At 39.0% G+C, this 60,948-nt stretch overlaps 10 protein-coding genes and 2 non-coding genes across 15 annotated transcripts; 5 read left to right on the forward strand and 7 right to left on the reverse strand.

The window, feature by feature from the left end:
• The first annotated feature begins 4,552 nt into the window (after positions 1–4,552).
• LOC116196990 (transcription factor SCREAM2-like) lies at positions 4,553–7,019 on the forward strand. The gene is made up of 4 exons (XM_031526970.1): positions 4,553–4,657; positions 5,399–5,662; positions 5,953–6,093; positions 6,822–7,019. The coding sequence occupies exons 1-4, from the start codon at positions 4,553–4,555 to the stop codon at positions 7,017–7,019; spliced, it is 708 nt and encodes a 235-aa protein (XP_031382830.1).
• A 7,541-nt stretch (positions 7,020–14,560) lies between these two features.
• On the forward strand, positions 14,561–19,201 carry LOC116196935 (aspartokinase 2, chloroplastic). 3 transcript variants are annotated; one of them, XM_031526896.1, is made up of 14 exons: positions 14,561–14,841; positions 15,216–15,744; positions 15,839–15,921; positions 16,000–16,040; positions 16,154–16,308; positions 16,563–16,712; positions 16,837–16,932; positions 17,097–17,213; positions 17,507–17,626; positions 17,711–17,803; positions 17,898–18,020; positions 18,277–18,393; positions 18,478–18,540; positions 18,674–19,201. In XM_031526896.1, the coding sequence occupies exons 2-14, from the start codon at positions 15,343–15,345 to the stop codon at positions 18,815–18,817; spliced, it is 1,704 nt and encodes a 567-aa protein (XP_031382756.1). In that variant the 5' UTR covers positions 14,561–14,841; positions 15,216–15,342; the 3' UTR covers positions 18,818–19,201. The 3 variants fall into 3 exon arrangements, with proteins under 3 accessions (XP_031382756.1, XP_031382755.1, XP_031382757.1); XM_031526895.1 differs by having other exon boundaries at positions 15,228–15,744; XM_031526897.1 differs by having other exon boundaries at positions 14,562–14,841; positions 15,228–15,744; positions 17,898–18,014.
• Positions 19,202–20,030: 829 nt separating this feature from the next.
• Positions 20,031–20,806, forward strand: LOC116195159 (UBX domain-containing protein 1). The gene has a single exon (XM_031524141.1). The coding sequence runs from the start codon at positions 20,078–20,080 to the stop codon at positions 20,660–20,662; it is 585 nt and encodes a 194-aa protein (XP_031380001.1). The 5' UTR covers positions 20,031–20,077; the 3' UTR covers positions 20,663–20,806.
• Positions 20,807–21,066: 260 nt separating this feature from the next.
• On the reverse strand, positions 21,067–23,769 carry LOC116195157 (putative pentatricopeptide repeat-containing protein At2g01510). The gene has a single exon (XM_031524139.1). The coding sequence runs from the start codon at positions 23,674–23,676 to the stop codon at positions 21,232–21,234; it is 2,445 nt and encodes an 814-aa protein (XP_031379999.1). The 5' UTR covers positions 23,677–23,769; the 3' UTR covers positions 21,067–21,231.
• A 794-nt stretch (positions 23,770–24,563) lies between these two features.
• On the reverse strand, positions 24,564–28,434 carry LOC116195158 (sialyltransferase-like protein 1). Its single transcript, XM_031524140.1, has 11 exons — positions 28,190–28,434; positions 28,033–28,109; positions 27,482–27,568; positions 27,311–27,388; positions 27,142–27,233; positions 26,833–27,034; positions 26,577–26,667; positions 26,314–26,372; positions 25,913–26,061; positions 25,451–25,532; positions 24,564–25,353 (listed from the first exon to the last, which is right to left on the reverse strand). Exons 1-11 carry the CDS (start codon positions 28,311–28,313, stop codon positions 24,964–24,966), a joined length of 1,431 nt encoding a protein of 476 aa, XP_031380000.1. The 5' UTR covers positions 28,314–28,434; the 3' UTR covers positions 24,564–24,963.
• Positions 28,435–30,820: 2,386 nt separating this feature from the next.
• On the reverse strand, positions 30,821–35,803 carry LOC116196434 (RING finger protein 10). The gene is made up of 9 exons (XM_031526151.1): positions 35,569–35,803; positions 34,831–34,877; positions 33,377–34,603; positions 32,706–32,794; positions 32,242–32,344; positions 32,036–32,140; positions 31,840–31,957; positions 31,538–31,714; positions 30,821–31,262 (listed from the first exon to the last, which is right to left on the reverse strand). The coding sequence occupies exons 1-9, from the start codon at positions 35,723–35,725 to the stop codon at positions 31,105–31,107; spliced, it is 2,181 nt and encodes a 726-aa protein (XP_031382011.1). The 5' UTR covers positions 35,726–35,803; the 3' UTR covers positions 30,821–31,104.
• Positions 35,804–36,653: 850 nt separating this feature from the next.
• On the reverse strand, positions 36,654–46,594 carry LOC116196005 (probable alpha-mannosidase At5g13980). 2 transcript variants are annotated; one of them, XM_031525497.1, is made up of 29 exons: positions 46,146–46,594; positions 45,749–45,832; positions 45,244–45,332; positions 44,928–45,102; positions 44,609–44,728; positions 44,314–44,397; positions 44,151–44,222; positions 42,878–42,991; positions 42,537–42,637; positions 42,328–42,421; positions 42,071–42,238; positions 41,879–41,968; positions 41,044–41,109; positions 40,885–40,941; positions 40,349–40,568; positions 39,936–40,084; positions 39,793–39,855; positions 39,614–39,673; positions 39,326–39,397; positions 38,985–39,032; positions 38,721–38,840; positions 38,491–38,556; positions 38,169–38,281; positions 37,985–38,069; positions 37,797–37,907; positions 37,627–37,722; positions 37,493–37,540; positions 37,324–37,392; positions 36,654–37,113 (listed from the first exon to the last, which is right to left on the reverse strand). In XM_031525497.1, exons 1-29 carry the CDS (start codon positions 46,341–46,343, stop codon positions 36,889–36,891), a joined length of 3,057 nt encoding a protein of 1,018 aa, XP_031381357.1. In that variant the 5' UTR covers positions 46,344–46,594; the 3' UTR covers positions 36,654–36,888. The 2 variants fall into 2 exon arrangements, with proteins under 2 accessions (XP_031381357.1, XP_031381358.1); XM_031525498.1 differs by having other exon boundaries at positions 39,936–40,072; positions 46,146–46,593.
• Positions 46,595–49,384: 2,790 nt separating this feature from the next.
• On the forward strand, positions 49,385–51,831 carry LOC116197174. The gene is made up of 2 exons (XM_031527232.1): positions 49,385–49,892; positions 50,706–51,831. The coding sequence occupies exons 1-2, from the start codon at positions 49,506–49,508 to the stop codon at positions 51,606–51,608; spliced, it is 1,290 nt and encodes a 429-aa protein (XP_031383092.1). The 5' UTR covers positions 49,385–49,505; the 3' UTR covers positions 51,609–51,831.
• Positions 51,832–53,531: 1,700 nt separating this feature from the next.
• Positions 53,532–53,727, reverse strand: LOC116198272. Its single transcript, XR_004155215.1, has one exon. It is a non-coding gene; the product is annotated as a U2 spliceosomal RNA (small nuclear RNA).
• Positions 53,728–54,530: 803 nt separating this feature from the next.
• TRNAK-UUU lies at positions 54,531–54,603 on the reverse strand. The gene has a single exon. It is a non-coding gene; the product is annotated as a tRNA-Lys (tRNA).
• Positions 54,604–54,756: 153 nt separating this feature from the next.
• LOC116196695 (cytochrome b-c1 complex subunit Rieske-4, mitochondrial-like) lies at positions 54,757–56,964 on the forward strand. The gene is made up of 2 exons (XM_031526551.1): positions 54,757–55,077; positions 56,081–56,964. The coding sequence occupies exons 1-2, from the start codon at positions 54,882–54,884 to the stop codon at positions 56,722–56,724; spliced, it is 840 nt and encodes a 279-aa protein (XP_031382411.1). The 5' UTR covers positions 54,757–54,881; the 3' UTR covers positions 56,725–56,964.
• A 190-nt stretch (positions 56,965–57,154) lies between these two features.
• On the reverse strand, positions 57,155–58,559 carry LOC116196696 (protein COFACTOR ASSEMBLY OF COMPLEX C SUBUNIT B CCB1, chloroplastic). Its single transcript, XM_031526552.1, has 4 exons — positions 58,192–58,559; positions 57,860–57,984; positions 57,547–57,699; positions 57,155–57,432 (listed from the first exon to the last, which is right to left on the reverse strand). Exons 1-4 carry the CDS (start codon positions 58,504–58,506, stop codon positions 57,243–57,245), a joined length of 783 nt encoding a protein of 260 aa, XP_031382412.1. The 5' UTR covers positions 58,507–58,559; the 3' UTR covers positions 57,155–57,242.
• Between the last annotated feature and the right edge of the window lie 2,389 nt (positions 58,560–60,948).

Raw genomic sequence — 60,948 nt, forward strand, 5'->3', positions numbered from 1 at the left:
ATGCTCCTCGTGTCTGAAGTCCACCGTCCGACCAGCATTGTCAGTCATCCTACCGTCGGATTTTCATTTTTAATCTGAACCATTTATATTTAATAAACGTAAAAATATTAAATGTCAATCCTTTATCAATTATTTATTTATGATGGCTGTTCCAATTCTTTGTAATATTTTTGATTTTCCGGGCCAAACCCATAGCCTAGGTTGCCGGAGCTCTGAGATATCCGACAATCTCGGACAGATGTGGCGGTCGATATGGGATACCATCCACCAACCCCGGCAACCATGACTTATAATCTTATAAGGAAAAACAAGAAAAACATATAATTTATTGAAAAGTAAAGACTCGAAAGGATTGATTTTTTTTCCGTATAGTCTAATGTTAATTAATGGCTGAAATTTAATTCCACCAGTCTAATAGCTTATACTTATTTGGCAAAAAAAAAAGTTTATATTTCACGTACTACCATAGTACAATATTCATGTAATTAATTACAACTCACCAACTTTCCTTTTAAATTTTATCATGTTATTAATTTATTTTTTCAATTACTACTCACCAACTTTCCTTTTAAATTTTATTTGATGAGTTAAAGGGATATTATGAATATTATTTGTAAACCATTCGTGTCATTTTACCGTTCTTGAAAGCAAATAGAAGGGTGATAGATTTATCCATCTTGAAAGCGGCCAAGAATGATTAATACAGAAAAGATTACCTACCTTGAAAGTGGTCAGAATTAATAACCTGTCATATGTGAGAGCGGAGAGGTTATAAGATTTAATTTTATCACACTAACTTTTCTGGAATCAAAAAAATAAAAAAAAAATATCAGACTTATATTTTCTAAAATTTATGTAAAACTAAATCCAACGATAATATCTATAAAAATATAATTATCTGAAAAATCTTATTAGCAAACGTGTGAGAGAGGATTTGTACTACGATGGTACATTGACAAATTCTACTATGATAATACTCAAAATATGAATCGTCGGGTTTTCATTTTAATCTCAACCACTCATTTTTATTAATCATAGGAATATTTAAACCTGATGTGAAAGGTGCAGGAGGTGGACGGGCAAATTTTTTGCATTGTTGGGAGAGTGTGTCTTCGAGGCCATCTTTGTTTTACAACAGAAAAGAGTTAATATTAATAAAACCCTTCAGGAGTAGAGGGACAAGAATAAAAAAACATAGACTTGAAAGGATTAAAAAAAATATTTTTCATATATAACAATAATTAATGGTTGAGATTTAACTCTGCCAGTCTAATGGCTTGTATTTTACAATTTTTACGTATTACCACAGTACAATATTCAATCTAGAATTGTAGAATTTTCATTTTAATTAATTAATTAATTAATTATATTAATTACCCACTAACTTTCCTTTTAAATTTTATTTGATAAGTCAAAGGGATCTTATGGATGGAAACTATTTGTAAATTATTCACATTTTACAATAAACTGACCTGTTTGTACTATATATTGAAGTAACGCAAGGTAATACATGGGAAATGCTTACAGTAGGAGGGGGGGAAGAAATCCCAATTAAGTGCATCCCAAATTCTTGCCCATGAGCTAGAAGGGTGATTTTTATCAAAAATTACCTTTCGTGAAAGCAAATAGGAGGATGATAAAATTACCTATTTTGAAAGCGGCCAAGGATTATTCATACAAAAAAAATACCTATTTTGAAAGTGGCCAAGGATGATCCATACAGAAAAATTACCTATCTTGAAAGCGGCTAGAATTAATAAACCTATGATATATGAGAGTGATTATAAGATTTAATTTTATCATACTAACTTTTCTAGAACCAACAAAATTTATACAAAAAAAGAAGAAGAATATCATACTTATATTTTCTAAAAATTATGTAATACTAATTTACCAAAAATATCAATAAAAATATAATTAACAAAAAAAACTCTTATAAACAAACGTGTGAAAGAGGACTTCTTTAATTGATGAGTTCAAGAATTATTAATGTTATGTGTGGTTAGAAAACACCGAACAAATGATTGAGTTGTACGTCATTATTGAATTTACCAAATAAGCCATGACATCTGGTCTAGGTACTAAAATTCGAAAAAAATTTGTGGCTTAGCTCAATTAACTATAGAACAATTAATTTCATAAATTTGACACCTTGAAACTTTTATATAAGGTACAACATATCAGTAAAAGGCCATTTGTAGAAAGTGGTGATATAAAATTACCAAAATAATATGATGAAATCAAGAGATTCATTTTCAAGTTATATATGTGTGTGTGTGTGTGTGTGTGTGTGTATATATAAGGTCTAAAGGAGCTAGAGACCTGCCCATGTATATGATTTTTTCACTCATTTTCTTTACATAGATTTTAGATTTGTTTCAACCATTTGTTCCTAGATACAAGTTTTTTTTTAACTCCTCTTGTGTTCTTGTAAAGCCATTCTCTTCCTCTCTTTGCTTGATATCTCTACGATGATGGGATCTATGGGAATAAATAATTTATTCTCCGAGCTTGACGAATTTATCTGTATGTTAGACATGGGGATAATAGACTTTCAAGAAAGTTTAATTTCATGGACTACAAATGAGAACGTAAAATTGCCAAGAGAAGAAAATAACTTTGAGGGTGGGGATGGGTTCATAAATTTTCCGGATCAGCAAAACTCCCAAAGCTTAGAAAATGGAGAAATTGAGGATTTGAGTTCATGTCCAAAACCGACTGACCATACTACACCCTTGATGCAACAAACGGGATTAGCCTATGATTACGATTCGAATGTGAACCTCGGCGACATTGCTGAAGATGAGAAACTACGACTGGAGAAGAAGAGGAATCATCAAGATGACCCTATAATTTCTGTACATGAGAATCAGAAGAAGAAGAAGAAGAAGAAGTTGAATGATGACCTTTACTTCCTTCAATCTGATGTGCCAAAAATCAACAAGGTAAATTTATAACTTAGTATATGTTTATTTTTCTTTTTTGTCCTTCTCACAATTGTCTTCCTATGAACTAGTAATTAGATTAATTGGTTTATCATCAGTTAGACATACAATGCAACTTAATTATGAAACACATATTATTACTTCATGGAGTCTAATATGGTTGGTATATACATTTACGTACGATTTAAATTGAGCTGTTGTATTTGCTAAATATTTGAAGACATATTACATATACGTATGTGTCCGTGCGTTTATATATGTCTCTAAAATATAGTTTTGGCAGGTGGATGAGGAAGCTTCTCTGACCGGTTTTGCGGCTGATTACATAAGAGAGCTCGAAGGTATCATCGATTTTCTGGAGAAGGAGGAGGAGGAGGAACAGGAGGTGTTGTCTCCTGATTTATTGAATATGGTGATGGCCGACCTTGCTACTGCTCTTGAAGGATAATGTCCTGATCAATTTAGTTACGGGATGCATGCATGAATTTATTATATTTTGCATTCCAATAAAATCTCCTAGGCTTAAGAGGGTACATCTCACGCCCTCACCTGATAATCAAGAGGTTCGATATGCGATACTCTAGATAGAATATCCGTATCTCTTTATTAATTATTAAGATTTCTACTTTGTTATACTAGATCTATAATAGCATTGTAACCGAAAGAACAGCTCAATTTTTAATCGAACATATTAGCATTTAACTAAAATAATAGTTTATTAACTATTCGTGCTAATTAGCTTTTATCCTCCATAGATATATGCAGCATAGTTGAATTTTAATTTTAAATTTTGAGTTATTTTCAGCTATTGTTGGTCATGCATTTGTAAATAATCTAATGTATATATAAATTTACTAATCCTACTTTTTTTTTTGAACCAACAAAATGTACACCATACAAAGAATAATTTCAACCCCATATGAAAGCCTATCAAATTGATATTTTTTAAAATATTCTATATAAATATAATTACGTACAAAAAGAAATAAAATTTCTCACCCGGAAAGGTGTGGAAGAGGACTTTGTTATCGTAGGTTCAGCAATTTTTAATGTGATTCATCGTTAGAAAGCACCCCACAAATGATTAAGAATTGTTGAATTTATGTCGGTTAATGGAGTTAATGTGCCATGACGTCATTACAGAATTTTCGGTCTATATAATGACAATTGAAAATGTAATTCTAGCTTAGCACATCTCAAATTATACATGGGTACAAACAATTTTAACTTTCTAACTTAAAAAAATTTCAAAATTTTGAAACTTCCGATTAAGGTATTATTTCAATAGTCTAAACCTACTGATAAATATTTCAATATTAATAAAATAGTCAAGCAATCCATTTTCATAATCATATTTTGTTGTCCAAATACAACATCAAAAGTACTAAAGTAGCTGGGATTTTCATATACAAGATATTTCCTCACATTTTCTTTACATCACAATTTTATCTCGACCACTTGTTCTCTCATATAAATTTTTTTTTTTGACTCCTCTCGTATTCCTATATAGGCATTTTCTCCATCTCTTTTACCACTCCACGAGTAATGGGATCTTTGGGTGAAAAAGATATGTTGTTCGAGTCTTACAACATAATTGGGTGTTAGACATGGGGATGGGCTATCAAGAAGGTCCAAATTCAAGGACTACAAAAAAGAATAACGTGGAATTGCCAAGGGAAGAAAATGACATATCGGCGGGTGATTACGGGCCTGTTTGGTTTCCCAATATTATTTTAGAATCACAATTCTAACTTAACTCTACCCACTACAAAACAAAATAATTCATACAAAATCAAAGAGTGGACCCCATTTATACCACTTTTTTCCACAACAAAACAACATAGCTCATACAAAGTCAAAGGGTGGGTCCCATTTATACCACTCAAAATCAAAATCAAAATCTGATTTTAAAATTTTACTATGAAATCAAACGCAACCTACAAGTTTCGTTCTGACCCTAACTTTGTGGGTGGGGATTGGTTCATAAATTTGAAAATAGAGAAATTGAGCATTTGTGTTTATGTCCAAATTTGACAAACCATTCGTCTCACCAGTTTGCACCTCATTTGCTATCAAAAGACGATTTCGACGATGATTTTACTTGCAATACCTTCGACTTTTGGACCCTAAATCTTGTTCCTTTGGAATCAAGATGCCTTCGATTCATACACCTCTTTTTATAGACAGTATTATTACGTTCTTATGTAAGTCGATAGATCAAGAGTATGACCCAAGCGATTTTGAGGGCCTTGAAGACTTGCAGAGTGGAGTGCTTTATGGTCGAACTAAGATTAGTTTGGGGCCACTCGAGGATTATTTTTCTCAAAATGGTGCATTAGATTTATGCGCCGAGATTGATGAACCGGGCAAACTGGAACTCTTAGATCTGATAGCCAACAATGAGAACTCCTATGGAAACCACCAAATAAGTTCTCATATTATAACTCTTCAAGGTGGTACCACCGATAATATCTGCTGGAATTTTTAAGGAGGGTAATGGAAATGGGAAGCCATTGACGAGCGAAGAAGGTGCTCGATGCCAAAGTTCAAATGCAAAGCTTGATGGTATTGCTGAAGATGAGAAACCGGGGATGGAGAAGAAGAAGAATCAAGATGACCCTATGAAACATGTGACATGTGAGAAACAGGAGAGGAATAAGAAGTTAAACGATAGCCTTTGCATCCTCGAATACGATGTGCCAAAACCACCGAGGTGGGTATGCTAATCAGTATATAGTAATTTTCCTTTATCTTCTTCTCATGATTTTCTTCTATTAGACTAATAATTAAATCATAATATCTTTTTAATAAGTAAATCAATCATATATAGTTTATTAAATAGCATATGCGTCAACACATATAGGGCAACTTAATTATGAAGCATAATATGGAGTCTACTATGGTTCCTACGTATATGTACCACAGAAATTGGGTCGTACCTGCCAAATATTCAAACACACGTACTTATCTATGGGTTTATGTGTCTGGTAAATAATATTTCTTGCAGAACATTGATGTTTTAGAGGATATGGAGGAAGTGCAGTCTCCTTCTGATTTATGGATGAAGATGATGGTGGTTGCTGGTGCTGATGATCCTCTTGAAGATATGAACAACCTAGGAAGCTCCATGGAGCAGCAAACCACAAAAGTAAATCTCAATGCGACCTTGTTCATTACTTTCCTTTTGCAACTTTTTTTTTTTTTAATATCTTGGCATGGTTAGGGTTTAATCTTTTTTTTTTTGAGGACATGATCTCCTTTATTCCCTAATTGATACGTCTTCGAATCAAAACTTCGTTTAAAATGTAAAATTCCCACTGAACCTATAAGTTATGAACGCAGAAGTATAATCTGCTCTAATACCACGTGAAACTCCCATTATGTATAAACTATCAGGCTCATCTTCAACCCAAAAACTCGAGCTAGTAGGTTGTGGTATCCAATATTTTATAAACCCGTTGACTTCTCTTTAATTTTTTTCATGTGAGATAATCACTCTCAACATAAAATTCAAACTTTTCAATTCTTAGAGGGATATCTAGTAAAATTTAGCAGGTAAATATTAGTGACAATATTCTTATTCACCACACATAATTTTCCTAATTATAAGTTTTCCTCGATCATTAATGATAACATTGAGCGGTTGCAAAACAATTCATCGATGGAATGATCAAATATTAACTCATGTGGTTAAAAATCATAATCATCAATATATCGCGACCAGTATCGAATCCAAGCGGTTTCCTATATATATATATATATATGCAAATACTTGCTGGTGGAAGAAATTAAATTTACTTTATAACCTATACTATGCCGGTCACATACAATTAATATTCAAGGTCTCACATTTTTATTCCTTTCTTTTTTTCCCAGGTCGAAGTTAGGGCATTAGGAGGAAGATCAGTGAGCATTCACCTATCATGTCCTGGCAAACGAGGCCTTATACTCTCTGTAACGAAGGCTCTCGACAATCTCGGACTCGATATGCAAGAAGGTAGTATCTACAACTCAATTAGGTTCACTTTTGATGTTTCCCGAGCTGAGGTAAGAGCTGAATATCTTTCTCATTGACATTGATTACATGTCTATATCTATAATATTTTACATCAAAAATTTCTAAGAAACACATTAATTACTGGGTACACTATGGCATTAATTATTTTTGGCTCGTTATTTGTTGATAATTTTGTAAGGCATCGCTGTCTTATTTAAATGGATACTGTATATGTACCTCTAGCTAGGAATCGATTGAGTAATACCCATTATTCTTATATAGTTATTAATTGATATTTAATATTAGATAACAATATAATTTTTTTTTCAAGTTTCAATACATAATGGATATTCTTTAGGTTTTTGCCCAATTTCATAAACATTATCCCGGTTTTCTTAATTTCTTTAAACTTTTCATTCATTTCGTTAATTACATGCAGTTCCCAGGAGAACAAATCACCTCTCCCGAGCATGTCAAATCAGTTCTTCTGAACTTACTGGGCATCAATGGCACTACCATGCGATCGCTCGAGTCGAGACGTAACCAGGCCTTAACTAACGATCAACGAAGTTAGAGACATGCACGGTCCGTTTGTTTTCAGGGTTAAAATCACAAAATTTTTAACTTTAACTTTAACTCAACCCACTACACAACAAAAATACACATTTCCCAAGTCAAAAATTTTAACTTTAACTTTAACTCAACACACTACACAACATTTTGTCATTTTCCACAATCAAAATCAAAATTATTTTAACTCTGAAACCAAACATACCGGCAATGACTTATATTATTTTTACATATGATTAAATCTTGTAGGTCTGGGATTTTATTTTCAGGTCAATGATTTTTTTTTCTTTTTAATAAGGACATTATGCATCGTTAATAAACTTTCACTGTTCCCATGTGATAGGGCTGGAAATACAGGCTCGCACATGGATTCGGCCCATTAACGAATACAAAGCCCAAATAAGAGCCCATCCAGGAAAAGATAACGCAGAGTAAATGAAAGTGGGGAGACGCGGTGTTGACCCCATCAACCGTTGTCGACGGTTACTAAACAGGCAAAGAACAAAGGGAAAAAAGGGAACAACAAGAAGGGCATTCAGAATATTCCTTTCTCACGAGACGTATCACCATAGTTGCTCTTTTGTTAACTATATAAATAACATTCTTCGGATTACTCTTGTTTTTTTTTTTTGTCATCGAACTTACTCTACTATTACGAGGAACAGAGTTGGGCTGTTATATGTTGAAAATCGAACTACATTGTATAGATCGTATACTTTTGGGAAACAAAGTGCGACCTACTAGTTTTTTTCGGCATGTACCATGGTATTTAAAGTCCAATGGGGTCTGACTAATTTAGTCAGGAGATCGAATATTAAAGGTTATTCTCCCTCCCAACAAGTGCACTTCTCGGGGTTCGAACTTGTGTTCTCCTCCTTACGGGAGTGAGCTGCTTACCACTCGACCACTGCGACCTACTAATTTATTGGTAACTAAACATCAATTGTGTCGATGTTATTAAACATCAATTGAGCACATCCCTGCTAGTTTAATTGGGGTTAATTAATTTGGGAACTAGAAAAAGGAAAACAAAGTGTGACACGCCCTATCAAAAAGATGATATAACGTAATGGTACATGCGTTCGCCTGTTGATTTAGAGGTCACAGATTTGATACCTAATAGGATTATTTGTGTAATTTTATTAGTTATTTAGAATAACACGTAAAAGTACTTACTTCAATTCAAGTGTCTATTCCTTTTTTTTTTGTGAATTAGTGTCTAGTACTTTTAGTACTCGTGATAGTATAAATATTTATTACTTTTATTAAATATTCAAATATTTAATATCTTAATTCAAGTGTTCAGTGTTTGGTATAATTCATCACAAATCGTAAAAATATTAAATACTTGAAATGATATTTGTCATCATAACTTGATGTCACGCTGACTCTATTTGTCATAAAACTTTGTGTGTTAGGACCTAGTACCTTCCCCACATGAAGTTGCCCGACGACCAAAAAAGTCTCCGTGTGTACGAGAAAAAAATGAGATCAGGATTGCAAGTTAATTTGGCCTAACTTAAGAAATTTCTCTGACGATTCTATGCCACGAGAAGTTGATCCTATAAAGATCTTAATTTGATGAGGAATATTAGCCAGGAACCGACCCAAAATTTTGGTCGAGAGGGGCGAATCCTGACAAAAAAAAATAATTATACTTAGAAGCGAAAACAAATAATTCTACTAAAAATGAAAAAAATATATAATTTTTTATAAAAGCGATTTTTATCTAAAATGACACACGGTTTATCCGTTTTATCAAATTTATCATATATTTTTTTATCAACTATATCTCATGGTTTACATTTAGCTTCAAATTTATCTCGTCGTTATCTTTTCCGTCGACATCCAACGATCGTACTGACGTGGAACCCACGTAGCAAGTGAGGGCCCACTATCACTCCATATGCCACGTCAGTACGGCTGTTAGATGTCGACAAAAAAGATAACGTCGGGATAGATTTGATACAAAAAGTAAAACAAGAGATATATCAGATAAAAAAAATATATGATAGATTTGACAAAACGAATAAATCATGAGACATTTACGATAAAAATTCCTTTATAAAATATCAAAGTATCAGGAGGGGCAATTTTCACTCCTAGCCCTGGATCAATCCCTGATCTTAGCCTATGGCATCCGTTGATGATCTTCATATATATATATGATATATATTTGTGATTCGCCCGACAAACCAACGCTGACAAGTATGAAAACAAATATTGATTCTATTGATTATATGACTTCTCCCACATAAATATAGCCGTGATCTTCAACTTTTTACATAATTTTGACCAAAATCCCATATCATTAGACTTCGACTGCTCTTTCATTGGATGGAGGCAAAGTTTGACCTGACAACATGGATGACCTATGCTCACAATTTATTAAATCCAACTGATATTGAAATAATCTTTTTACCATAACTTGCTTATTAATTAGTCCAGTAAACAAAAAAAGCATTTTTCTTGACCATGCATGCTTCCTTTTTTTTCGGGTTAATACCCATGCATAAATTGGGGGGCATTGGGTCATGATGAATCATAATCTTATGATATTTTATTTTCTTTTTTGTCGGCTGAATGGGTCAGGTGATGGAAATCTAGGATCGTTTGTCCATTTGCAAAAAAAAAAAAAAAGAAGAGGAAATTTTTGTGATCTTACATTTCATGCAACACTCAACTTGGAGATGTATCGTGCTTCTTGTTTTTTTCTTGGCTGTCGGGTGATATTGGACCAGCTTATAGTTAAGTCGATTGATAAACTTCCTTGGTAATTCGAATATGTAAAGAGAAAAAGAAAAATGGACAGACACGACATATATAAATGGTACACTCAGATCTGTCATTTCCTTGTCCTCCCGTAAATAATGTTAAATAATAGAAGTGTTAAATAATAGGAATCAGATCTGTCATTTCCTTGTCCTCCCGTAAATAATGTTAAATAATAGAAGTGTTAAATAATAGGACTAAAATTAAACAATAGAGAAAACAAAAACGAGGTCCACAGACAATCATCAATATTTGCAATTATTAAAATTATCCCTGAATTTCACGTCAATTGTTTTGGTAAGTGTGGAGATAAGACTTATTTTCCCTTACCATATTATATATTTACAATCCATTTAAAATTTTTAAATGACTCTAATTCAAATTATGTATCGAAAAACAACTGATAAAATTACTTATCATACGAATATACGATGCACCATCAATTTGCTGCAATTCTATTAGACTTCCCCAAGTCTCTTATGATTTCTCACATATATAGAGAGATCCCCCATAGATTTGCCCATAAGGCCCCACGGGACATACCACATCACAACCACCATAATGAATTATGTAAATTAGACATTATTTTATTGTTGATTGGTAGAGTTATGGCTAAGGGCACTGTACACGTACCAACCTGATTTTATTATATAATCTGAACACGTGATTCAAGGTCTGTCACGTTGCAAGGTGACGAGGCGATCTAGTTTAGATAGGCAGAGTACGGATGTCTCATTATATGTTTTTACAATAAGCATGCGATTTACAATAGTAGTAAGTATATACGTACATCTTGTGTGTTGCTTTATTAAATAGTAAATCATTTCAATGTGTATATGTACATCTTGGGTCCGCATTCGCATTATTTTGTCCTGTAGTTAATTAACTTTTATAGATTGGAAATTTTAATCTGTATTATTATATATAGTAAAATGAACTACCCTTCACATTAATTAAATAGGGTCGTATTAAATAGGATCAAAAGAGTCAATTATGTTTATTTAATAATATTAATTACCCTCAATAATAAATATCATTTATAAATGTAATTCAAAAGATTATATTATGATATCCTCCCAAAAGAGACTTATATGTAAATGACAAATTCTTATAGATGCAATAAATAAGTATCAAAATGAATATTAAATAAGATCTATTAAAATTTTGAATTAATTAAATAAAATTGGAAAAGAAGAATTTCTAATCACACCAAATAAAATTTTTATTAAACTAAATATATGTGATAATGCACTAATTAAAATAAATTAATCAGTGATTAATACAAAGGATTTTCAAAAAATTTAACATAAGAAACTAATTTACACATTATGGTCATATAAAAAGTTAAAAAAAATTGAAAGTAAGGACATAAAAATATATTTTTTCAAAATAAAACTTATAAAATTATAATTGTATACATCCAGTTATTGAATTTGCATAATGATAACAATTAAATAAACATTTAATACACTTTAATAAGAGAATTTTCACTAAACTATTTCAATAAAACTAATATATTAGGATCATTATTCAAATTTTTTTTGTTAATGTTGAAAATTTTAAAAAAATGAAAAAAAAGTACTATTAAAAACGAACCCATACAACACGCGGTTGACTAATTACTACAATATACTTACTAGTAAAGACATATTTACACGTGTTTTCTACAATTCGAGGAAATTTCTTCATTTTCTTTTCCTTTCTTTTTTCTTTTTTTTTTCCCTGCGAACGAGGAAATTTGTCATGACATAGGGAGCGTCCCCATATGTGATTGTGTGTGGAGAATCGATATATTCTGCCTCGGGGAAGAAGAGGGTGAGGTTGGTTGGTGGCCTTCTCTTGGCCCCGATCGAGTAGCCATAACCCCACATGTTTTTGATTCCACTCTTCTTCATATTTTTAATATTGGGTTGGGTTGGAGCCTCTTTGATAATCAATAATAAATTAGGAACGAGGTCGGGCATTGCACGAATATATTAAAAAAATATTAAAATTCAAATTTTTCAACATTTATGAAGAAATTTTTAAAATTTATTTGAGAGCCTTTTTCTAGGAGTATTTTCAATATTTATGTGGGACTAAGAATTTTTCTTTTTTATTTTTAAGAAGACATTTACTATTTCTTTGCGAATCGAGAATTATTTTTTTATTTTCGTGGTAATAATTAATTATAATCATTATGACCAAATATTGAAGGAATCACTCAACCATGAACTGATGGTATAAAAAAAAATTGGTGTGGCGCTTTTTCATTGCGTTTGTTGGTTTTTATTTATATATTATTATACAATAGGTAATTGATAATTGGTGAGTCAACCCCATCATACATGTATATATATATATATATGTATGAATGTATAAGAAATATGCCATTGGCCTATATATTTAATTAATGTTCAAAGATCGTTGATTCCTACACATTTTTCTCGTGGTGCGTTTCGCAATCGTGCTAACTCATGAATATGCATGTTATACCACGTGTATGGGTCGAAATCACGAGGTTTCATTGCTCATGCAATTGAGCAAAAGTCGTACTTCGGTAGGTGCCTGATCGTCGTGTGAGTGTGTAATACTACATTTGCATTTCAGAATCTCAAAGTTTATTCAGTCCATGTAACTAAGCTCAAGAGCACCTCAGTAGATGTTACAATTAATTATTTATTATTTGACTGATTTAGTTCATATGAGAATTCGAGGAATGATAGGAATGATATGAAAGGATCACTTGTTTTCTTTTAAAAGTACGACTTTAATTTGTTAATATTCTGAATCTGCAATATTATTTTTACCATATTATATTTATCCTTGATTTTTTACCCATTTAATGACTATTAATTTGCGAATTCATCTTACAGTTATTATTTTAGATAAGTTATGTTTATTTACTCACTTCGTTTTTACAGTTCTGTCAACATTTAATTCTGAATCACAAAGCAGGTCAATGGCCTATATTTATCAACATTTCGCGGTGAAATTCTATGGTGTACCATGGAATTTTAATACTTTTACAGCTCTGGCATGATCTTCGACCTGAGCAACTCAAGGTCCCTTGGCACAAGCTACTTTGGTTCCAAGCACATTCCCCCGATCGAGCTTCCTTTATTTCGTGACTTGCAATTCTAAGTTTTTTTCGCTGAATAAACTTTCAATTCTAAGTTGTCCACAAAGGAAAGGATTTCAAAAAAAGATTGCCTTAATGATTCGGAATTTTGTGTTTTCCTGCGTGCTAAAGTGAGTTCACTAAGCAGGTTTGGAATTCTATTTTGCTCTAAAGTAACTTATTCCGCGAAGATATGGCGACTGGCTGTCTTGTGGAAAAGTAAATCCTCAAGCACTATTGCCTTGATGATCTATAATTGTAAGTAATTTATTACTTATATGTATAATGCAATCACTTACCATCTCAAGCGAAGAGATGGCCGCATCTCCCCACACCAGCTGGCATACAGGAACCGTCTTTCTTCGCCGGAGCGATCTCCTCGCGACTCATCTCCATGCAAAGAGACCCAAGAAGTCCAATCATGATCATATCTCATGCTGCTGCATACAATAACTTTTATCATATTTTTTCTATTATTAAGAGATGGCAAAAGCGTCGGTCCGTGTGGGATCCGCTGCTCCAGTCACGTGGCGTGTAGTAGGCTACATAATTACTTTATATTTTTTTTAAAGAAAAAGTGCGGTACTTATTAAAAAAAAAAAGTGTTGAATCACAATGGCGATTTAATCAGAGACCGATCATTAAAAATCTGAATCCCTCTTTTTCTTCGATCCCTTTTCGAATGATGTGACGCCTATGTGACTTATATGAACCCATGTTAGAGACCTATTCCAGAGCCAATTGCTGGAGATGGCCTTACCCCTTGTTTGGATAGACAAGAATGGCGGGGGAAAAAGCAAATCCACGATTCTCCACTTCACTTCGAGTGGGACCCGCTAGTCCATGTTGGGGTCCACGTCAGCCGCTGCGGCGACCGCAAGTAGAAACGTCAAGCGGCGGCTGAGTCAGCTCCCAAATTTCAGTTCAGTACATCCACCCCACTCATCTTTGTCACATAACAGGCCATCTTCGACTGTTGGATCATTCTCCATCGCGGTGAAAAAAAGCACCGTGACGGAACTTCTTGGTCACTTTATCAACTCCCACCAGGGCAGAACCCTGATTCCACGCGCAGAACGTGTTGAATATCAGCCGTCCGTTTCAACGAACGCCGTCTGATCAAATCGGCCCCCGATTCGCTCTTACCCGCGGAGAGGTATAAAATACGTATTTCTCCTGGCCTGAACTGAAAATCAAAACAAGAGGCTTCTTCTTCGTCGTCTTCTTCTTCTTCTTCTTCTTCTTCTCTTCTTCTTCTGCTCAGAGAAAGGGGAGGGCGGCCGCCGCCGTAATCTTCGTCTTCCACCGGAGCTTGCAGCGTGGGAGGCGGAGACCTTAGAGCTCCTTGGGCCTTCGGCGGACCTCCATTTGCGTCGGCGGTGCGGACCTCTCTCCTCTCTGCCGAAACGAAAGCGAGTTTTCCCCCTGCATTTGGCTTCTCGGAGCTCGATCTCGAGGTGTGTTTCCGCGTCCGTGCTCCTCCTTATATCTCTTATTACCACCTCAATGCCTTTTCTCTTGCATCGTTACCTTCCCGTTCCTGCGGTATTGACTGTTTGAATGGGGACTGGGGCGCGTACGGTCGTTTTTTTTTTCCTGCATTATCGTGCTGAATGCGCGCGGTAATGTTGTGTTTTCGATGCCGGGAAGTACCTGCGAGGGCAGAATCTGTTTAGCTTGTTAGATTTAGTCGTTGGAATGTCAATCAAATGCTGTTGCAGCTTTTGAATTTGCTTTGTCTTTTCTAGTGTTGTGTATTCGCTGTTCTTTTGATTGGTCGCTTTCATCGGATCATTTTGATCTTCCAGAGTAGAGTAACTCATTCGAGCAGTCGAATTTGCAGGAAGCTTTGAGGTTGAACTCGGAGCGCATATATCCCTATCAGTCGACACAATTTGATTATTGAAGCGGCGTTAATCCTTTTGTAGTTGCTATTCCAGCTCATTTGCTGAATTGACATGGCTGCAGCATTGCATTTCGGTGGGGTTAAGACACCCCCTTCTATAGCTGCAAAAGAAACTCTGCAGTCACAATCTCTATGGCCCCAGCAGCTTCGTTTTGCCACCTCTGTTGCATCGCGGCCATTTCTCTGTAGGAGCTTCAAAACTAGCTGCAGCAGCAGAGTTCTCAAAGTGAGTTGTGAGGCGGCAAATCTCGATGTACTAGAGAAAAATGTGACTGCGACTGTCAATGCTGGCAGCAGCGGGAGTCAGTTAACATGTGTGATGAAGTTTGGTGGGTCATCGGTTGCCTCATCTGAGAGGATGAGAGAGGTTGCGGATCTCATACTTAGCTTCCCAAATGAGAGGCCCGTGATTGTTCTATCTGCCATGGGAAAAACCACCAACAAACTTCTTTTGGTACATAATTTCTCATCTTGACTGTCCTTTGTCTTCTCTTTTTTGCATTCCTTAAGCGGTAAGTTGTTCACCAGATGCAATGCATCTGTTACAGGCTGGAGAAAAGGCTGTCACCTGTGGCGTCACGAACGTATCATGTATTGAGGAATTGAGCTTCATTAAGGATCTGCATATTAGGTAATGAACTAGTTTAACTAAAAGAATGGTAGAATGAGGACATGGTTCTCACACTCTCCATTTCATCTCTTCTTTCAGGACCATGAACGAGCTTGGAGTTGACAAGGCTATAATCGATAGTGAGTTGATATTACTGAATTAATATGTCAATTGCTGTCAGTGAATAACATTTAATTTTATTTGAGCCAGTGATTTGATTTTCTTCGTTGTGCTCTTTGCAAACGTTGTATAGAACACCTAGAAGATTTGGAACAACTCCTGAAGGGAATTGCTATGATGAAGGAGCTGACTCCACGGACAAGAGATTACCTAGTTTCATTTGGGGAGTGCATGTCCACAAGGATTTTTGCCGCATATATGAACACATTGGGAGTCAAAGCAAGACAAGTACGTTATCCAGCATTTTGGTCTGGTAGTTGGGTTTTCTTTCTCTTTTTGGGTTAAATTTGAGTAGATGAAGTAGTGGAAGATGCAAATTGATCATTGAAGGGCTCGTAGTTACTACGTACCAAGTATAAAGGCTTCATTCTGCATAACTAATGAAGACCATACTTGTGCCATGACCATGTATATGCTCCCTATTATTCCCTAAGTTCCTTATGATAGCAGATCTTCATGCTGGTAATTTTCTTTTCTCCCAGTACGATGCCTTTGACATTGGCTTTATTACCACCGATGACTTCACAAATGCGGATATCTTGGAAGCAACTTACCCAGCTGTTGCAAAGAGGTTATATGATGATTGGATCAGCGATCCTGCAATACCAATTGTTACTGGTTTTCTTGGAAAGGTACCTTGTTTTTAGATATCTAATACATTTCAGCTTTCCATTTTGAATTTTGACTCAGATGAGGTTTTCTGGCCTCGGTTTGAATATGGCAGTAGGATTAACCTTCCTGCTCTTATCTATTTAGGGTTGGAGAACTTGTGCAGTGACTACTCTGGGTCGTGGTGGCAGTGATTTGACTGCTACAACTATTGGCAAAGCATTGGGCTTGCGAGAGATTCAGGTCAGTTAAGTGTTGTTTACTGCTTCTAAACTCTTTAATCTGGAGACCATAAACCTACAGGCAATGGAGTACCTGTGCATTTCATACATATAAATTTATTTAATTTTGATAGCCGCCTTAGTTATACAAGACATTTTTTCTTCCCTTTATTGAAATTATCACAGGTGTGGAAGGATGTTGACGGTGTTTTGACATGTGACCCGAACATATATCCAAATGCACATCCTGTCCCTTACTTGACATTTGACGAGGCAGCAGAACTTGCTTATTTTGGTGCTCAGGTATTGCTGAATATTTACATATCAGTCAATTGAGTTATGAAGCAAGAAATTGATTTTTACTTGGATGTCTGGTTTATGAGGCAACAGATCAACCCTTAGCCTTTGTCTCTTTCTTTTTCTGCTGTATCCTAAAGGTAAGAAAAAGCTTGGGCTCATGTGGGGTAGTTTATAGGCCAATCAGTCCCTCCGAATATTCTAAGAGGACGAATAAGATGGAGAATTATAGTCAAGATAAGTGCTTTTGTTTCTTGGTGATAGCGTCATCTGATTGAAGTCTCATTACATTTTTCAAGGTCCTGCATCCTCAATCCATGAGACCAGCTAGAGAAGGTGATATTCCGGTTAGAGTAAAAAATTCATACAATCGAAATGCATCAGGGACTTTGATAACCAAGACAAGGGACATGACCAAGGTATACGGATTGCAGCTATGCTTATCAAAAGGAAGATTATTTAAGTGAACTTCTAAAAGAGACAGAACTTAAATTTTCTTGCAGGCTGTTCTTACTAGTATTGTTTTGAAGCGAAATGTCACCACTTTAGACATTGTTAGCACTCGGATGCTTGGTTCATTTGGTTTCCTTGCCAAGGTAAAAGAGCAACATCCAGTTAACGACCCGGTGCTTGCTTTAGGTTTCTCATTCTAACAAATGTATGTTTTCTCGTCTTAATTTTTTGGTGCAGGTATTTTCCATCTTCGCTGATCTTGGTATATCCGTGGATGTTGTGGCTACAAGTGAAGTCAGCATTTCCTTGACATTGGACCCTTCAAAGCTCTGGAGCAGAGAATTAATTCAGCAGGCAAGTGTATGATCCCTTATTCCTGGGCTACCGAGTTATTGACCCCGAAGTCCTCAGCATCACCTTCTCAACCCCGAAACTTCTCAGCCTGAGATTAATCTTGGATTAAAGAGTAGAGTCAGAGATACTTCTGATCTTCCAACTTTTCTATAGCATTTCGTGGCTCACAAGCATCTTAGACTAGTATGACATTCTGCAGTAGGACTCTCGTGTCGAGGCCTTCAACCTTTCATCATCCAAACCACGTGTTCTCTTCATGCAGGAGCTTGACCATGTGGTTGAAGAACTCGAGAAAATTGCTGTAGTCAATCTTCTCCAGAAGAGATCCATTATCTCCCTTATTGGCAATGTGCAACGGTCGTCACTGATATTGGAGAAGGTATCCTCATCCCGCCTCGCTCTTGCAATGAATAGAAGGTGTCTTTTAAACGGCCTTTATTAACGGGGTTGCTTTTTACGACAGGCATTCCGTGTCCTCCGAAGTCTTGGAGTTAATGTGCAGATGATCTCTCAGGGTGCATCTAAGGTATCTCTTTGCACAATGTCACTCATTTTCAATCCTGTTTTCTCAAATCTCAAGTTCTGGTTATCATTCATTAATTTAATGTCTGAGCCTATACCAACAAAGAGCTGATCTTAAACTGAATTTATTTTATTAGGTCAATATCTCATTGGTTGTGGATGACGATGAAGCAGAGCAATGTGTTAGGGCTCTGCACTCAGCCTTCTTCGAGAACGACCTCCCAGAGCTTGTTATTGATCGTGGGAATGGGAAGGGGAATGGTTCTCCCTCGGGATTGTGATGCTGATATTTGTGTTCTGCAGTCCCATTGTTAGTCTTTAGGTGCTGTGGTTGGGCAAGCAATCGTACACATTCCTTTGGAAGTCTCTTCCTTCTGATCAACCTCACATTACTTGAGGGAGGTTCTTCCTCTATAATCCGATCGACGGGTAATATTATCGGAATTTCATATGTAGGCGAGAAGTCTAGTATTTCTTTTGTCATTGTTTGTGTTGTTCATTGGTGTAAGCTGCCGATAGCTACGACAAAGCTGCAGCAACTTGTAAAACTGTCATCTATCACGGTCGTCATTGTTATTTATCTAATTATCATCAACGTTGTTGTTCTTGTTTTCCATGAGAAGAGTCATCATGGGATATATACATACTAAAAAGAGATTCATCGAGATGAGAAGTATAGTTTTTTTTTTTTTTTTACAATAATCAAAATTCTGAATTAAAATCTAACCTAATCCGTATATACTGATCCAGCAAGAGACTGAAAATCATTTCCGTAATCAATGTGTACATATATAATAAAAGCTGAGGCGCTTTCATGAAGAGGCACCATGACTCCATTTTATTTTTTTTATTTTTTTATTTTATATAAATACGTGGAAACTTAAAATCGATTGAATTTCTATTAATATCTTCCACATATGGTCTTATAATATTTAATTAATGTTCAAAGATCCTTGATTCCAAATCACATTTTTCTCGTGGTGTGTTTCGCAATCGTGCTAACTCATGAATACGCATGTTATATCACGTGCTAATTAATGGTCTTTGAACGTCACTGGCAGCCAGCCCTCAACCCCCTCTCCCTCTTCAATCTCCCTTCTTTAAAAATAAATAAATAAACTTTTTATTTTTAGGAATTACTTTTTAATAAAATTAATTTTTTTTCAACATTATTTTAGATGGACATGTGATTTTTCAACGAAAAAGTTGATCGTATGACTAAAGGGAATAAAACATGCAATGCTAAAGATTAAGTTGAAAAAACAAAATATATACATATATATATATATATATATTAGGATGAAACTGAAAAAGCAAGAAAAGATCGAGGACCGAAATGACTTTTTTTTTCCAAAGATTTGTTTGCAAAGGGGAAATATCAAAAAACTGTTTTGTCCGGCCCGGACCAATCCGGACCGTTGATTTGCAATTTTGGGAACCGGGCCATGTGCGGTTCCGCGCGAGCCGCCGAATATGTATGTATACCGTCAGCGATTTTCAGAGCTAGGGTTTTAACTGTAAGCTCTCTTTCCTCTCTATCCATGGCGTGCACCATAGACTTCCGATCCCTCGACGAAGGCTTCGGCGGCAAGACCGCCAAGCGCAAGCGCGAGTCCCAGGAGGCGGCCCTGGCCGCTGCCGCCAAAGGTACGTCCTCCGGAGATGCGTCCATGGAAGTGGACGAGCCGGCCCTGCCACCGGCGAAGCGGTCGGCGGTGCCGTCCCTTGAGAATCCGGACAGGCCGACCTTCGGGAAGCCGACCTACGACGGGGTGATTGCGGGGAAGGTGTCAGGCCGGAAGTGGAAGCAGCCGCGGAAGCACAGGGCATCGGCGCTGCGGGCGAGCGTGAAGGGGACGAACTTCGAGGAGAGGCAGAGGGAGAAGGAGATCAAGAGTGCGTACAGGGAGAGGATGCAGGAGCTGAAGGAGACGATAAGGCAGAACAAGGTGGAGAAGAGGAAGAAGAGGGAGGAGGCGGAGAAGAAGAAGCAGGAGAACATACTCAGGTCCGGGACGAAGCTCCAGAAGATCACGAACCCGAAGACTCTGAAGAAGATCGCCAAGTCGAAGCAGAGGAAGCAGCTGAAGCTCGTCCCCGACGAGCTCGTCAAGAACCGGAAGTAGTCGGTTTCGTAGCTCATCTATGTGCGATTTTATCGTTTCAGTTTTTCGCTAGTATCGACTGCACCAAAACTAGTTCATATTCCGATCGTATCGGTATGAATACAGAAATTTTGGGAATGAATTGGTCTAAGTTTCATTGATGAATTGGAGAGCAATGATCAATAAGGATCAACTGGTTTCTCGATAAATCGAGGTGCAGTTGCTATTGAGATGAATACAGAAATATCGCAAATGAATTGGTTTAACTTCCACTGATGAATTGGAGAGCAATGATCAATAAGGATCAACTGCTTTCTCTATGAATCGAGCTGCAATTGGTACGAAAAAGGAAAGGAATTGCTGCATAAGCGGTGTTCCCTGCTGTTTTCGGTTTCATCGCGAGTAACTCCTTTCCTTATTCGAAGGAATCAAAAGCAGCATTATCTGGTATTTTCTATTGATGCAATTGATCGAGATCATCTGCTTCTCGAAAAAGAATGCCTACATTCGAATAAGTTACATATGGTTGCGATCTTACCAACACTGCCTGTGTAATGGATCATTGATGCACGGGTTTGAACTTGGAACTGTCACCAATAGTCCATACAAGAGCAAACACCATGACTAAAATGATGGAACCTGCTCGTGTCCCTCACAGTGATCTCCCTCGCGACGACCTTTGACATCACCTTAATCGCCGCGTGACAGTCCGTGCAAGTCCTTAGATTCTTTACCACCACGATAGGGGACCCCTCGGGCGTGCTTATTAGGGCATAGGCAATTGCAAGTCGTTCACTGTGGTACTTGAGAGATGCGATCCTGATCTCCTCGTCCACATTGTGAAGGGTACAGCTCGGGTCGGGCTTGTAGCCTTCCTGTTCCATTTTTTCCCCTAGCTCGTCGAGCTTTCTCCTGATCTGCCATATTTCTGGATGGTTGTTATCGTTTGCCGCAAACACGTGCGTTCGGTGTTTAACCTCGACCCAGCTGCAAGCAAGAATTTTCTTGATCCCTCGCTCCCTCTGCGCCTTCTTCACCCTCGCCACGTCATCCCATCGACCTGCTGCTGCATATATGTTGGACAAGTTCACATGAGGCCCCGCATCCCTCAGTCCCTCCATTTTGAAAAGCGCCGCCTCAGCTTTCAAAGCCAGTTTTTCGTTCTTATAGATCCTGCACGAGTTCAGAACCAATACCCACGTGATCTCATCGGGATCGTAGGGCATCTGAGACATCAACTCCTCCGCCTCATCAAACCTCCCTGCCCTGAAAAGCACATCAAGCGCGCAAGCATAGTGTTCTCTCTTGACGATGTGCTTATAGTCTCTATTCATCATATCGAAGTACTTCAGCCCTTCTTCGACGAGCCCTGAGTGGCTGCAAGCGGAGAGAACATTTAGGAAGCTTATGGAATCTGGGACATACCCCAACTGGACCATCTCCTCAAATGCACTGATAGTGGCCTTCCCATCCCCGTGGGCATAAGCGGTGAGCATGGCATTCCATGAGATGATATTTCGCGTCGGCATCTGGTCAAAAGTCTTAATGGCTTCTTTCATCAACCCACACTTTGCATACACATCAAGGAGGGCGCTTCCCGCATAGACATTCGACAAAAAGCCCGACTTAACAAGGCATGAGTGGAGCTGGTTCCCCAGTAAGGCAGAGGCAAGACTTGCGCAGGCTTTGAGGACGCTCGCAAAGGTGGCTTGGTCAGGGCCCACATCATCTCGATTCATCTTGACGAACAGCTTCAGGGCCTCTTCGTGCAATCCATTTTGGACATAAGCTGAGATCAAGGCCGTCCATGGAACAGAATTCTTATAAGGTAAGTTAGTAAATAAAATTTCTGCCTCGTTGAATTTCCCACATTTTGCATACATGTCAATGAGAGCATTTTCAACCTGCAATTCTGAATCAGCCGTGGTAACAATGGTCTGCGAGTGGATTTGACGGCCCATTTCTAAGTCACAAGTGTTTGCAGCTAAGCTCAGCAAGGGAGCGAATGGAAAATGCCGACCGCCATATCTTGTCGACTGAAGTCCGCGAAATATTTCTTTACAGGCTCTTACTTCCCCAACCCAAGCATAGCCTGCGATCAGTATATTGTAAGAAACATCATCTATTTCCGGCATCTCTTCAAAAAGCTTCCTTGCGTCTCTTATTTGGTCATGTTTCGAGTAGAAGTCGAGCAACGCATTCCCCAGAAACACATTCTGTAGGAAATTCATCTTAATAACGATACCATGTATATGTTGCCCAAAAGCCAATTCACCCAACCCAGAACCAGCTGCTAAAACCGAGGCAAAAGTAAACTCCGAAGGCCTGCAACCCGATTTTAGCAATTTCATGAAGAGTCTAATCGCTTCCTTGAAGAGCCCTTCATTTGAGTACCCTGTTATCAATGCATTGAAGGAGACCGCATCCCTCCCAGGCATCTCCTTGAACAGCTGCCTTGCTAAATCAACATGACCCACCTTGCAGTACGTGTCCAACAGCGAGTTGCCGACTATCTGAACCGAACCGAACCCCAGTTTAACAACCAACCCGTGGACTTGAACCAGGTGGCACGCTGCACCGGCACTGTTGAACCCCGAGAGCAGTGTCGCAAAAGTCACATAATCAGGGCCCATGCCGCTTCGCAGCATCTCCGTGAAGAGCTCGAACGCCTCATCGGCCCTATCATGGTGCGAGTACCCACCGATCATGATGGTCCACGTCACGGCCGTCCGCTCATCCATGCTATCAAACAGCGCTCTGGCGCTCGCAAGATCCCCAGCCTTGGCGTACCCAGAGATCATCACGTTGATAGACACGGTGTTCTTGTTGCGCATTCCGTCGAACACCTGCCGAGCGCCTGTGAGGTCGCCCCTCGCGAGCATATTGCTGATCCGGAAGTTGGAGCTGCAGGTTCTGGGGTCGAAGCCCGTCTTGATGATCCGGGCGTCGACGGGAGGATCGACGTCGGCATGGCGGGAGGCTCGCAGAGAACAGCAGGTCGAGAGGAGTCTTCTTCCTCTGCTCCACAGTTTCATAGACGGGGCCGATTCAAAGCTTTCAAAGCCCCCCGCTTTGTATGGTTTTTAAATAAATCATTTTACCCTTCCCAACTCAATTCTACTCCTTAAAATTTAATATTATAATCATTACAATTTTACCATTTTCTCTATTTAATAACAATTTTCACTCATTTCCTAATTATTTTTAATAATAAATTTCATATATACTTTCACATCTCTATATACATACACGTATATATTCTCCTCTATTCATATATTTATTAATACTTACAATCATTACACTATTTGTTGAATCGTGATCGAACTCGAAAATCAAAGGCAAGCTCAGGTATCAAACATCCAAATATTTAACTTTTCACCCGAAAAAGGAAAATCAAAATTTGTATATGAAAAAGCCCGCGGCGGCAGTGTTTGGTTGAGAGCTTACACTATTCTTTGCGCTGGGGATGGATAGTGAAACCGGGTTCAGAACTGTGTTGAAGCTTTGAGGGGACCGAGCAAATGACCCTGCTTAATCTTGACTAAATTCCTGTCAAAATCGGGGTTTCTCTCTATATGAAACTCATTTTTCACATTTGATTTAGACAATAATTTTTTTTTTAATTATTATCGCAAAAAGAACAGTTACATTCGTTGGTATTTACATATGATTCCCATGTCCAACCAACCATAACATTCTGCATACTATGAATCGTGTCACTAATTGATATAGGCTGTTCCTTTGATGTTGCATTCGTTGCTCTCTTCAGCACAGGAATACAGATGATGCTCTAAACGCATGACGATTGCTCATACAATCAAGAGGCGAATAGGATTGCCAAGCCGATCTTATCGCTGTTAAGTTGTTTCTCTTTTCCGTCACTCCATGAGGGACATCGAGTCATTCGGTATGTAACTCAACATTAATGTTATTTCGTTGCATTTTTCATTTCCATTCACTCAAGACACATCTATATGTTCACTTAACATCCATGTTTAGTAGATCAGATCCATCTACCAGTTTTAAGTTCGTAACATCGCAGTTCGGAAGCAATAATCTATAAATCAAACACCGGACCCAACCAAACTCGCAAGAGAATCACCTGAGCTAAGCTACAATCAGAATATTGCACATGCTGCGTATTGTTCAACACTCCCGGGAATGATTATCTCCTGATTTCCTCAAAACACGAGGAATGAAACGGGCCGTTGATACAGTTATAACTCTTGCACGATCATAATCAACTTCCCCGAGATTCCTCCCCGTGCAGCTCACTGACTGATAAATCAAGAATAACGTTGATGCTCAGGAAAAAAGTATAGCTATACCTTCGACTTGGGGGAATGTCTTACACAGACAAGATCTTCCAATTTATTCCCATCCATTTTGTACATAGACACACGCCCCATCTGAATGTAGTGATCCTGGGCTTCCTTCCTGAGGCTCTCAAAGGGCATGACTTCCCACTTACTGTAATTAGAGTTCTTCCTCACCTCGCTCATGTCTGGAGAACCCGAGATGGGCCCGTCATTCAGGCCAGCGTCACCCCAGACCTTGCAACTGCCAAATTGACCTAATCCTCCGGTCTGACCAGCTTGGCTCCGCTTTAAGCTCAGGGTGGCCGCGTGGGCTCTGCTTATCATTTCACGGCTTGGCACATCTGACCAATCCTGCTTCCTCTCTGCTCTCATCGGGGAATGGATTCGAATGACCTGAGAAATAAGGATAGCAAAATGGTAAATGTATGAGCATCAGCTATAATTCCAATATTAACTTTCACAGCTTCAGATGGAAAAAGAATGTTCGTACACCGAGGCATTCTAAAAGCTGATAATATGCTCGCCCCTGAAGTGGATTGTGCCCTTTCCTCGGCGAGGAGAAATATCGGGTCCTACCAAAAATATCACAGAGCAAAGCTGATTAATGACATACCAAAGCACGTTTCTTGCAAACAAATTGGGATGCTAATGGAAAAAGAGAGCAATGGAAGACCATAAATGCAGACTGCGTATCTACCATCGAAACAAGTTATGGGCTTTTCCACGCATGCAAGTATATTCCATTGTCAGTAGGAAATACATGAGGAACCACAAGAGAAAAATAATAAGGGATGGTCACCAACATGCTGGAAGATCGAAAAAATCAGATACTACTGTTAATAAGTCCTGAAATTGAACTGACCATGCTGCATGTGATGCTCAAAATGGAAACATCTTGCTGCTAAATGTGAAGCAAAGACATAAAGAATACTAATAAAGTAATTGAACTGACCATTCAGTATATCCTGGATCAACAGTGAAACCATATATATTAACAATGTCGCACATGGAGAGAGCGAGCTCTATGGATTTCATTCCAGTTCCTTTTGCGCCTCTGCGCAATACAATCCCTTGGAAAAGATAAACTGGATTGGGAATGCTCTGCAGCAAATATAGATGTAAAACCAGTTACATTTGCCATTTAAAAAAAAAAAAAAGAATTTTGTTTAGGCAATCTGATTTAAGGAACAGCAAAATGTGTCATGCTAGAGCATACAAAGTATAACGAATTGGCCAAAAAAAAGGGGGTAAAACATCCAATGGAACACCTTTTCAGTTAGTTCTCATAATCTACCAAATTTAATTGCTTCTTCATATATAAACTATAATCATGACTTTCATAACACCACTCACCTTTATCATTGCATTGAAGTCTCTATGTGTTAAACTTTTGATAATGAGAACTTCATTATCTGCAAACCATGAAAATGTTAAGTTTTTTCAAAGTCCATAAATCCATAAGAATCATGGGCTCTGTATGATATTATTGCATCCAACAGAGCAGACATATTTAACAGTGATCGTTATTGAAAACGAAGGCAAGGCCACTAGATTTCTTTATGTATATAGAAAGCATAAGATGCAATTGTTAAGATAAAAAGAGGATCGGAACTAACCAGATCCATTTAGAATTGCGACCATGTTACGGGCAGCTCCGCGGACTACAAGTCGAAAATCTCTTTTCAACCCGACATACTTGGCATATTTCTACATAACAATTTAAAAGGGGCATGAGTACTTTTACAGTTGTGTAATTACAAAGAAGGATTCGAACATATCAGGTCAGCCTAAACAAATTTAACCGGGAAACACCTAAAGATAGAATCGACGAGAAAAAGCAAAACATCATAAACAGAAAACTGTGTAGATTACCTCATTCACGGGAGCCTCATTGTCTCTAAATACAGCATCATGGCTATCAATCTCTTTTCCAAATTCTGTCTTCAGCAGATCCCCAGAGTTTCCAACAACAGCACAAGTGCGAAATTGTCTGGGGTGGAAGGGGGGCTTTGCAGGTAGAAGCAGGTTGAGGTGCTCTTCACAAAGTGTCAGATTATAGCACTTCTTAGCACCCCTACAACAAAACAATAAATAAAAGAACGCAGTTCAGACATCAACTTAAAATGTGATGTCAAACATGAATCACTATAGAAACAGAGTGTTGTGAGTTCAGATTTTTACAATTGTGCTATTCTTTTTGCCGCATAATCTAACCATCCATCCGGACGAGCATCTAGGTATTCTCTCGTAAGCACTGTAGTCATGTTACGGTACTGCATTCCTGAAAACATTAGCCCACATTATCTCCTCAGAATTTTTCAACCAACGAGCCAAACAGGATAATACTAACCTGTTCCCACAGAAGGATAGCCTCACATACATCATATTTGTACTCCAAGGGCTCAAAAACTTTGAACTGCTCATTGTACTGCAATTAGATGGTTGGAGATTAGCAGTCTGACGAAATGCATTCGGATAGAGAGACAGAGAGAGAGAGCGGGGGAGAGAGAGAGAGAGAGACCCAAGTACTGTTGGTGCCTTCAGGGAACTTAAGAAGCAACTTGCAGTGGTCTATTGTCTCTGCAGTAAGACCAAGCCCTCTGTTTGCCTGCGTATACTTTCAAGCTCAGTATGGAGCCAAGCATCTATATGATCAAAGGTAAAAAATTTTCCCAAAAAAAATCAACTTCGACAATCGAGCAATCGGGATACTGGCAAGTAAATGATGGCCCAGTTGCAGCAAGTACAGAGCAGAAACAGTACATCAGTTTCCATCCTAAAGAGATCATCACTGTTCAAACCGGACAATTAATTGAGCTACTTTCACTGAAGCAAAACATCCAACTTCAACAGCATCTTACACACACCGCCTCATATTACCCCGAAACCGGTAGAAAACAATACGAGTTGAAAATGGTAATCTAGATCCGAATAATTCCACGAAAACATCATTTAAACTGCCGTTCCAAACACCGACTGGGTATAATCAAGTAAGTATCGCAACTAGATCGACGGTGAGATAAGCAGAAAAGCAACAGAATACGAGTGTCTAAGGAGGAATTAGAAGCTAACCACGCATTGCTGCACACTGGACTGGAAATCGGATAGAACGCGGACTTCTACTCTGTTGAGATTCGAGTTCTGATTACCTGAAATTACAGAGTGCTGCGATTAACAAGACTTGCAGGGAGCAAGGTAATGGACAGACGGAGGGAAGTGAGAGGCGGACCTGCGAAGAAGGAGGACTGGAATACGAAAACAAAGGCAGTGAGGAGGGCCGCGGCACACACGAGATGCACGACCGTAGGCCTTCGGATGCTGCCTGAAGCCGATGCCTTGAACCTCGACCTCATCGCCACCAGCACATCTAGAGAGAGAGAGAGAAGAGTAGAAGCTTAGCAGCAGGAAGCCATGGGAGGTGAGCTTGTGAAGCAGAAGAAGCGAAGGATCTGCTTGGCTCCCTTCAATTAACAATACAGTTAGAAATTAAAAACAAATTGAAAATGAAAAAAAAAAAGCACTTTTTTTTTTTAATTCGATGATCTCACGGATATTTTTAACTTATTATTGATCAACACAAATCCTTATTTAAATTATAAAGATCTAGGTTTTAATCGTCAAATGAAAATTCCTTATGGCCTAATTCCATTACCATTAAATCTGGAGTCCAGTAATGATACCCGATAGACACTGCAATGGATGGAGTCGGTCCATATATCGGGATCTCAATTCGGGAGAGGAAGAGTAGGGACATTTTCCCTACTCTCAGCTCGTCTTTTTCTTTTGGTAATGTTATTTTAAATTTCTCATTTCTTTTATATTTTCAAATATGATTAAAAGAATGTATCACATAATTCGATCACCGCATCATACTTCTTTAGTGATTTTAGATCCTATCACAATGATGTCCCATCTAATTCGATGGACATATTAAGTCAAATGATTCTATCATTAAGTCCAAACATCACGCCTTTTGATGTTTTTTAAATCTAACCCGAATAATACATCACGTAATTTGATCGATGTGTTACACAAATGATTCGATTGTAATCCCTTTTTCTTTTCATTTTTTCATAATTTTCATTTTTAGAATTCTTTAGCATTTCTAAATCCGATTAAAAAATGAGGTACTACATAATCCTATCTCGTGTTATGCCAGAAGATTTTAACGTAAGGTCAACGAGTTACGTCTTGTTGGCGTTTTCAGATCCGACCTTGATAAGGTTTCACGTAATCCGATCAACACTTTACATCAAACGATTTAAATAATGTACCGCGTAATCTGGTTGAAGCGTTACGCCAAATAATTTGATCGTTATAGTCTAACTATTTTTCAAAAAATAATTTTATCTCAACTTTTATTTAGAAAAAATTCGTACTAGAAGTACTAAATATACCAACTATGATATATGTTAAATTCTTTTTCAAATTTTAGTTTGTGATTATGGAACTTTTTCATTTTCCCTTTTTTATATTCTTTCTTTTGTCCTCTATTGATATTTTGTAACCTAATTGATCTATCGGATCAAATCAATTCATTATTATGGTTGACCAATTATTCCTTAAAAATTTAATGTCATGTTTTAAGCCATATGGTGCACAAATTTTTTTTCATTTTTTCCCCACTCGTTATAAGATTTGACGTCATCATCTTACTCTACTCTCCTTATATATTTTACCATTTTTTCTTTCTAAAGAGTCATATATATTTTATATTTTAGTTTTCTTTATAAATATTCATTCACGGACACATGAATTCTCCGTCTATATAGTATCTTTCTTAAGAAATTATGCTAATTAAACACATACTTTTTTCTCCCTTTACACATGTAGTAAGATCCAACAATGAAAATAAATTTTGTTGTTAATTTATTTTAATAAATTTATAAAATACAAAATTTTCATTTTCTTAAAATTCACCATGTCTTTATTTACTTAATATTATTTTCAATCTTATTTGTACCTTTCTTTTTAAGAGCAAAACTATAAGTTTTATATTTAAAAATGATCTCACGTTTATTTTTCTTTTTATTTCATGGAGTGACTTTCTAACTATTAAACATAATATCTGGATATAAGCATAAAGATATATTAGCTTTTGCCTCGTGTTAGATATATAAGTTTATATAACTTGTAAGAAGTCTAAAATTTTACTAAAAATTATAATTCATTATTATAATTCTATTATTATATATTGAGGTTAAGTGTTATATCAGGTATTGCATAAATTATGATTTTAATATTATTGACCAAAAAAATTTCAGCCCCGCTGCATCGCCCTAGTAATATCTAAAATTTTATTATGATTCTTGACCATTTACATAACGTTCATAATAGTATCGGGCATTAATGAAAGAGCATCACTTGTTTGAGCCAAAAAAAAAGGAGGAAAATATATTAAATATAGATAGAAATTTATATATATATATATATATATTAAAAAATTTGACATCTCCAATTCAATATAAGTATTCATAATTATGCCATTCAGCAAAAAAAAAAACTACACAACTAAGATGATTACGTGACTTCGCAAAATATCAGCTTATACCAGATCTACATAAATATCAACTTATACTAGATTGGTCCTGCTCTCGTCCTCACATCGAGCATCAGAGTCGATCACATATCGTCAACGATACCTGATCAACACCCATCTTTCAGGATCAAGCGCAGGGCAACACACAGGTATCTACTGTTTTGAGCCGGTTTTCCTATCGAGGATTGCTACTGATCAGCTACCAGTAGCTTCAATAGAATCAACACCTGATCGACACCCGTCCTCCAGGATCGAGAGTCGGGGAGGCAGGATAACTCATTCGGGGGAGACAAGATAACTCATTCATTGATGAGAACAAAATTATAATCGAAGATCTAAGTGTATGCCATTGCAGATAAAGAAAGTTAAGTTGCAATAAGATCAATCCATTGGCACTCTGAGAAAGTAAAAACCAAGTAAATAGAACAAGCAAAGAACATCAAAATCAACTTTCTAGATTCCATTAATTCTACAACCAAGTACATAGGCGGATTCCAATTCATATAGCACAACATTCTTATTATTACTATGCCTAATCGGGACGACGCACTCGAATAGAACAAGCACGTAAAGAGACCAGTCCAGCAGCTCAGACCTCAAGACTCTCAGTAGCGCCGCCCACCAGCTGTTGACAGTAGGACCTGAGTCGATTTCTTGCCCTTCTTCCCCATCTCGGTCCTTTTCTTAGATCCTTCCAAGGTTTCCACTGTTCTAGCCCTAGACATCATGTTGGCAAATGAGGGCGTGCTCTGACCCCTCGAACCTACATATAAGAGAAGCCTTATTATGTAAATAATGGCACGAGAATCCATCTCAAAATGCATTGGTTTCTATTGTATTATGCCGTGTTCTGACAAAACCTTCAATACACTGGAACACCAAATCTGATCTTTCCAGATCACCAGGCATTCAATGTCTTGAACACTCATCACCCTCTTATTTTTCTGGTCTAATTCGCAATCCCTAGTTCCTAAGCACTTAGTTTGTTGGATTATTGTGTGTCTGCAATATGATGACAAGGTGAAAGTGAACAGCTACCGTTTGACCCAGTAGATTCAACTTTCACATTGCCTTCATTCCGGGAAGAATCTTCCTCATTCTTCAAGGCAGGAGAATCGTGTCCCGCAGCGTACCCAAGCCTCGTCACGTTCGAGAATGTTGTCCTCTCCCCAACAACTGGAGGGCTAGTGGACAAAACAGAAGCCCCTCCCAAAGCTGCAACATGGAACAAGAATAGGCTCATAAGAACCTCGAAGCATCATAGTAGGATATAAACATCCCTGCTACTTCAGAATCCCCTTTTGAGAAAAATAAATTATGCCCATAGAATGCCAAGTTACCTTGAAAGTCATCCATAGAATATGTGGAGGGGCTAACACGTGAGGACTGTCCAACATCAAATTGTATAGACATGGGAATTTCAGCAGCCGCTTCAGCCTTTATTTTTTCCCTTCTTTCCTGAAATGAAAGCTCAAATCATTGAATTTCAGGATGAAACAACCAAACAATACCAGTTCTACAAGCATCGAGAGATACCTTCTTTGCGAGTTGCTTCCGCTGCTTTTCACGCTTCTTGATCTCATCAACAAATGGAAGCAGAGCTTCGCTAGGTAGTAGCTCACTCAAGTCAATTTCACAAAGCTGAATATTTGCATGGAAAATGATTAGAGGTGGTAGAGAAAAGCATTGGACAAAAAATCAATTTCTCATGGATCTGACAGCATTTAGATTAGGAAAAGCACCTGAAATGTTGTCGTTAGAGAGAAATGACTGAGATAACGGTAGCGTTTTCGAATGGCCTCCGACTGAGTAACTGTCTCCATCTCTAAAATCCTTCCACTTATTCTACAACCAATTGAACCCACATTGGGGGGGGGGCATCAACATTCAATTTTTCTTGATATATAAGATCAAAGAGGGAGTTGCGATGCAAATCTACATCATTTCAAAAACCTTGCAAGTAGCCAGTGTAGTCTTAACTGGATGTTATGCGATGGCAGCAAGATTTTACTGGACCAAGATAAGATTTTCAAGAGCCAATGAAGTTTAAGCAGATGCAATACAAACCTTCAATCACAGTGCTTTGACAATTTTATTTGGAAAATAGATTCCCTCTAATTATATCCTTCCTCAAACAGTGTTCATCTGCTGTGCTCAATTTTCATGTAACATTTCCAAATAATTTGCATAGATATGAGTTTATTACCTGTGCGGGAGCATGTCATAGCTTCCATAATGGTGCAGAAGGCACTTCATGTTCAATGGGTGAAGGATAATATTTTGACCATCAACAGCCTAAAATGGACATGCAGGAAGAACCTTATAAGTTCGGAATTCAAAAGAAAGCTATTGACAGTATCTGTATATTGTTAGCAAAGCAAATATATAGATGAATAAACAGAGACTTATGTGTATGAGATTGAAGACATGCCAATCTGGGCCATCAAGAAGACAATTACAAACCATTTAACTACTAGAGAAAGAATTTCCCAAGACAATAAATTCTTTTTACCTAACTGTTTAATCATCTTCTACTTTACCATCAGCCCCTTAGGTATATGTTTTATCTACCAAAATTTATAGGAAGCAAAAAACTTGCTATATATCCCAACACAGCAGCAGTATAATTGGATTATAAATCCTTTACTGAAGATGAAAAGACTAATGTCAATTGCATTTATAGTCACAGGAGCGGGCAGATTAAGTTACACCATGTAGCACGTAGGAGATTGTGTGCACCAATAAGAAGCAATGCAACGAGGTTGTACATGAGGCTACTCATACTGACCTGCCTATAAGTACTTCTCTGCTTTCACAATTGCAAAAAGCTAAAACATAGAGGTGGCAGGACAAATCTGTTTTCTTAAGTTCAATCACCTGGTAGAAATTGTATGAGTCATTTTCCTTCGTATCTCCAGGGCCACTCGCGCGTCTTTCAGATATTTGACTATCACCATTAGATGGAAGACTTGGATCTTTCTGTCCCATAGATTGACCAGCATCACTTATATGATCCACAGAAGATGCAAGCTCAGATCTATCTTGCCTAGACTCCCTCATCTTGTTCAGATCATTGCCATTGGTGGACAGCATTCGACTTTTTAACTCACACTCTTCAGTATTATCGGCACCTCCTCCTAAAGGAAGTACATGGCATTCTGTCTGAGAAGAGAAATATTTACAAGACTTATTTCCATCAGAAATTCGGTGCTCATTCCAATACTTCTTCCTCTTCTCAAGTACTTCCATCGCAGCAGAGACATATGGAAGCTTTTCTATGTCATCGACTAACCCCGACTCTGCCCTAGCCAACCAACCATCAAGATCAGCTATTGCTCTTCTGGCAGAGAGATCTACGTCTGATGTGAATGTGAATTTTGAAAACATGTCATTCTCATCCACTTTATGTTCTGGAGAAGTTCCATCCTTACTTTTCGGAGTCGGGGCAAAAGAATCCTTCTGACGAGTTAAAAGCATAAATTCTATCGAATCACCAACAGAGTACTGCTTGACAATCTCGATGGAGAGAGTATATAAATCCTTTCGGCTTATCATGACAAAACATAAAGGGCACCTTTTGAAGCATTCACCTTTATGGGAGTCCTCACCCATCAACAGATACTGAAGGATGCATGGGAAGCAAAAGATATGGCCGCATGAGGTTATTTGCGGGCATAAAGGATACTCCAAACAAATTGGACATTGCACCATCGAAGTAGTGGAATACTTCACACAGATTATGTCCTCCCACTGTAACATCTTGTCTGGATCCATTGACTCAGGCGAATAATTTTCAGATTCAAGTACAACAAACTTGTAATTTGCCTGAAGAAATAGATCTCTGTTGTAGGGCTTTATCTTCTGTGCTCTCCTGGGAGGAGGTGGCCGAGGATGAGACCGAGTAATAGGGTCATAATGAAAGTTCAACAGATGGTTCCCACTAATAGCTTGAGATTTCCTTCCCGTTGGCTGCATGGAGCTTGTTTGAGAATCTGTCGACCCAGTACCTCGCTGACTCCGCGAAGGAACAGTTGCTCCAGATATATTCCCTCTTGATTTAGAGGATCCAAATTTCTTACCATTTGAGGATGCCGACTGTCTCACCTAATGCACGAGAGAGACAAATTAGAATACAAACAATAGCGGAGTACCACACCCCTTGGTCGCTAGCGACCACATACACACAGAGACACACAAATCTTAGTGCATTCCAACTGTTCCACCTCCAAAATTGTAGTCTACTCTCCAAGCAAACAAGTAACATGGTAACAAAACTAATAACTTTTATGCCCAAGGTACAGTGGAATGAAGTCAACATCTGAGGAACATACCTTTTGGGAAGATCCACCTGAACCTTCTGCAGTTGGAGCCACTGGTCCTATAGGCATATCACATGCGGCACGAGTAAGTATTTGCAAGTTACAATAGGATGCCCATCATGGGGCACGTAACTATATGTCACAGACATGATAATGCAGCGGTGCGAGAATTCAAACTAAGATAAATGAAGGTGAACACAAATAACACCGGAAACCTTCACAAGACAAGAACAGAAACCGTGCAAAGACAAGCTGATTTTTCCTTGTAAAGTGGTATCAAGTGAATAAAAACTGCCCCTTTTGGCAAGTTACACGAGGCCAATCGACAAAAAAGCACCATCTCACTTGACCTCCTGGCAGTTAGCTTCTCAGTCTAAAAGTACGAGTTAACTTGTACGACCAAACACAGCCAAGAAATCACCTTTTTAAGGCACAAAACTGAACCTAAGAACTTAACAACGCTGGTCATACGCTAGAAATCACAGCACAACTCCACCAGTCGACTAAACAAAAAACTCAATTACATATCCGAATCGACTTTCCCTATGCTATCACTTTCCTTCTCCCCCCACCCCCCCAGGCTACAAAAACCCAATTCTACCTTGCTTCCCCAAAAATTGGGATCATATATACTGGTATTAACACAAGCGACCTAATTTTCAGCCAAAATTCAAGCAAGACAGCAGTAAAGCAGCACAATGGATGGGGATCGCAATCCCCGGATACTGAAACCGGGGGAATCAGATTTACCTGGAACCTGGCCGGAGAGGGAAGGAGGAGACTGAGAGAGGGGAGAGTGAGGGTGGGGAGAGAGGGGGTTGCCATGATTAGCGTTAGTGTTTGGGGACTGGGGTTGAGGGTAAGAAGACGATGAGAATCCTTGGGCTTCGGTGGGCAAGATGGACATGAAAATCTTCGGAAGATGGGGTAGAGGATCGGTCGTGCGCTACGCCGCAGTCAGCTCGTACAAATGGCCGGATTTCAGAACCCAAACCTCTTATATATTTTCACATTTTTTTGCATTTTATTAATCTATTCTATTCTATTTGTCTTATCTCATGAGAAAAAAAAATATCTATTTAGTCGAGTTTCAATTTCTTTCTTCAATGATATTCCTATTTATGAGTTCGATTCAGAATCTCATTAAAAAAAAATTAAGAGAGAGATTCCAAAGTGTTACCGTTAATTCTCAAGCTCGGGGTGTTGCTTTCGCCCCTGGCCAATAAAGTGTTTTTAGTGAGTTTGTAACTTTACGTTATAAATAAAGTTGTATAATTGATCAACTACGTGAGGTGTCGTCCCTCGTTTTTGATATTTTTATTTCATTAATTATGTCAGGTGAAAGAAATAAAAGAAAATTAAAAAAAAGAGAGAGAAAATAAATTTAAAAAAAAAAAAAAAGCTGGAAGGTTCCGCATCTTTGATTCTCGGCAAGAATATTGGATGCGGATTGATGAAAGCCCCTGGTTTCCTCGATATTTACAGTAAATGCCCTTCTTCTTTATATACACCTTTTTTTTTTTTCTTTTTTTCTTTTTCGCTCGTCTGGGATGGGGGATCTTTTTCTTCTCTTTTTCTCTGACGACAAAAATCAATCTGACTATCGAACCGCGAATTATAATGTATGGGGGTGTTCGGTTCGAGTACGGTTTAGATTACAAGGAAAGTGAATATTGGAATGAAAATTTAACTATGAAATTAGCCGGAACATAAGATATGTCGATGAGGCACCTTATGAACGGTGGAAACCGGCTTCATTCCTTCATCATATCCAGAAGAGAAGGAACTTGTCCCCAGACTGGCAAGAGCAATGTAACAGACTAGCCGGGAAACGATTTCAACGAAGAAGGGAATGCCGTGGTCCTTTCATTCACACAACAACATTATGCGATGTTGTTTCGAGTTACATCCACATGATCGAGACTCAGTGCTGCCTGCATTATTTTTTCGCCGCTCGAACTCGGTGCTATCTACATGACTGTTTCAGAAAAGTGCAGTACAGAAGGACTCTCTCAAGCTCGGGAAAACATGGCTTAGTAGCGATAGTGTCATTTTACATTCCCTGGTGCATCAGGCATCGAAAAGATTGTTGAGTTGAACCAATTCGATGATAAAAGTACGGATCTCCATCGGAGCGAGCTCGACCTCCAGTTTCACAGGGTCAACGGGCCCGCCCCTCGAGACTTTTGTTTCTTTCTCCTCCGCAGAGCCTTCTACCTTCCAAACAAGTCTCTTGCTCTCCATTTCCGCCCGTTCTTGGTTCGCCGATAGGCTCATCTCTGTTGCCTTGCCGATCTGAAAGTAAAGTGAGAAGTCAGAACAATCAAAGCTATTAATTCTCTAAAGATTTGTTTGAATATGAGGGTACGGAGGGAAATGGAGGGGAGGGCCCTGTCTCCCTCGATCCAAATGGAGGTTAAAAGTAAACAGGCCCCGAAACTTCGTCCATTTTCCTCATTTCTTGAAGGTTGGCTGCCCGGTATTACTGCATGAACTTACACTCACCTTCTTCCCGGGGAACAGCTTTTTCAGTTCGACACTAGTCATTACGGAGAGTTCTTTGTGATCTCCAACCTGTGCATGATTAAAGAAGCCAACCAAAGAAATAAGAATTTTGATGAAGTTTTACGCATAAAAGCGGGAAATGAGCAGGACCCAATAGGTAGATTCAAACCTCATATAAATGTGCCAATCGAAGGAGGACATTTCCATCATCAAGTTCCTGTGTTGTTGGACAGTTATATTTCGAGTGAATGAAAATGTTTAGAGAACAATGAACAGCAATTGATATAAAGAAAAATAAGTCACCTGGAGCGTTAGTATGACAACATTTTCGGGTAAGGTATATGAGGAATCAATCCCGGAAAACGAGGTTGTGCGAGAGTTCCTCCAGTGATTTTTATCCTGTTCCAGAACATATTTTTCTTAATATTACCCTCTAAATCAATAGAATCGGACAATGTCAATCTTCTCGTTACCTCTTCAGCAAAGGCAAGCAAGAGCGGGGAATATATCTCCTGACCATATGATCGACGCCACCTAGCACCCTCTCCCAATTGGTCAAACCGGAAATAGTACTTCCCTTGAATCTACAAATTCATCCAAGTAAAACATGAATCACGAACTACTATAACAAGAACAACAGAAATAGGCAACCTGTGCTTACTATGAGTCCCGTGCACTTATTTTCTACGCAAACTGTTTCATTTAGAGCCTCGGCAACTCCTCTGGAATCATCAAGAAGCAGTCTCCTGCAAAAGAATTTTTTAATGAGTAATTGATTTCTTAACATATATGGTATCATATTAGATCCACAATTATATTGATATCTATACACATCCATGAGTTACCTATGGAGCATTAGCTCAATTTGCCCATCAGATAAGCTTGATCCTCCCACCGAACGATCCACCAAGATAGAAAACTCTTTCTCCTCATCTTTCATGAAGATCCCAAGGTTGATCTGAAACAGTGACATAGATAGAAGTTCGAAATTTACTGATGATTTAGTTCATCCTAATACAAGAACTATCAACAAACAAGCCTGTATCCATTTTCCTCTAATGGATAATTTCAAAGCAAAAATATAAGGATATAACTTAGATAAATAAAAAAGGAAAACCATTAGATTTAAATAAAGTAAAACATCAACGGCTTGTTAGAATAGCATACTGGGTAATAATTTCCAGCAGCAGGTTGGTTTACTTCCAGATTCCAATCAGTTCTATAGTCACGAATCTGCAAGATATATAAATATATGTAGCATTAATATGAGATGAAAACCAACAAACTTAATGCGGTAATCCAAGAAAATATTCTCAATAAAGAACGAACTTATTGATAATGAATTTGATCTCCAAAAGAGCCGTACACAAGTTACACGTGAACCCTGTCTAACATACCCTTTCAATAAAATCACGGCCACTAGAGTCCGTATAGAAAGTCTTCTTGCTTTTCACAGTTGTTGAAATTTGAGTAGCAACTTCCTTTCCGATACCATCATCAATAGGAATGGGTCCAACCTGCAGATAGACAGCGCAGTTTTGGTGTAAATGATCTATATGTAATTACTAACACGAGAATGGGGCAATTTCAATCTCAAAAATGAGGCCAAATAACAATCTCAAAAATGCAGCAGAATAGCCACTGATAAATTATAGACGTACTATGAACTCGACTTCAATGTGTTCCTTTAACTTGTTCAACCGGGTAACCTGCAGTGCAGATAATTACTTTTTGATGGTATGAACAAGCATCCTTAGAAGAAGCACCATTTATAACAATAGAGGAGGAATTATAGAATTCCATCAATCCAGAAGGAAACTGCATATGGAGATAATAAGCCCGAATAGATGTACTGCATTGACATTCAAAAACTGAATTAACTTCTTTTGAAGAAAATCTAAATCTATTTCCTTCATTTTCCTGAATTTAGTCCAGAATGTTTATTCATGAGACATTTCTTCATGTACAAGTCCAAGAAGAGCTTAACAGTAACAAGCATCACCTGATATATCCATGAATTTATCTGTTCGTGCAATTCATCGACAATGGACCCATGCACAACAGTCAGGGGTGTCTGCAACTTCAGAATATTTGGTCAGAAACTTTAAACTTTAAATTTGTTTGGTTATGAGGGAATGGAGAAAAAGGGAGGGGAGGGGAAGGAAAGTTGCGTGGGAGGGAAAAAATTTCTCATACAACTTTCCCATCCCTTCCTCCCTTTCCCTCCAGTCTCCTCAACCCGAACGGATGGCTGAAGATAAGCTATTGTATTTGAAATCGAAATTTGAACCTGTTTTGCAGGACTTATCGGAAAACTTCCATTTGGCCGAAAGATATATGCTCCGGATTTCTGAATAACACATAAGACAGTTTAGAGAGTGGGAGGAAGGGTCAAGTTAGTATGAGATACATCCCAAAGCTAATAAGAAATAAGAAATTCTACATGTAATATAGTATTAGCAGACAAACCTGAGGTTCTTTTTCAGTTCCGTTAGATCCAGCATAGAAGCTATACGATTGCTCAACACTTTCCTGAACCAAGGTCGGAAGGTATGTGTAAATTGTAATGCCAAGTATAGCCTACTATACAATTACAGCAATTCATGACTTACTGTTCTCCATTTATTTATATAATGAGTAATTTTCCCTTCTGCAGAGAATGCAACCTTCAGATTTCCTTGACCAATATTGACTACAGAATTTTCACCTCGTTGAACTGTATAGACACTTGATTTGGTTGGCCTAGCACCTGCACTAATAACTGCATCAGTCACCATAATAAGTCAAAGCCAGAAGAAGATGCATTTCAGGAAACTTCTTACCTAGACCAGTAAAGGTTCTCTTATACTGAGTCAATTGCAGCCTTCAATTGCTATGGTCCAATCACGGTTTGTATTGGACCCACATTAATCTAAGGTTGCGATTGATTCAGCATAAAAGAATCTTTAGTCATACTTTCTTGATATTGAAGAGTGGGACCTTTTGCTAACAACATGAAAAGATTTAGCATGTATATCATCATAACCTGTTCCTTGGGCCCGTGAGATAGAGTATGTGCTAAAACCAAGAGCTGGTACAGATACTGGGAACACAAGCCAATACTTTGGAGTCCCGCCAGCATTTCTACCCAGGTATGCCTTGACATGGTAGCTTCTTAACTTATGATATGCTTCAGTAATAGGAATCAGCTGAGACTCAACATCCTTTCCCTCAGAATCATGAACAGAGATGTCATCTGTCATTACCTGCAGAAGCTGGACTCAATAAAGAAAAACTAGACTGCTGAACTAATATAATAAAACTAAAGCCATGATAGTATGAAATAAAACAGGCAATATGAGTCATCGAAAAGACTCTAAGGCAGACAGCGTGTATATTATTACATTATACACACATTATGGAGGCATGAATTACAACAATGACAACAATCATAAACACTTTCAGTACAAAGCTATGTATATTAGGAGTGTCATAACTAGCCTGCTGGAAAATACTGTCAATCTTTCAATAAAGACCACTCAACTGTAAGACCAATACAATTAGAAGAGGATCTGTACTTACAGGAATTTGAACTATGTCCTCTCTCTTCCAACCAAGGGGATTGTAAACGACTAGTACCTGCAGGTAAAAGATACCATAAGTTAAACGCACAACAAAGGGAAGTAAAAAACCATGTCTGCTAGTCAAAGATCAAAATTTCAATGAAAATGCAATATTTACCAAGTCTTTTCCGTTGGAGAGGACAGTTTCTGATGGAGGACAATAGCTTATATTCATAAGAGGACACTGGCATGTATACAATTACCCATCAGTTATACAAGCCAAAAATAACATTTGTATATCAAAATCTGAGAAATTTTGTAAAAGACCACTAATCACATAATATAAATGGTAAACTAGAAATGGGTAAAGAAGAAAAGACATGGCTAAGAAAAACAAGGTGAGACGCAATACTTGGCAAATAGAGTCAAGCTTTATCTTGAATTGTAAAATCCCATGTAAATGCAATTTATGAAGAAAGTGAATTGCAGATCTTTTATCAAGCACTCAAGAATGAGATACTATATACCAGACAAACTGACTGTAAACAGAGCATCACACTATCAATTGTATAAAGGGAAAGAATGAGAGCAAAGCAGATTATCCGCCTAGATACAGGATGTTTGTTGCTTGCAACAAATGTACCTTCATCACTAATAGATACCAATTTTACAGACAATTTTATCCAAACATGGAACCATTATAGCATGTCTATCCATAGAAACAAGGAAGAGGGGAACTGAAACAGTAATAGAAAATTATTTCCCAGGCCAATTTGTCATGTTATTTTAGAGTTACAATCATGCATGCTACAAGAAAAGGATTCCATGAGGTTATGGTCAAAAAATGCATAAAGATATACAAAACACAAACTTATATATTGAGTATGTGATACATGACATGTATCCAAGTGTTCACTGATAGTTCACTATGTTAGGTGACTGCACGTTAACAGTGACTCTATTCACCCATGAAATTATAGATAATTCGCAAGCTCTGGAAATAAATTTATTGCCTGCTGAAACTTTGTAGTTGGGTTCCCACACTCTTTGTTTGCTGTTGACTCCACCAGGCAGGCCAATGAAGATGCAACTAATGCTTCCGCCTTCACAAGAAATATAGGTGCAGCATTGATATATCATTCTGAGGGCATGATCAGAATATATCTATATTTATATAATGAGCTAATCAATAAACATGTTCGCACCTCTGTGTAGCCTATCGCAAGGCGCTTTGCATAGTCATTTGCAACATGCTGCTTTTCTGTGCCAGTTACTGCATCATGATGTTGAGCGATTGCTAAAGCATCAGCCAATGAGTCAGTGTTGGGTCCTGAGGTAGTCTTTCCTTTGAAGAACTCCAATTGTCTTGCTGCCTGGTAATACATCAAAGAACATAAATCAAGGACAAGAGTGGGAATAACAACACTTTGATTGAGTCCAAGAAGTGTCAGATCAACTTTACCAAATAATAGCCACTCATTATTCTGACATATCGTTTCAAAGCTGGTCGACTTGTGAAGTATCCTGTCCAATAAGCATTTGCACGGTCTGCATAGCTGGAAGAATAGATGCTTACATTCAGTTAAAACTGCATAACCGGTATGCTTATATTCACTTAAAATGCTAAGGTAGCAGGAAGAGGTTAAAATAGCACCTCATAAATTCACTTACGGGAAATAATCTCCGGTTTTGAGGGGCCAGGCTCTATTTGTTGCATATTTTGCATCAGTGTATATGGATGGGGTAGAGTAGAGTGCATTTACACGTCCATCCTGTATGCATGCAACATAGGACGGAAAAGTCTAAGCTCGTAAGATTGTAATGGGGGAGGACAAAATCTTGAAATATATATACGCATAAAAAAAGGAAAAAGCAGCTGCAGGAAAATAGCCACTTTATAATCAGCAGAACATTGAGAATCAAAAAGCCGCAAATAAAAAGAGGTTAATGAAAGTTAATCTGAATTGTGCCTAGATTTCAAGGACAGATCTGCTGGGAGCTAAGCACCTTACCTGGTTGACATAATGAATGAGTTTATCCATCTGCCTGAACCATGTGTATGCATATTGATACTTGAAATCTGTCCCCATTGTCCACATTATGTGATTTGTCCGAGTTATATTAGCCTGAGATTGATAAATAGTCAGTTCCAACTCCTAGATGAACACCATCGCATTTGGAAATGGTTAATCACCTAAAAAAATAAAAAGGACCTTTACACTTTTTTTCTAAATATAGCACGACCTTTGAAAAATAGCATAAAAAGACACAATCTTTGCATTTTTTCTTAAATATAACATGACCTTTGGAAAATAGCACAGAAAGACACAACTTTTGTGCTTTTTCCTAGATATAGCACGACCTTTGAAAAATAGCATAGAAATGCACGACTTTCAGGTTTAGTTGCGCATCTAACACAACGTCAATTATTCCGTCAGATTTTAATGATAACGGCTAATGTTGAAGCTAATGATGCTACATGACACAACATGATTGGACTAGTAGACCCCACAGATTTTTATTTAATTAAAAAATTAAAAAAATTAAAAGAAATGAAAGGGGGATTCAACATAGTAAGAGGAAAGGGGGAGGGGGCCAACGGTGGTATATACCATCTCCCAATTAAGGGTCGCCGATCGCAGCAGGACCCTAATTTTATGGGTGGTAGCCATAATCGAGGCACCCACTGCCAGAAAAGAAAGAGCCCCGAAATTAGGGGCTTTTTTATTTCAGCAGTGGGGGCCCCCAATTGTGCCCTGCAATCTACAGTCCGCTCATTTCTTCTTTTTTTCTAAGAAATAAAATCTTCTTTTAAAATTTTTAGAATTTTTTTTAATTAAATAAAAATATGGGACCCACTCGTCCAATCATGTTGTGCCACGAGGCATCGTTAGCTGTTACCATTACATTTGACGAATAATTGACGCCATACCAAAATCGTAGTTAAACTTGAAGGTCATACCTTTCTGTGCTATTTTTTAAAGATTGTACTATATTTAGAAAAAAAGACAAAAGATCGTGCCTTAGTGTGCTACTCTCAAAAGGTTGCACTATATGTAGGAAACATGTAAAACTCGTGCATTTCTGTGCTATTTTCTAAAGGTCGTGCTATATTTAGAAAAAATGATGCAAAGATCGTGTTTTTTTGAGTAATTAACCCATTTGGAAATGTACAAGCAAGTTATTAAATTAATAGATTGAGTGAATCCCTAAAAAAAGAGGTTAGAGAGTGGAGACACATAAAAAAATTAGGTTAGTATAAAATTATTTTAGAAAACAAGTTACCTGTGCTACTGCAGCAGCAACGAAGTCGTTGACTCGCTCTTGAACATTATAGTCGAATAAATTGATGTCATCCTTCAAGACATCAGAATATATTAGCCAATTTTCCTGCTAACAATATTCCAAGAAAGAAATGCATAAACAAATAGTTAAAGCAAGTCCTTACCTGAACAATTGGAGAGTTATCATTAACTTCGAAATAGAAACCTTTTGGCGGTTCATAATTCTCAGGGAATGCACCAGCAAAAATCTACAAACGTTAAGAGGAAGTAAACAAAATGTCAAAAATGAAGAAAGGGCAACATGAACAGGACTACAAGAGAATTGTATAAAGTCATATCATAGCGAATTGTTACGTGAAATTTGAATATCTAGCTCTGTCTCATGTAGCGTTACATCAATTTCATTATGTCAAAGTAGAGTAATGATACATGGAACTAACTCAACTCCATTGTTTATACCTGGGCAGACGATCCGAGGCTCTTAGAAGCTTGCCAAATAACCTCAAGACTTTTCTCGTTCTTACGCTTTGCTCGGTCTTGGTAGTCTATCCGTCCGAAGAATAATGAGTCAAATCCAACCTAGCAAAATTGCAACATGTTATTTGACCTTCAATGGGATTAAGGCGCAAGCGATGATAGCAGTGGCGCCACATATTTTCAGAAAAGATGAAGTTTTACATAAAGATCTTTTTAGCAAAATTATTCCTATTTACTTCAAAATGTTGAAATATACGTAAAACTGAGAGATGTATTGACAGTTTAACCATTTAAAGCTTACTTCTGCGCTCAGTAGATAGGCCTGCACAGCGGAATGACCAAATGGGTCAATTTGCCAGCCAATTCTAGGTGTCACACCGAACTCCTCCTTGATAAACCGATGCCCAAGAGTTGTCTGATCAATCATATCAATGTAGTGTGGTGCTGCCTCATCATGCATGCACATACCTCCATTTCTGTAGGATAATTGCACAGGATGGGAATGGATAAAGCATCAAGATAGTAGTTTCAGAGAAGCACTTGATCTACAATCAACTACTGAGACGCACAGGTGATAAGCATGACTAGCTCAATTTTTTACTGGGAAGTAATCTTACATGAGCTCCAATTGACCTGAATGGACCAGTTGCTTGACAATACTTTGAACTGTCTCACTTTGATCTCTCCACCAACGCTGGAAAAACGCCTGTGGGTATAATTAATTTAATTATCACTTCAAACTCTTGCAGCTTTAAAATCCTTGCATACTGTTGTCAACTTCTCAATCTTCCCTTCCAGGGAAGGAGACAAATGTAACCTCATAAAAAGTCATGCATTAAATCCATACATAACCGCAATTAGCATTTTTACTACTAAAAGCCCTTTTAATCCATTTAGCTCCTGAATTTTTCGTCCATTGGTGACAAGAACCCAGTGATTCAAGGTCCAGCTAACACGGAGCTTAGCTTAATTTGCAGTGCTGACATCAATAAAATTCCACCAGCATCAAAGCTTAGATCTCGGTACACGATCTCTCAGACACGTAATGCAATTATTCTTGCTCTTGAGACTACCAACATAATTTCTATCATCGACAGCACAATAACAGCGAAAGGAACTTGCCTGCTCAACGTATATGAACTTCCGATTTTTGTCAGCTAGAAGGGCAGGTACTAAAGAATCCAACACATTCTGAACGCACGCCCCCTGCACATTATATCAAGAACAGTTCGTAATCACGGGAAATATATATATATATATATATCTAGAGGACACTGGACTGCCGGGCAGCTCGGCATATCGGGTAGCTGACTTTATCTATACTTTCCTAATTTAGATGATAAAACTGATTGCAACAATATGAACCCCGGAAATTCTATACCAACTATTTCGGCAAGTTCAAACATCAAACTCCAACACATTGTTTATAGCATTAATCAATCCCGTAGAAATTCATCGTCCTACTGGCTCAAGTACCAAACTGAATTCCCCACACAGAGGGAGAGAGCGAGAGACAGACCTGAATCGAGTTGTTGGAGCCAACGTAGTACTGGTCAACGGTCTTCAACCACCCAACGTCGTCGTGGGTGTGAGGAACGAGGTGGACATTGAGCTTGTTAGGGTCGATGCCGGCCGAAGTGTTGTAGACCATGAACTTCGACTCGGCTGGCAGGACCCCGGCGAGGGCGAGCAGCAGCACCAGCACCTCGATCGCCATGGGAAGTCACTCGAGCTGCTGGAAGGGGGGATTCTGGTTCAGACTAGATGACTATGTATGGGAGAATCATCGGTGGAGATGGCTGTGGTGTTTGAAGAAGGGGAGAGGGAAGATGTTGGGGAGAGTTTGTCTGATTGCTGAAGGAGATAGAGATGGAGTAGTGCTGTTGCTGCAAATGATATGGGAGCTTTCTTCACCTTCACCTTCACTCTTACAGCAATGGCGGACACTGACAGTTCCTTTGATCAGTGTCTTCTGACTTTTCTGATCAAAAATAAAAATGGAAATTTATCAGTAAAAATATGTTTTTTAAAATATTTTTGTTCGGAAAAATCAAGGAAAAAGTTAAAAAAAATTAAAAAATAAAACAAAAAGGTTACGTAAAAGAGGCGGGCACTGGCTGTGTGTGTGTTGATGTTCTTTGCGGTTTTGGATAAGCACTAAAATAATTTTAGGGAAAAGGGAGCACTAATTTTTTCTTTTATTGGTAAATAAAGGGGAGAATTAATTAAAGAATATGAAAATTATTTTGTTAATAAAAAATAATTTAATAGGCCCGAAGTGGACAGGCCGGCTTACAATTTGGGCCCGTAAGAGGAGTGCGGAGTTTGGGCAATAGTCCATAACCCTTTATTTTTCTTCGGTTACGGTGAACGACGTGACAATGTATAATGAAATAAAAAATTTAAATAATTAATAAAAGAATACGAATAACCCTACAACGAGTATTGAACCTGAAATCTCTTAGAGCCCGTTTGATTTCATGATCAGATTTTAGAATTATGATTTTGATTTTAACTCTGCCCACTACACAACAAAAACACACGTTTCCCAAGTCAAATTTATAATACCATCTCATTTATCTTTTTTCACAATTAAAATCAAAATCAAAATCAAAGTGACTTTAACTCTGAAACCAAACGCCCTCTTAGTGTTTTAAGTGAAAAGCGTGAACCGTGGCGTCATTCGCTCTTTGATTTATCCTTAATTAAATGGAGAGAAACAGAGAAAAATGAAAGGAGAGGGAGAATTTGTATGGAAAATTCCACACTAAAGTTCTCTCCACTTTTTCTTTCCCTTTCCTTCAATCCAAACAAAAGGTCGGATTCGGTTGGGTTAAGAAATTGGTTAGGTCAGGTTTGTCGAGTAAATTTCAGTGGGTGAGTAAGATCTTCAACCTTGCTCACGGGAGAGTCCAGCATTATGCATGCGTCCAGGGATGAACTGACTAAAGGGGCCAATCATCTCTTCCTAAAGTGATTTTAGAGTTAAGTAGAGTTGAGTTTTGATTTTAATTAAGTTGTAATGATCGTATTGTTAAATTATGAAAAAAAGTAATGGATAATTGATAAAAAGTAATGATTGTGTTATTGAATTGTAAAAAAATTAATGGATAGTTGAGATAATTTAATATTAAAAATTGAATTGAATTGTTAAATAAATTGAAAAATAATAATAATAATAATTGCGTTGTTGATTTTTATTGTGTAGTGAGTAAAGTTAAAGTTAGAGTTAAAATTTTATGCTTCGTTTGGTTTCGCAGTTAAAATCACAAAAATTTTAACTTTAACTTTAACTCAACGCACTATACAACAAAAATACACATTTCCCAAGTCAAAAAATTTAACTTTAACTTTAACTCGACACACTACACAATCATTTGTCTTTTTTCACAATCAAAATAAAAGTTACTTTAATTCTGAAACCAAACACACCTTTAAAAACTTGATTGCAAAACCAAACGGGGTGTTATATATTATTACGGTCCAATTTCTGAAAGTTAACCCTCCCAAAAAAAAAAAGAAGCATTACCATTTTATGCATCTCAAAGAGTTCGCCCCTCAATCGAAATCTTAAGTTTGTCCTTTTAAATCTCCAAGCCGTGACAGAATAGTATGTCCGGATTTTGAGATGGTTCGTCTCATTAAATTGTGCGAGTTTTTTTATCAGAATGTCGATAAACCATGAATATGAAGTGGTAATTATAGTATTGCACCTAAGTGTTGATCGAGGCTGAGCTTATGCACTTCACAACCATCCTCGTAGTTCATGAAACGCCACTCCAAATATTCCTTTATAGTTACCGCGATTCTGATTTACGAAGCGAAACTAATAATGAATTCCTCGCCAGACTCACAACACCTCTACAATGGCACAAGCACTTTCAAGCCAAATTTTACAAGCTATATGTATTAATAATTCATAACAATTTCACAGTCGTTATAGCTAACTATACACATTGAGAATCCAATTCCACTTTAACCCTCTGCAACTACACTACACTGGTATAGCAGCAAAAAATGAAACGCCATGCAATTGCATATGGCGTCGAAAAACATGATATTATATATTCGGCAATCCTATGCCGTGTGCGCCAAGATATCTAGAAGCCCAATGAATTTGATAAATCTAGTTCGAGTCGAGCCAAACCATCGTGGATAAATATCTCTCAGCGTGAACTTTCTTCATTTACAAGATTTGAACTCGAAATCTTATTTAAAAACAAATATCGTGTCACTTGATTCAATCAACGCCGGTTACATTCGACAATTTTTAGCACGCCATACCATTCGCGCAAATGCTTCGACAATTCCTAAGAGGTTTGAGTGGCCTTTATTCATAAAAACATTTAATAACATCGACTGTCGCCACCACCTTGAAATATGTTAATCGAACTCTATAGATATTTTGAGGACTTGGAGAATAAATGGAGTCGGAGAGGAGGATGTTTTAGATTTTGGGTAAAAGTGAGTGAAATAGACAACGGTAGTAGCCGGTTTATTGATGTGAATGATCATTTGGTCAACCTCTAGTTTTCTTTTTTTTTTTTGTACATTTTGTTGCTTAACCTTTTATATGTATAGTTTGCACCTTTTGGGTACTTTTTGAACAGAAATTATTATCCTTTTACCAATCAAAAGAATCCCCATGGGGTTTTCCAAGAATCCAAACAATATTGGGAGCAAATTGAGATACAAACAGAGTTCAGGGGGAAATTTGAAATACCCATTTGAAATACCCAGAACAAGAGTCGGCGTCTGTGTCCAAACACACCCCACGAATAATCCTCATCCAACTCTGCCCTTTTTAAACCCTAGCGGAGCGGTAAACTCACCTTCCTCATCAATCATCATCATCATCAGCAATCGATCTCAAACCGCCATGGAAGATACCTTCAAGGTCCGGGTGGACAGAATCTTCGGCTCCCTCGACTCGTCCTCCGCGGCATCTCCACCTCCGGCGTCTTCCCTCCGGTCCCTCTGGTGCCTCACGGACGATGAAGTCGAGCGCAAGGAGTGGAACCGGGACAAGGGGAGCCCCACCGAATTCGAGCCCGAGCAATCCAACGGGGAGCTGAGGATCGAGGAGGTCCCGTCGCGCGGTCTCGGGGAGCTGGAGGAGGACCTCGAAGACCTCGGGGACGATGACTTAGACGCGGAGGAAGGCGAGGGCGAGCCTTCGAGCCAGTCCGGTAAGCCGGACGATTACAACGACGAGGAATGGGAGATTAAATCCTCCATTGGCCGTGACTGCACACTCGATTACGAGGTATATGGTGTCCTTCGATACTGTGATGACTTCTGCTCTCTCTCTCTCTCTCTCTCTCTCTTAATATTGGGTTCCTCATGGTGATTTACTGCTGAATTTGACTCGATCAATTATAGCTTCATTATAGCTCTTAATCATGGCCTGTTGAAAGTTCGTCATTGGGCTGGTAGACTGAAAGCTTCATGTCCGAAGTTGAGTTCTTGGAGGAACTTTTAGCAGAAGGATGTCAAATTTAGTCGGGGGAGACGAGAGAGCGGTAGTTTGGAAATCCGAACGTTCCCCTAAAGTACTTTTTCGTATATGAGTGCCATCTCTTCTTGAGCTATAGTAAGCTTAAGTGGCATTGCATTTACTCGTCGGGATTAGGTGCTGTCTCAGTTTACTTCGGCATCTTAGATGTAGGCTTGCTTAAATGGATGCATAGGAATTGCCGACACTCGGTTATCCTCTTTCCACTGTTGCCTGCATTAGCCTGGGAGAGAAAATGGGTCATCTTTACTGCCGGTAGGTTTCTTGAATGTGCATTGTACCGATGAATGATTGAATTAATAGATGTCCTTGATATCGAGATGAAGATGCTGCAGTTAGTTTTATACCTCCACTACACATGGCCAGCCCCTGTCGTGTATGAAGTGATAATATGGCAATTACTATAGCCTTGCAAGCAATAGGAGTTGAAATTTCTTTCTTTGAGTTAGGCGTTGTCCAAAACCTGCCACCTTGATTTATCATAATTAGCAGTTTTCTTCTAAGAATTCCCTTTTGTTGATGCTTCGGAAGTCCAACTTAAACCATTTTTTGCCCCCACTGTAGGAGGAGGAAGATGTGTTTGATAAGGTGGCAGTTGGAAGAGAGAAAGCTGGAGACCGCTTGTATATGAAGGATGTCACTGATTATGGGATACACATTGATTCTGGCAATGAACTTCCCTCTTCCTTTGGCGAAGTCAATAGAGACCCCCGGGCAAATTACATTGCTGCCAAACTTCGGCTCAAAGAAGATGCAGAAGCAGCTGGAAAGCTTGATTCTTTGTCGGTGGTGGAGGGAAATGCCAATTCAGCAGCTAATTCTCGAGTTCAACCAGCTGAGGATGATGCCAACTTGAAGCCGATTCTGAAGAGAAAGGATGGTCAGACAGATTCCAAGACACGGAAACGGGTCCGATTTGATCCTGAGTGCATAGAAAAAGCTCCTGCTGAGGCTGAGGATATCCAAATGGAAACTGAAGAAGCTGCAGTCACAACAGAAGTATCAGTTCCTACTAAAGAGTTCTCCTCTGCTGTTCCGGATTACATACGCAACCCTTCCAGATACACGTACTATACGTTCGACTCATCTAGTGACATGGATGAGCAATCTAACCGGCAAGCTTATATGGACTTCCTCAACACAGTGAGGAAGGCCGAGGGCAGTGATGACGAGACTCCTGCTGACCTTCCTAAATCTGTCATGTTCGTCCCTAGGAAGAAGAGAAACGAGGCTGCAGAGACTGAGAATGGTGCTGATAGTCTGCAGGACAAAGAAGAGGTTAGTAGAGAGGTCCCTGGTGGTCATAGGAGAGCCATACCGATTGGGATTGCCGCTGTGGGCGACCAAGAGAGCGAAGTCTCTGCAATGGATGAAGATGAGACAGAATCAGCAGTCAATGTTAGAAGCAGCTCGAAGAGAGCAGGTCGCCAGTATCGGGTGAAATCTACATCGGAGGCTGATGAGTGATTCATTGATTGTGAGAGAAGGCCCATTTGTTAACCATCTCTTCCTCTCTGTTCTAGAATCATGGGGAGGAGCTTTTATCGATAATGAAGGATTCTGAAGCAGTGTAAACTTGTTGTCTCGTAACCATCTGCTTAAGGTTTTCTCCCCGACGATGTATTACGACCCATCTTGTATAAATATTTTATTGGAAAGAGGAATGGAGTTTCATATGATCTTGAAGCTATATGTTCTTCTTGGTTGTGTTTGATACCGAGGTGCGGCGGTTGACCGTCCCCTATATGCTGAGCTGACAGTTTATGGAAACGGAGAATTGTGTGTCGGCGGCATGACAAAATGCAGAATTACTGGCTCTGGCCCGCGACCTAGTGCCGTTGGCAAGTGTACCGATTATATAAGCGCTTCCCTCTTCCATCTTATGGCCCTTATCATCTGTACTAGAGTATTATTTTGCGCTATGTTGCGGATATGAAAAATCTTTTTTATTAATTTTTTTTTCGTGATAATTTCTGTAATAATCAATATATATATATATATATAATATTATTGAAATTAATGATAAAATTATTTATGTATTACTATATAAACTCTTGATTGATATTAAATAATTCAAAATTTTCAAAAGAATGTACTAATTAATATTTTATATGATATGAAAACTAATATTTTTTTCGCATTAATCTTAAATTGAATTCTCAGTACTTTCAATTAGACTATGATTCCAATATAATAGATCTTGAGTTCTGCTAATTTTAAATATAATATAATAGGCCTCGAGTTTTGTTAATTTTAGATATACACACTTTACTTGTTTTAGAGGTTCGATATTCATTAAAAGAATTATGTAATTTGTGTAACTTTGCATTTCATGGGAAAAAAATAAGGATATTTCTCGGACTACGATCTTATTATGAAAAAAAAAAGATAAGGACATTTCAAAATTCAAACGTTAAATAAAAAAAGACTACTCAAATTAGTAATAAATTGACAGAGTTTTTACTAATAAGTTGATTTTAGGTGATTCAATGTTTGTTCTCCTAAAGCGAGGTTTCTGGTACGAGTCTTGTGATTAAAAAAAATCTATTATGACAGAGCTTTTGTCATTATATGGACCGACCATACTTGAACTTAGAATTAGAACAATTGAACTTTTGAGTCAATATCTTATGCCACTAACTAAGAGACATTCCTCTCCATCACATTAATTTGCCTTGAAAAGAAAAAAGGGAAAAAAAAATCCCACGCTTCCCTTTCACTTTTTTTCTGGCTAAAAAATAAAAATAAAAATTAACAATAAAAGAAAGAAAAATTATGGGAGTGTCACATGGAATAATGCGCAAAAGATTTAGTTTATTTAAGGATTTAAGGATTGTTCGGCTTCTTCGAAAAGCAAGGATAAAGTGCAGGACGTCGAGATACAACTAGCGCATCAGCCGACTAATATGTAAGTTCGTTTAAATAATGAGTTGCTCCGGTGGCCGTGAAATTCCAACTTGTGCTACCACTGAACTGCAGTGCACTCCATCTATTTTTCTTTGAGCAGTGCACTGCAATAGACGGTGAAGTATACAAACGAACCTCCATATCCGATTTGAACGGGTCGTGTATCCGCTTAATATCCCACATTTGAACTGATTGGAAGCACAAACATCCGAGAATTCATCTCATCGGAGTAAAATACATGTAAGGATTTGGTCTCTTACCCGAACTATCCCATGGCATCCGACATCCGAATCGTTAACCATGAACCATTAACTTAACAGTCCGATGAACTTCCAATTGGTTCACTCACGGCTTCATCAGCAGCACCAACCTAATGGAATACGTTATTCAAAGATCTATATTGCAAACACGTGCAGCTCATAATTGGGCCAGCTTTGGGCATGTTTATCAACAAGATAAAGACAAATTGGGCTTATGGGCTTGGAGGGGTGCGCCGGGCCCGGGCAGTAGTGCAACGCCTGGGCGACGCTCGAGGACCCCGGCAGCAAGCTACCGTGATGGGCCCTCCCCCTAAAAAAATTAATTTAATATCATGTGGGCCGATGGCCCACGTATCAGATATTAAACTGATAAGAACAGATACTACACTTGATCTTAGCCAAAAGGCCGAGAAAGGTATGCCTTCAAACGTCGGACCGCCTCCCGTTTTATAGCGCCCAACCCACCTCTCACCTCTCAAGCAGCCGGTGTGGGATTAATAAACTGATAAAGGGAATGCCCCTCAGATGTCATCATCCTCCTCGGTTCGGTCTGCTCTTCTCTCTGTCTGTTTCCCTCCTCCATCACTCTTCGTCTTTCACAAGGAAATCTGAAAGGCTCCCAGAGAAACCATACCATGCTCGGTATCGATCAGAAAAAAACGACGCTGTATCATCCGTGGATGAATCTATGATCAAACTGCGGAAGCGGATATGGTTGCTCCAGAACTGACCCGGAAAAGAAGAAAAGGGATGACACAATAACACGGCATTGTTTTTTGAGAAGAGCCTGCAATGGTAATGGAAAAGAGGTTCTACCAAGGAAGGAGTCGAAAGTAGAGGAAGAGTCTTTCATTTGGCCAACGCGATGCCATAAAATATTGCGCTCCTTATTAAACTAAACCATATGTAATTGTAGATCTTGTATGGTTGGATTTTCCTGTCCGGTAATGTAGGCATAAAACAAAGAAACAAATATAAGAAGGGGAACGAGGAGGAAGAGAAGCAAAAAAAGGTAAGAAAAGGTTAATGTGATCGGAGTTTTTTCCCTCTTGATTTTGCAGAGTGTTCACGTAAACGTGGGAATTAGTCGGGGCAACTCTGGATACGCCTCGATATCCAGGAAAGGAAGGAAAAGAAGAGAACCAACCGGAAGGAACTGGTATGGGGAAGAAGAGAAGCGAAAGCGTAAAAAAAAAAAAAAAAAAAAAAAATCGAAAGAAACCGCCGTCTGTGGGAATCGAACCCACGACCACATGGTTAAAAGCCATGCGCTCTACCGGCTGAGCTAAGACGGCTGTGTGTTAGCTGTCTAAAAAGTATTATTGATGACTGTAGGACCATCGCGGCCCAACAGGCACAAGTTCGTTTATTTGCTCACAAGCCCCTGAACTTCTAGTTCATTCGCAAAAGCGCCGGTCCACCCGCCCCAATACGATCAAACAGTCTCTGCAAATTTATAGCCAAATCGTTTGGAAAGGGAAGGGAAGAGAGGAAAAAGAAAGAGCTTCCGAGCCCCTTTGAAAAATCACTTTGCAGACGGAGAGAAACCAAAGGCTGAAGAAGAAGCAAGAAGATGTTGAGAGTTGCTGCGAGGAGGCTCTCTTCTCTATCTACTACGCCGACATGGAAGCCCGCTCCCTCCGCCTCGGCTTTCTTCTCCGGCCGGAACCCTATCGTCGGTTCCGAATCCTCTCCCTCCGAGGACCTCAGATGCGCCAGCTTCAGCTCCTCCTTCTTCAGGCGGCCTGACTTCCACCTTCATCACCGAGGTTAGGGTTTTGATTCTGTTCTGTGTTTCTCGCTTCGATTTCCCAGTGCCCCGCTAGATTAGATGTGGTCTTGATTGGAAATACCATTCTTCGGTTGAGATATCCGGAAAATTAGAAATGATTGAACTTGTGAGCTTCATTAGGTGTATTCCGGCGGATTTGGATTTCCATTTTCCTTTTTGTTTATGCGGCTGCTGGTTTGACTGCGTAAAAATTGAAAGAGAAATGGGGGGTTTTTCATATGCTGATGCAATTTGTGCTCCGGTTTTGGTTGTTCATCTGATAGGATTGCTCAAATGAGGATTTGGTTAGAGTTCAGCTCCGTAAAGATTGAGAGTTGAATTGCTTCTTAGAGATGTCTGGAATAACTTCATAGAACTTGGAACCGTTGGCATTTTACCTTGTGCATGTTACATCTTAACGATTTTATTTAATTGGTAAAACCAATCTTTGATTGAGATGTTCGGAAATTAGAAATGATTAAACTTGTGGGCTTCTTAGGTATATTCCAGAGAATTCGGATCTCTGTTTCCCCATTTATTTATAATTATATGGCAGCGGGTATACCAGGGAGAACGAAGGGTTTTTCATATGCTGGGTGCAATTTGGGCTTCGGTTTTGATTGTTCATTCGATGGGAATAGGATCGCTCAGATGAGGATTTAATTATAGTTCAGCTTCGTAAAGATTGAGGTTGGATTCCTGCTTAGAGATTTCTGGAATAATCTCACAGAACTTAGAATGGTTGGCCTGTTACCTTATGCATATGCCGTCTTGAAAGACATAGCTGATTTAGGCTGATTTAGACTGGTGCAAAGAACAGGTCAAAGCCTATGTATGGGGAATGTGTAGGATTTCTTAATCTAGGGTTTCTTTGACAAGGAGAGTTGAGGCCATGGGCAATTTTTAGGACTGACATGGCGAGAAGTGCAATATTGTCATACCATTTCATTTATCCATGGCTTGTCCTGGCATTTCATTGCGTGGGTTATCTGTTGTTTCAGGTTTTGCCTCTGAGTCGCTCGCACCAAGGAAGGAGGACAGTGTGGTTCCTGATGTCCCAGCAACTGTGACTGCCATCAAGAACCCCACTTCGAAGATAGTCTATGATGAGTACAACCATGAGAGGTTCCCTCCTGGTGACCCGAGCAAGCGTGCATTCGCTTACTTTGTTCTGTCAGGTGGCAGATTCGTGTATGCTTCCCTGATCCGTCTCCTCATCCTCAAGCTTGTGCTGAGTATGTCCGCGAGTAAAGATGTTCTTGCCCTTGCTTCTCTCGAAGTTGATCTTTCCAGCATCGAGCCCGGAAGCACCGTGACTGTGAAGTGGCGTGGAAAGCCCGTCTTCATCAGGCGCCGAACTGAGGATGACATTAAGCTCGCAAACAGCGTCGATGTGGGCTCTCTTCGTGACCCTCAGCCTGATGCTGAGAGAGTTAAGGATCCTGAGTGGCTCATTGTGATTGGAGTGTGCACGCACTTGGGCTGCATTCCTTTGCCTAATGCTGGAGACTTTGGTGGATGGTTCTGCCCATGCCATGGTTCCCACTACGATATCTCGGGCAGGATTCGTAAGGGCCCTGCACCATACAACCTGGAGGTACCCACCTACTCCTTCTTTGATGAGAACAAGCTACTGATTGGTTGAGTCAGGTGGCCAGGGGGTGATTTCATGACAAACATGTCGCGCTCCTTTTCGAGATCTTTATTTTTTATAATTTAACTAGATAATGTCGAAGATTGTTGGCTTTTGTGGTGATGTACTGTTCTTTGCAGCTTCCCTTTCAGGGTAACTTTAGAAATGTTTTGTACATTTCCTTCGGGACACAACTGCTCCGGGCATTTCGCCTTGATTTATGAATAAGCCTTATACTATCTCCATTGAAGAGTTTTATGCACGCTAGACTTGATGCAGATGAGTGGCATTTCAGCCACCATATTTTTCGTGCTGAATCGTACGCGATGCTTGTCTTGCATTTCTCCATTCTCAACTGTCTTGCACGATTTTGGATTTAAGTTCCCGGCTAGTTCTGCAATCACGAGTCCTTGTGTTCACAATTTCGTTATAAAAACTCATGTTGCTCGAATTTCTGAGGTACGAGTATTATATTTTGATATTCCGCAAAATTGAGCTAATGGGACTGAGTCTACTGATAGATACATCATTCACGATTTCTCGAAGAGGCCCTTTACATAGACCATTCCTTTTTCGCTAAGCTTAAGTTCCTTTCTCATCTCCTCCAACTGCTGGTCATCCCCTTGAACGATGATCTCTGATAGCGTCCCATCGTTTCCCACTATCATCTTCACCTTGATCTGCTCCTTCCTCGACGCTCTCTTCCAGTAATATGCCCCCCTGCATTCATGGATCCTCGGTAAGTTTCCAGCCTATGGTGCCGCAATGCTCACGTCTATTCCCTTGAGGAATCCGAGAAATGAAGCAAACAATAGATAGATATGATAAGCTTACGCCAATGGACTCAGGGCTGTGATCCAGAACCAGTTGTTGCCGAAGTCAGGGAGTGTGATGGTGAGGACGAGGGCAACGCTTGCCAAGCTAATGCAAGTGCAGAAGGTGAGCAGGGCAGCCTGTCCTCGGCTCGGGACCATCATCCCTTCGAACCTTTAACAAAGAAAGGAGACATCATGAGCAGGCAATCTCCTACAAGAGGTTTCATCTGTTTGGTGCCATACAATGATCGGGAAAAGGAATGGAATAATACACAGATCATATCATCCATTCTGTCGACCCCAGCCTTTTGTAACGAGACAAGGCTGCTTACGTGATGGTCTCTCCTCGGTCGGTCACGGAGAAGTTGTTTCGTGTGAAGAACGACAAGATTTCCCCTGCAACCCGACTCGGCGCCGCCTTCTCTTCCCCTTCACCAATGAATGTCCTCTGCACAACCTGAGATAACAGAAACGGAGCGGTCCCTTAGAGTTCATAAATTTATTGCTCGAAACTCAAGTCGAGCGACTCAGTCGGGCTATGCCACCTCCTGACTAATATTCCATCTCCAAACACCAAATCAGGTTTGCAAATTATCATTCGGCGAAACAGCAAGCTTCATTCACAACGTTTGCAGCATCAAATTTAACTCAAATTCCGGAGTACCTTAGACTTAACAGAGCGCTTGATGAGGGACCAGAGCCCGGGAACCGAGATCACGAAGAGCCCCAGCGAGGTGTAGTAGCTCGCCATTGAGTAACCCGTCGTGTCCGCCACGAGCAGGAACAAGGACTCATGGTTCTGGTGGAGGTGGTGAGCCACAGGCTCGAGCTCCTGGAGCGAGCCGCGGACCACAAGCCGCTTCAGACACGCCCGACGGCTCACTGCTAGCCGCCGTGACCTGGCGGGGCCGCGGGTGCTGATGGGGGAGGAAGGAGAGCAGATTCGGTGAGGCGGCGAGGATAACAGCTTAGCTGCCATTGGTCGATGGAGAGCACGCGCTGGCTCCTTCCGTTATCTCTTTCGTTTGGGGAAGAAGATCAGGAGATCGTTGGGAGGTCCGGTCGAGTAGCAGTTGGAGTTCCGTGGACCGGTTCCACATAAGCTTGGACCGGCCAGAAATGAACCGGTGCGCGAGGACCAGTTATTTTCAAACGGTTTTGGAATTGGATGACGTGGACTAATGATGGCCTGATGTGCCCAACCGGCCGGACGGACCGGGGAAACAGCATCTGATGTCGGTCCAAACTCCCCCAAGCGTGAAATCCGAATTTTGAAACCTTCTTGCTTACTTTTGCAAAGACAATAACTTCATTGTCTTTTCACTGTCCATTGTTTTTTTTTTGTTTTTTTCAATGACCCGTTTGTTTTCAGAGTCGTGGTTTAAAATTTTAATTTTAACTTTAACTCAATACACTACACAACAAAACACACATTTTAAAAGTCAAACTGGTGGGCCCCATATATTATTAAACATGCAATCCCATTACAATTAATTATCTATACCTTCCATTCATTCCAATATTACCGGTTTCCTCTTGTTTCCGCATTCCATATTGCATTTGCAATACGATTATGTAATGCATCCATTTCCCTACTTCTCATGTCTACATCAACTCGATCCCCAGTTAGATGAGGAGGATTTCGGAATTCATCGTAATATTCCCATGCATTTCCATACTCTTCGAATAATCTATCGTGATAATTATTTAGCCGAATGAAATTGTGCAACACGAAGCATGCAAGAGTAATTTGTCCTTGGCGAAGCAGGCCGTAATTTGACATTGTCCGCAGTATTGCAAATCTGTTCTTCAGCACCCCAAAACATCGTTCGATAACATTACGAACGGATGCGTGACGTTGATTGAATGACTCTTTCTCCGTCGTTGGTGGGGTGTCGTCATTATAATCACTGCAGTGATACCTTTGGCCTTTACAAGGAGCCAGATAACCCGGAATATTAGGGAATCCCGCATCGACTACATAATATTGTTCTGCAAGCAGAAATGTAGATCTAATATATAACAGTAGTGGAATGTATTTATGAAAATATATACGCGATTGAGAAGGGAACATACGATATGAGCATGAAGAACTTACCGCCATATGATGCAGGAAATAATTCCAATGTAGCGGCATCGGACAGAATTCGAGAGTCATGAGAAGAACCCTCCCATCCAGTGACGACATAAGTGAACATCATGTCATGCGAACAAGCGGCGAGCACATTTTGCGTAATCTCATTATTCCGATCGCGATACGCGCCTCTCACCGATGATGGAACACAAGCAAACACATGGGTCCCATCGATTGCTCCAATGCAATTCTACAATAAATAATGAAAAGAATACGAATTACATTATACAACAAAAAAAATTAGTGGTATTTTAATTTATCACATGTACGACACATACCTGAAAGAATGGGTACCATTTTCGGCAACTCTGAATTTCCGGTTGTACATCAACGTTCCTCCGTCTTATATACGTTGATGACAACGAATGAATTCCATGGGCTATTACCTTGATGACTCGTGACACCGTCTCCTTAGAATGCTGAAATCGTTCGGCAACCACGGCCAAGCGCGTACTATGTGCAACTACCATTAAGAACATGCCGACCATCTCCTCGACGGTCATACCATTCCTGCTATTTCTGATTCCACAATTTGCTCTCAGCGTATCGCACAGGTTATGAAATACGTGAGGGTTCATCCTGAAATTCTCGTAACACCTTGTGTCATTGCCAAGAACTTCCTCTATGTAATATCTGCCTTGTAGACGTGAGGTTCGACAAGGAATGTTGCGCGGGACATCTTCTTCAGCCGCCGCAATCTCCAGCGCCAGATAAATTCCCATAAGTTGGGCATCTCTTGATTGGTTATCATTTCGTCGTGAATTCCCGTGTCTTGACATTGTGTGTTCCCTTTAGCTTAGCGAACTATATCGACAAACAAGATGGCAGATTACCAAAAGCATAGAATTGAAATGATATGGTCAAAGGAATCAGGCTTGAAATGTAAAACAAATGCAAGTGCAATGCACAAACATCGTAATTGCTTGTCACAAGAGTCACATAAAACAAACACATAGTTCAATCAACAACATAGCACACGCAACAAATATAAAACAAAGGTTTAGTAAATGACATAACAAATAAACTCTTAGTTATAAAGATATATCGTAGTAGACGATGGACCGTGGCCGTTCAAGGGTCAAGCAGGCTACAAACCCATGGCAACCTTGTATCATCGAGAAGGCACATGAACATACGCCGTGTGTGCTCCTCCCTTGAAAGTCGATCACTAGCCACGAGATACTCTTTTATGGACATAGATGGACGCATTTTATTCAGCACATCCATCGCCTCATCGCTGCTGCCCTTTGCTGGTTTGTCGGGGCTCGTCACGGATTTGCTTTTCTT

The sequence above is a fragment of the Punica granatum genome, chromosome 2, assembly GCF_007655135.1.
Source record: "Punica granatum isolate Tunisia-2019 chromosome 2, ASM765513v2, whole genome shotgun sequence".
In the NCBI taxonomy this organism is placed as follows: domain Eukaryota; kingdom Viridiplantae; phylum Streptophyta; class Magnoliopsida; order Myrtales; family Lythraceae; genus Punica; species Punica granatum.

Bases quoted from the DNA above. Each gene is read 5' to 3' on its own strand.
- LOC116196990 (XM_031526970.1), top strand. From the start codon at position 4,553: ATGGGGATGGGCTATCAAGAAGGTCCAAATTCAAGGACTACAAAAAAG. The intron at 4,658-5,398 runs GTTTGGTTTCCC...TAACTCTTCAAG, and splicing joins CGGCGGGTGATTACGGGCCT to GTGGTACCACCGATAATATC. The intron at 5,663-5,952 runs GTATGCTAATCA...TATTTCTTGCAG, and splicing joins TGCCAAAACCACCGAGGTGG to AACATTGATGTTTTAGAGGA.
- LOC116196935 (XM_031526896.1), top strand. From the start codon at position 15,343: ATGGCTGCAGCATTGCATTTCGGTGGGGTTAAGACACCCCCTTCTATA. The intron at 16,041-16,153 runs GTGAGTTGATAT...AACGTTGTATAG, and splicing joins TGACAAGGCTATAATCGATA to AACACCTAGAAGATTTGGAA. The intron at 17,214-17,506 runs GTATTGCTGAAT...ACATTTTTCAAG, and splicing joins TTGCTTATTTTGGTGCTCAG to GTCCTGCATCCTCAATCCAT.
- LOC116195159 (XM_031524141.1), top strand. From the start codon at position 20,078: ATGGCGTGCACCATAGACTTCCGATCCCTCGACGAAGGCTTCGGCGGC.
- LOC116195157 (XM_031524139.1), bottom strand. From the start codon at position 23,676: ATGAAACTGTGGAGCAGAGGAAGAAGACTCCTCTCGACCTGCTGTTCT.
- LOC116195158 (XM_031524140.1), bottom strand. From the start codon at position 28,313: ATGAGGTCGAGGTTCAAGGCATCGGCTTCAGGCAGCATCCGAAGGCCT. The intron at 27,389-27,481 runs GTCTCTCTCTCT...ATCTAATTGCAG, and splicing joins AAGGCACCAACAGTACTTGG to TACAATGAGCAGTTCAAAGT. The intron at 27,035-27,141 runs GTAAAAATCTGA...GTTTTGTTGTAG, and splicing joins GCAAAAAGAATAGCACAATT to GGGTGCTAAGAAGTGCTATA.
- LOC116196434 (XM_031526151.1), bottom strand. From the start codon at position 35,725: ATGTCCATCTTGCCCACCGAAGCCCAAGGATTCTCATCGTCTTCTTAC. The intron at 34,878-35,568 runs GTAAATCTGATT...ATATGCCTATAG, and splicing joins CCTCTCCGGCCAGGTTCCAG to GACCAGTGGCTCCAACTGCA. The intron at 31,715-31,839 runs GTAACTTGGCAT...TCCATGTTGCAG, and splicing joins TTCTATGGATGACTTTCAAG to CTTTGGGAGGGGCTTCTGTT.
- LOC116196005 (XM_031525497.1), bottom strand. From the start codon at position 46,343: ATGGCGATCGAGGTGCTGGTGCTGCTGCTCGCCCTCGCCGGGGTCCTG. The intron at 42,638-42,877 runs GTAAGGTGCTTA...GCATGCATACAG, and splicing joins TCATTCATTATGTCAACCAG to GATGGACGTGTAAATGCACT. The intron at 41,110-41,878 runs GCAATAAATTTA...TATACATGCCAG, and splicing joins CAACTACAAAGTTTCAGCAG to TGTCCTCTTATGAATATAAG.
- LOC116197174 (XM_031527232.1), top strand. From the start codon at position 49,506: ATGGAAGATACCTTCAAGGTCCGGGTGGACAGAATCTTCGGCTCCCTC. The intron at 49,893-50,705 runs GTATATGGTGTC...CCCCCACTGTAG, and splicing joins ACTGCACACTCGATTACGAG to GAGGAGGAAGATGTGTTTGA.
- LOC116196695 (XM_031526551.1), top strand. From the start codon at position 54,882: ATGTTGAGAGTTGCTGCGAGGAGGCTCTCTTCTCTATCTACTACGCCG. The intron at 55,078-56,080 runs GTTAGGGTTTTG...CTGTTGTTTCAG, and splicing joins CTTCCACCTTCATCACCGAG to GTTTTGCCTCTGAGTCGCTC.
- LOC116196696 (XM_031526552.1), bottom strand. From the start codon at position 58,506: ATGGCAGCTAAGCTGTTATCCTCGCCGCCTCACCGAATCTGCTCTCCT. The intron at 57,985-58,191 runs GTACTCCGGAAT...CTGTTATCTCAG, and splicing joins AGCGCTCTGTTAAGTCTAAG to GTTGTGCAGAGGACATTCAT. The intron at 57,700-57,859 runs GTAAGCAGCCTT...TCTTTGTTAAAG, and splicing joins GACCGAGGAGAGACCATCAC to GTTCGAAGGGATGATGGTCC.